At 36.3% G+C, this 72,089-nt stretch overlaps 2 protein-coding genes across 2 annotated transcripts; one reads left to right on the top strand and one right to left on the bottom strand.

Moving 5' to 3' along the window:
- The first annotated feature begins 16,752 nt into the window (after positions 1–16,752).
- LOC143531025 (uncharacterized) lies at positions 16,753–27,860 on the top strand. The gene is made up of 17 exons (XM_077026422.1): positions 16,753–16,937; positions 17,317–17,673; positions 18,135–18,275; positions 18,576–18,708; positions 20,080–20,193; positions 20,291–20,364; positions 20,431–20,505; positions 20,582–20,674; positions 22,902–22,962; positions 23,051–23,383; positions 23,567–23,693; positions 23,781–23,880; positions 24,882–24,951; positions 25,090–25,242; positions 25,312–25,407; positions 26,191–26,510; positions 27,503–27,860. Exons 1-17 carry the CDS (start codon positions 16,839–16,841, stop codon positions 27,689–27,691), a joined length of 2,535 nt encoding a protein of 844 aa, XP_076882537.1. The 5' UTR covers positions 16,753–16,838; the 3' UTR covers positions 27,692–27,860.
- Positions 27,861–28,506: 646 nt separating this feature from the next.
- On the bottom strand, positions 28,507–57,389 carry LOC143530946 (putative 1-acyl-sn-glycerol-3-phosphate acyltransferase 5). Its single transcript, XM_077026359.1, has 5 exons — positions 57,202–57,389; positions 56,584–57,091; positions 30,739–31,313; positions 30,084–30,214; positions 28,507–28,955 (listed from the first exon to the last, which is right to left on the bottom strand). The coding sequence occupies exons 1-5, from the start codon at positions 57,387–57,389 to the stop codon at positions 28,507–28,509; spliced, it is 1,851 nt and encodes a 616-aa protein (XP_076882474.1).
- Positions 57,390–72,089: the final 14,700 nt, after the last annotated feature.

Below are 72,089 nucleotides of genomic sequence, written 5' to 3'. Positions count from 1 at the left end.
ATTGAGAAAACCAAACCAAAACAAAAGCCGACGATTTGGATTCGGTTTTGCGTGTAACTAAAACACAAAAAATCAAACCAAAATGAAGTTGTAGATTTTCATTTTATACTTCGAATTTTATGTTATTTATATATTTTTTAACGAATAGCCATGAACTCATATTTAGGGCTGTTCAAAAAGCTCAAGGCTCGAAGCTCGCTCGAAAAAAGCTCTGAGAAAGCTCGCTCGAAATCGGCTCGATTATAAACGAGCCGAGCCGAGCTCGACTCGATTTCTAAATGAGTTGAGCCTGAGCTAGCCCCGACTTGACTCGAGCTCGCTCGATTGGCTCGAACTATTTTATTTTAGTTTAATATTATATATATATATACATGCATATAAATATATAATTATCTAGTCCAAAAATATAAAACATAGGCTTTCTTTCTCAATTAAAAATCCATCCAGCCCAAATGCCCAATACAATTATACAAAATCCAAACATAACAAGATAACATCGATGATTCTTCAAGCCTAATTTTGCCGCTCTCTTCAACCCTAATTCTGTCGGCCGCTCGCAGCTCACAATACTTTCTTTAGGAGCTGATTCTTCAAGTCCAATTCTCACACTCTCTGCCGGCCGACTCGATTTCTCACATTCTCTTCAACCCTAATTCTTCAAGTCCAATTCGTGTGGTGGTGGTAGGACTGCTGGCAACTACAGTGTAATAAGATAAAGGAGTTGTGCAAGCTTAATTAGTTGTTTTCTGCTTAAGTAATTTTGCTCATTTTGATTTCTATATAACTCTTAATATTAATTAGTAATCTGTTGGTTTCATATAATTGTTATTATTAGAGGTAAATTCGAGCCAAATCGAGCCGAGCCAGCTCGATTTAAAACCGAGCCGAGCTTGAGCTCATATTTTTAGCTCGATTAAGGTTCGAGCTCGAGCCGAGCTAGCTCGAATGAATATCGAGCTCGAGCTCGAGCTGGCCTTGGCTCGGGCTCGGCTCGGCTCGTGAACAGGCCTACTCATATTCTACACCGGACCACCTTATCACCTCTACCAAAATGAGAATTACGTTATTTCTAAAAAAAATTAATATATAATATAACTCAAACATTTTAGCTAAAAATTATAATAATCTTATAAGAGAAATATGCAATTTGCCTCCCTGGAATATTTCGTCGTTGTATGGAATATCCACTGAAAACGAAATTGCGAAGGTTCTACTGCTGTGATATTTTGGCGGGGCAGTATGTGCCTTGCCGTCAGTTGACCGACCAAAAAAGGTTGAAATGACCATTTACCCCTAAGCCTTAAATTTATTCTAAAACTAATAATCCAATATCGTGTAGAGGGTGGGGTTTGAACCCCCGACCCCTGGTTTAACAACAAACAACACCAACCATTTGAACTGAACTAACATTTGATGTATCTGTACAATATGTAATATATATTCCTCACTTGGTTAAGGAATTCCTCATCATCATCATCTCCCAACTTTTTTTTGTAAATTTTTTTATAAAACCATTTTTTTTGTAAAAAACTTTAACGAACCATTTTTTAATAAATTTTCACTAAAAAATGGTTCGTTTCGCTAAACTTTTCGTCCGAAAACAACGAAACGAGCCGTTTTTAGTAAACTTTTTGTCTGAAAACAACGAAACGGGCCGTTTTTTAGTAAACTTTTCGTCCGAAAACAACAAAACGGGCCGTTTTCTAGTGAACTTTTCGTCCGAAAACAACGAAACGTGCCGTTTTTTAGTAAACATTTCACCCAAAAACAACGAAACGGGCCGTTTTTAGTAAACTTTTCGTCCGAAAACAACGAAACGGGCCGTTTTTAATAAACTTTTCGCCCGAAAACAACGAAATGGGCCGTTTTTTAGTAAACTTTTCACCCGAACCGAACCCAACCACCCGAACAACCACCCGAACCCAAACACAATGAACACAAACATTTGTTTTATATATATATAACACGAACACAAAATACATATAACAAAACACACGAATTATAAACTTCGGGATTTTACAACGGTAGCATACGGAGACGCGACCCAAGATTCCACATACGGTGGAAGTTAATTTGGTTTTGGCCAGAGAAGTTGACCAAATACCAAACCGCAATCGCTCGATTCCGGACCTGTATCCGAAGATTGAAAACAAGCGGGACTCCTAATAGAGCCCGATTGAAGTTGACGGTGATTATTAGAACTATCTTGAAGCCGGGGAAGTCGGGGTACGACGGGGAGACGGAGTCAGGTGCGACGGGGAGACGGGGGGAGCCGGTGCGACGGTGGAAGTGGCTACAGTGGTTGGTTTTTGGGTGGCTACGGTGGAGGTGGGGTCTTGGATGAAGATGAAGATGGATGTATGTATATATATATATATTGAGTGTAGAGGAAGTTGAGAGAGGTAAGGAAAATAGGGGTAAAGAAAAGAAGGAAGGAGGGGAGGAAGTAGTGAGGAGGAAGGCGTACGGAGGAAGTAGGGAAGAAAATAATACCCGGTGGTCGGACTGCCATTTTTCCCGTCAAGCTGGTTTTTCCAAGCTTTTAAAAAAAATAACAAACAGAATGGCACAGACTGACTCGCCAATTTTTTATTTGTAAAAAGACCAAAACACCCTCCATCTCAACGGTCATTAACGGAATTATGTAACGGAATGGCACAGACTGCCCCGCCAAAATATCACAGACGTGCATAATACGCAATTTCGTTTTCAGTGGTTATTCCATACAGCGACGATATATTCCAGGGAGGCAAATTGCAGATTTCTCATCTTATAATAATTATAATAATTGTCTAATGAAATAAAAAAAACCAATTACAAAAAATCAGTTCAAAGGATTATGTTTAACAAAAAAAAATGTTCAAAGGATTATGATTAACAAAACAATGTTCAATTAAAGTAATTAAAATAACACCAACACAAAATAAAACCTAACAGTCAAAATAAAACCCAACAATTAAATAGTTAAAAGCAATGTTTTAAAAAATGGTATTTTACTTGTATCGGATTGGGCTAAAAAATGGTACAACCGGTCAGTGACGGATCTAGAACTAAATTCCAAGGGTAACCTAAAATGTTTTGTTTTCATCATAAATTCATGTAAAAAAAAGACAATAACATATAAAGTTAAACACACCTACCTAATAAATGATCTCTCCTTTCCGGCATTTGATAGCTTGAAATCGAGCCATTACATCGTCTTCCATTACTTTATCAAATGATTCTCTTTCGACCGCACAAATTAGAGCATTGTTCAAATAATCGTCACCCATTCGATTGCGTAAATCCGTCTTGATAAGCTTCAATTTAGAAATACATCTTTCAACGATTAAGGTTGCAACCGGTAAAACCAACTCTAGCTTCAATATCCGATATACCAAAGGAAAAGAAAGATATTATCCAGTTTCCACCATTAGAAGAGCAAGATCACTTATTCCATCCAGTTTTGCAAATCTTTAATCTTCTTTTACAGAGTGATAGAAGAAATTAAACTCACCCAAAAGATACCCTCTTTCTTTTGTAGTAAATTCTTTCTCATACATCTCAGAAAATGCAATTATCTTAGACGTGTCAAACTTAGAAAACCGGTCACAAGGATTTAAACCCGACATGTTTTTTTTAGCAAAGTAGTTGTTACCTCATTGAATCGATTTCCAAATTCTTGTATTTTCATATCCAAAACTGTATTAAAACTGTCAACTTCAAAATGATGTTGATTAGTAATGACATTCTTTTGGTTTCTAGCCTTAGCATACGTTTCCGTCATATCTAACATCTTGATATTGTTTTTTACACAAAAAGATGTTACTTTTTCCAACATTGAAGCAAACCTGTTTTGCCTTAAATCATTCAATGCTCGTTTTGTTCCATTTATCAACTTATCCGCTTCTAATAAGTCGTGGCTTTTTTTTGAAGATGTTTTGAAAGGACATTTGTGTGACCTAAAACATCTTCCATCAAGCGCGCAAACTTGTTCAGGATGTGGTTTCATCTTCAAAGTTCCAAATACCTAATGGCCTAATTATATAAGAAAGTAATAGTTAAAATCTTAATTATAAACAAAGACAATAACTAAATTTAACAATCAAACCCTAACCTAAAGTCCAATTTCATCTCTTTTACATATAACTATATAAAGCCTAAAATAAAAAAAAAACAAACAAGAACAATACCTTTGAAGAAGGGGTCGGCGGACAGCGGTGGTGACTGTAGAAAGGGCCGGCGGATGGCGGTGGTGACTGAAGAAGGGGCCGGCGGTGGTGGCTGGAGTGATGATTGGTCTGGATATTGTAACACCCCGTAACCGCAGCGGAAACGTAAACGGGATGCAACAGACACATCTGATATCAACAGCATTGCTTATAAAGAAAACACCACTACATTAATTCACACCATATTACATTGTTCCGAGTTTAGTTATCGTCTAGGCGATAGCACATAAGTTTTACCAACAGTACGTTTACATAATTAATACAAAAAGATCATTAAGCTTCCACAAAAAGCACGCATCGTCAAGCATGTAGCAATTATTCCAGTTTGGGAGTACCTAGAAAGCATGTAAAGAAAACAGGTCAACTACGAATAGTTGGTGAGTTTCACTAATTTAAATAAACAGTGACAAATCATTATAATAATTATATATTAGCGATGTAATTATGCTGAGCCCACAAGTGAAACCTCTGACTATCCACACACAACCCCGTGGCATACTCCGCCCACGGACCTGCCCCAAACCGCTATGCCTAACATTACATAGCAAAATATATAACAACAACAAAATGATCATGTGCAACTGGCTGGGAAACATCAGCAAATCCATGCCGGACCAGTTGGGTTTGTCAGACCAATAGTACTATTCACACTCTACCGGCTTTTAGCTAATCACTCGTGTTGCGGGGCCTTACAATGTTAGCAACTCAGACAATTACCATCTTAGTACATTTCCGTACGATTCCCGTACAATAAAACATATATAAATACACGCAAATCCATGCGTTCAGTATGTACTTAAACATTTCAATAGTAACATGCTTTCCGCCCCGGGAAAATATTTAAAAACCATTCAGAAAAAGGGGCTCGTGAAACTCACCTCGTTAGTTTAGTGATTAGTTCACTAAAAGTTTCAATTTAGACCCGAGGTCAGCTGCCTTCACACGTCCTAAACGCGTAAGATCAGTTAGTTTCCGTTATCGACTAGAAAGTCGGTTTATGCTAGTCGTTTTCACCCAACTAGTCGTTTTGTTATTTCGTTTGTGTCGGTTGCTTTCACCAACCAAACTTTACGCTTGTTATGTTTGGTGTCGGTTGCTTTCACCAACCGAACGTTTCTTTTAAATTTTGGATAATCCATTGGTGATAAGTTTATGTATCCTTGTTGAAAATAAATAACTTATATAAATATTAAGAATATAACATTCTTAATATTGTCGGTTTCATTTGGATATAACCAATTCGTTTGGCCGAGCAATAAATATATTGAGACTATATATTTATTTCAAAATAAAATTCTTTTAGTTACGAGTGTAATACATAATGTATTTATATCCTTTTCTTCAAAAAATTTTGAACCGACTTTGTATACCGTTTTGGTCGCTAACTCGTAAAAACTGTTATTTTTCCATCAAATTATCATATATAGTTATATATTCAAGTATAAATCCTTGTTAAGACACAACATGTATTTTGTTATATCTAAAAAATCTGTATTACATAAAAGTATTAATATTTTTCAACAACCTTTTTCCATTTCCTTAGGTCAAAACCCATCTGTTACTTAGGAATATGTTTATTTTTACCAAAATAAGTGTTTATATTTACGTACTATAATGCTTGTGATGTTTTATTAACTTGTAACATTTAACCAAAATTAATGTAAGTATTTTGATTACCTTTTTGCGAAAATAATCTAAAAACACTTGAGGATTCAAGTATGCTTGTATTATAACAACTTTATATGTTTATAAGCATATACATATTTATATGTTGACCATGATAATCCAATTTTTGTTAATAGCATTTGCGTGTAGTTTACTCTTTGGGTGACAAGTTTAGCATAAACACAACAATATGTATTTTTGTAATATAAAGATAAATTCAAGAAGGTTTAGCTCACATTGTCTTTGATTGTGTTTAATTAGAGATCAAGATGACATAGAGCTTGTGTTAGTTCCACCTCGTGATGTCCGTTTAACGTTCAACTCCTTGCTTTAGCTTGAAAACCGGTATTGGGTTCAACACGTTCGGTTTATGGGAGGAGATCGAAGAGTCTAAACGGACCGCAGAGTGTCTTGGGTCGGTTTGTGTGATATAACCAGGTGGCGCTTGGGTTGTGTATCGGTGGTGATGGTGTCACGGTGGTTAACCGAAAGTAAAACGAGAGTAGTGGGGTGTTGTGGGTGTAGATGGTGGTCGAGAGGCGGAGGGGTGGTGGTCGTTAGTGGTGACTGTTTGACGGTGGTGCGTTGCGGTGTTACTCTTGCTTCCGTGAAGTGAAGGATGGTGGCGTTAACGGTTGCATATGATGCGGGGCGCCGGTTACCCTCAAGATGACGGTGTGCAGTGAATATGGTGATATTGAGTAGTACTAGGGTGGCGGTGGAACAACACGTGAGGATGGGAGGGTGGTGGTTTGGGTTGGCAGTTGCAAACAAGTTAAAAGATATATATTTTTGTAGTGTGTATATGTTTAACGAGAGATAGAGAGAGTTGAGTCCAATGTGTATGTATGTGTTGGTTGAGATAGATATTTGTTTGTGTTTGATTGATCGGTGTGTTGATTATATCAAGCAAGGTGGTATGGCCTTTCGTTTTAAATAATACATATCATGGTCATATCTCAAATGAGTGTAGTAATATTTGATTGGAGAAAACAAATGAGGGGATTTGGGAGTGGTTGACATTGCAGAGAGAGAAAGGCAATCCTTAATAGGGAGTGGTGCAAGGATCTCATATTGATAGATATGATAGTTGATTGTTAGGTTGAGAAAGATCTTGTTGACTTTGTATAAGATTTGTTAGATTTTTATACGAGCATTGTTGCTTAATTAGTTTATGAGTAACTAAAAGATGTTATATGAAAGATTAGACGGTTAGTGATGTTTATTAGAGGTTAAATGTTAAACGTTTTTCTTAAATGTTCTCATATCAACATACCGACTAAGAAAAAAACACATCGTAGAATAAACGTTTGCAAAGTGTTTTGTATTTATAGTCGTATTCTATAAACATAATTATAAATAAAATCGTATAACAAGGAATTCAACCCCTAGTATCATGCCATTATAAAAATATTACTAACGTCCGCATTCATCGGACAAGTTCCGTAAGAACGAGTATTTAGATTAAAAAAATCCTTACATTCTTTGTGTCATGCATGTCCGGCCTATGCTAGAGTCGATGTGATTAAACTTAGCAAAATTTAATCATGTGGGAATTAACGTTAATATATCATGATTAAGCTTCGTACGGAAAATGTCCTATTTAGAGGAGTGTCACATTCTCCCACTGTTATTAGAATTTCGTCCGGAAATTCAGTTGAGATTAAGTTTTTTTTTTTTTTTAAATGACTTATAAGGATGATCTTTTGGGGTATTGGTTAATGAAAATGAGTAAAGTAATCTATATGCCTATGAAAAAATGAATTGCGTGATTTGAGTGTTTATATGCAAGACACAGAGGTCGGTCTTGCAATAAATACGTGATTTGAATTCTTAATAAATACGTTTAAATGATTGCAATTACTAGATCACAGAAATGTTTAAGATTTAAAACATGCATCACATGCATAATGCAAGTGCTTTCTTTATTCCTTTTATGTCGAGGAAATGCCATTGAAAGGTGGCAATGTAGAAAGAATTAATGTTTTATGCTCTTCTTTACTTTTCGAGTAAATCAAAATATCGTCAATAAACACGATGACGAATTTGTCGAGGTAGGGTTTACAGACTCGATTCATGAGGTCCATGAACACTGTCGGCGCATTTGTTAGCCCGAAAGGCATAACTAAGAACTTGTAATGGCCGTAGCGAGTCCGGAATGCGGTTTTTGGGATATCTTCTTCCTGAATTCTAACCTGATGGTATCCCGATCTAAGATCGATTTTTGAGAAATAGCTCGCACCTTGCAGCTGGTCAAACAGATCATCAATTCGAGGAAGAGGGTACCTATTTTTGATTGTTAACTTGTTCAACTCCATGTAATCAATGCACATTCTAAGGCTCCCGTCCTTCTTTTTCACGAATAATACAGGTGCACCCCACGGGGAATGACTAGGACGTATGAATCCTTTATCCAACAATTCTTGCAACTGATTGGATAATTCTTGCATCTCGGACGGTGCTAGTCGGTAGGGTGCTTTAGCAACAGGGCCAGCTTGAGGTATTAAATCGATTCTGAATTCGACCTGTCGGGTTGGCGGTAATCCAGGAAGTTCTTCTGGGAAAACTTGTGGAAATTCGCGTACCACCGGGATATCATCCACCCGTTTCTCCTCAGAATCTGTGGCCGTCAAGCTCGCTAGATACGCCACGCATCCCTGGCGTATATATTTTAACACCTTGAGGTGGGATATAAATGGTATCATTGTGCCTGACTTCTCTCCTTGCACTAACACCTCTTCGTCATCCGACACCCGGATCTTGACGATTTTCTTTTCACAGTTTATTTCGACTTTGTTACATGCTAACCAATCCATTCCCACTATCACGTCAAAACTACCTAATTCTACCGGTAATAAGTCAATCAGGAAGGATTGATCGTTCAGAATAAAAGGGCAATTCCGAACTATCTGATTAACTATCATGGTTTTACCGTTAGCGACTTCTACGGTATAAGGTTCTATGGGTTCACTAATCGGAAGGTTTGCTATCGGTAGGAACTTAACGGAGACAAAACTTCTATCGGCACCCGTATCAAATAATACAGAAGCGTAATGATCAGAGATGAGGAATGTACCTGTCACTACGCTGGGGTCCTGGCGTGCTTCGTTCGCCCCCATCACAAAAGCTCGGCCTCTCACCAGATTGGACGACGATGCCTGACCCACTGTTTGTCTCCCATTTCCTCCCTGGTTCAGTTTCGGACAGTTTCTCTTGAAGTGATCTGTGCTGCCGCATTCAAAGCAAGCACGACTGGTGGTCATCATTTGGTTTCCTTGTGGGTATTGTTGTCGGACTGGTTGGGTCCTAAATGGCTGCGCACGGATAGGTTGCGGTTGTCGATTCAGATTGTTCAGGTTTGTCCTACAACTCGGTGCGTAGTGCCCATTCCTGCCACACCGGTGGCACACTACCTCCTTGCACACGCCACCATGCTGGTAACCGCATTTCCCACACTTAGGGAACGTCTCTTTCTGCGATTCCTGCATTCCGCCTGAACTAGTCATGGCGTAGTTCTGGGCAGCGGGCCGAGCACGTTTGTTTTGCTGTTTCTCCTGAATCCTATTGTCATACGTACCTCGCTTTCCCCCAGCAGACTTTCCTGCCACCTTCAGTGACCCACTCCTCACGAAATCGTATGTGACGATACCAGCTTGCGTCACCGCACCCTCAAACGTCTTGTGTCCCCCAGCGTTGACTATACTCCTTACTACTGGAGTTAGTCCCCATATATAACGCTCAACCCTCTTTGACTCTGGGGTGACCAACCATGGCACTAATCGCGACAACTCATTAAATCGGTTTGTATAACCCAAGTGGTCTGCCCCCTGCATCTCCAGGTTCCACAATTCGTTTTCTAATTTCTGCAGTTCGTTTTTCAGGCAGAAATGCTCCAGTACAAGGGCCTTGAGCTCTGCCCAGGTCATGCGGTTTGTCGCTGCCTGACCGCGAGTTTGCACTATTGTGTTCCACCATGTCAAGGCATGGTCCGTGAACGTACAAGTAGCATACTTAACAACGTAATCCTCAGGGCAGTTGCTGATGTTCACAACAGACTCTATTTTCTCAATCCACTTAACCAACCCATTTGGTCCCTCAGACCCGCTAAATTCTAGGGGCTTGCACAACATAAAATCTTTAATTGAACATCCCCTTGTTGCAGGAGTCGGTTCAGTGCGGTTCGTTTCTACACTAGGTATATGGCCATTACTGTCTGTAACGACCACCCTAGGCGGTGCGTCATTACTCGGAATCGGGTTACCGTTCGGTGGAGGGTTAACATTTTGTTCCCCATCATTATTGGTGGTCGTTTGATTGCTCGCAGGGGCTGGATTGGTCGTATTGTTAATACTGGCAGCGATGCGCGATACTATATCCGGTATCGCCGCCTCTAACTGTCGAGCAATCAGACGGTCCACATCCACTTCCGACATTCGAGCTGACCGTTTTGGTGCCATTCTACACAACATTAAGAAAAATACATATAATTAATACAAATTCCAATCTCGATACATAACACACATTCCATTCATTAATAAACATTAGTACATATTACATAAATATCCGTTCACATTACATTCCTACCATCATCACATAGATTAAGTTTTCATACATCAGTCCTACATCGGCATCATTTCGACATAACCCGCTATGGGTCAGTGCTTGAATGATACATCAAAAGTATCTACAATGATATCCCCAAAAAAGGCTCCCTATGGGCTAGTGGCTGTACTATAACTACCCAAGATTCACTCTATGTTAGCATCGCCACTAACTGCTTACACAGAGTATCAAAAAGTGGACCCTGACTACTACCACCCTAACATGATCTAAGCATGGTGGTATACCAACCACACCAACACTGCCACCATCACCACCAACACCGCCATCAAACCCCGGATCCGTGTCTTCATCCGGTCAATCATCCACTGGGAGTATGCGCCCTCCCTCCTCAGCTGACCAATCACGTACTGGCTGTCCAGTACGCAGTCCGCCAAGTGATTCCTCCTCTGAATACCCACCGTCAAGGCGATGGTGTGCTCAACCACCTGCTCGTGGAGCACTCGGAGCCATGCAGCCTCGGAGGAGGGACGCTCATCCCTCTCCAGCCTAGGGGTACCCCACACGGGGTGGAGGAACAGGCTCGGGCTGGGGGCGGGAGGACTCGCCCCTGTGGAAGGTAGGTCTGGGTGGGGTAGAGGTAGGTGGAACATAGGGGACACTGATCCGCGCCGTGAGGCGGGGTCCAGGTCTGGGAGGGGTAGGGGTGGCCTGTGGTGCGGGTGGGGTGGGAGATCTGCAACCCTAGTAGGGGAGGACAGGCTAGCACTCCTACGGCTAGTCTCACTAGGCTCAGTGCTGGATGCTAGGCGTAAGCTCCTGGAGTTCCCGGAACTGACCTCCTCCGGGTCCTCCTCCACTGACAGACTTCGTGATCTCGACATCCCTACCTGTACACAAGTTAGCAAACATATAGTTTCTTCCATAATGTAAATCATGATTAATATACACATACTTATACAACTTTGTCACATAAAAATATTATCATATACTTACACATATGTTGCCGATTTTACCTATTAATGTTCCCCGTGACTTCCCCTGAATTCCCTCGTGCGGACAAGTCTGTTATTATGTTCCGGACCATAATAACTCACTTGTCCATCCAAGTTCATCCCGATACTCGTCACCATATATTATTAGTTGATATTCATATCCTATAATACTTGAGCTACTGGATATATTTTAGGTATCTTTTAAAGACATCCTAATTCTTTATAACCAATGGCTCTGATACCAAGTTCTGTAACACCCCGTAACCGCGGCGGAAACGTAAACGGGATGCAACAGACACATCTGATATCAACAGCATTGCTTATAAAGAAAACACCACTACATTAATTCACACCATATTACATTGTTCCGAGTTTAGTTATCGTCTAGGCGATAGCACATAAGTTTTACCAACAGTACGTTTACATAATTAATACAAAAAGATCATTAAGCTTCCACAAAAAGCACGCATCGTCAAGCATGTAGCAATTATTCCAGTTTGGGAGTACCTAGAAAGCATGTAAAGAAAACAGGTCAACTACGAATAGTTGGTGAGTTTCACTAATTTAAATAAACAGTGACAAATCATTATAATAATTATATATTAGCGATGTAATTATGCTGAGCCCACAAGTGAAACCTCTGACTATCCACACACAACCCCGTGGCATACTCCGCCCACGGACCTGCCCCAAACCGCTATGCCTAACATTACATAGCAAAATATATAACAACAACAAAATGATCATGTGCAACTGGCTGGGAAACATCAGCAAATCCATGCCGGACCAGTTGGGTTTGTCAGACCAATAGTACTATTCACACTCTACCGGCTTTTAGCTAATCACTCGTGTTGCGGGGCCTTACAATGTTAGCAACTCAGACAATTACCATCTTAGTACATTTCCGTACGATTCCCGTACAATAAAACATATATAAATACACGCAAATCCATGCGTTCAGTATGTACTTAAACATTTCAATAGTAACATGCTTTCCGCCCCCGAAAAATATTTAAAAACAATTCAGAAAAAGGGGCTCGTGAAACTCACCTCGTTAGTTTAGTGATTAGTTCACTAAAAGTTTCAATTTAGACCCGAGGTCAGCTGCCTTCACACGTCCTAAACGCGTAAGATCAGTTAGTTTCCGTTATCGACTAGAAAGTCGGTTTATGCTAGTCGTTTTCACCCAACTAGTCGTTTTGTTATTTCGTTTGTGTCGGTTGCTTTCACCAACCAAACTTTACGCTTGTTATGTTTGGTGTCGGTTGCTTTCACCAACCGAACGTTTCTTTTAAATTTTGGATAATCCATTGGTGATAAGTTTATGTATCCTTGTTGAAAATAAATAACTTATATAAATATTAAGAATATAACATTCTTAATATTGTCGGTTTCATTTGGATATAACCAATTCTTTTGGCCGAGCAATAAATATATTGAGACTATATATTTATTTCAAAATAAAATTCTTTTAGTTACGAGTGTAATACATAATGTATTTATATCCTTTTCTTCAAAAAATTTTGAACCGACTTTGTATACCGTTTTGGTCGCTAACTCGTAAAAACTGTTATTTTTCCATCAAATTATCATATATAGTTATATATTCAAGTATAAATCCTTGTTAAGACACAACATGTATTTTGTTATATCTAAAAAATCTGTATTACATAAAAGTATTAATATTTTTCAACAACCTTTTTCCATTTCCTTAGGTCAAAACCCATCTGTTACTTAGGAATATGTTTATTTTTACCAAAATAAGTGTTTATATTTACGTACTATAATGCTTGTGATGTTTTATTAACTTGTAACATTTAACCAAAATTAATGTAAGTATTTTGATTACCTTTTTGCGAAAATAATCTAAAAACACTTGAGGATTCAAGTATGCTTGTATTATAACAACTTTATATGTTTATAAGCATATACATATTTATATGTTGACCATGATAATCCAATTTTTGTTAATAGCATTTGCGTGTAGTTTACTCTTTGGGTGACAAGTTTAGCATAAACACAACAATTTGTATTTTTGTAATATAAAGATAAATTCAAGAAGGTTTAGCTCACATTGTCTTTGATTGTGTTTAATTAGAGATCAAGATGACATAGAGCTTGTGTTAGTTCCACCTCGTGATGTCCGTTTAACGTTCAACTCCTTGCTTTAGCTTGAAAACCGGTATTGGGTTCAACACGTTCGGTTTATGGGAGGAGATCGAAGAGTCTAAACGGACCGCAGAGTGTCTTGGGTCGGTTTGTGTGATATAACCAGGTGGCGCTTGGGTTGTGTATCGGTGGTGATGGTGTCACGGTGGTTAACCGAAAGTAAAACGAGAGTAGTGGGGTGTTGTGGGTGTAGATGGTGGTCGAGAGGCGGAGGGGTGGTGGTCGTTAGTGGTGACTGTTTGACGGTTGTGCGTTACGGTGTTATTCTTGCTTCCGTGAAGTGAAGGATGGTGGCGTTAACGGTTGAATATGATGCGGGGCGCCGGTTACCCTCAAGATGACGGTGTGCAGTGAATATGGTGATATTGAGTAGTACTAGGGTGGCGGTGGAACAACACGTGAGGATGGGAGGGTGGTGGTTTGGGTTGGCAGTTGCAAACAAGTTAAAAGATATATATTTTTGTAGTGTGTATATGTATAACGAGAGATAGAGAGAGTTGAGTCCAATGTGTATGTATGTGTTGGTTGAGATAGATATTTGTTTGTGTTTGATTGATCGGTGTGTTGATTATATCAAGCAAGGTGGTATGGCCTTTCGTTTTAAATAATACATATTATGGTCATATCTCAAATGAGTGTAGTAATATTTGATTGGAGAAAACAAATAAGAAGAAAACAAATGAGGGGATTTGGGAGTGGTTGACATTGCAGAGAGAGAAAGGCAATCCTTAATAGGGAGTGGTGCAAGGATCTCATATTGATAGATATGATAGTTGATTGTTAGGTTGAGAAAGATCTTGTTGACTTTGTATAAGATTTGTTAGATTTTTATATGAGCATTGTTGCTTAATTAGTTTATGAGTAACTAAAAGATGTTATATGAAAGATTAGACGGTTAGTGATGTTTATTAGAGGTTAAATGTTAAACGTTTTTCTTAAATGTTCTCATATCAACATACCGACTAAGAAAAAAACACATCGTAGAATAAACGTTTGCAAAGTGTTTTGTATTTATAGTCGTATTCTATAAACATAATTATAAATAAAATCGTATAACAAGGAATTCAACCCCTAGTATCATGCCATTATAAAAATATTACTAACGTCCGCATTCATCGGACAAGTTCCGTAAGAACGAGTATTTAGATTAAAAAAATCCTTACATTCTTTGTGTCATGCATGTCCGGCCTATGCTAGAGTCGATGTGATTAAACTTAGCAAAATTTAATCATGTGGGAATTAACGTTAATATATCATGATTAAGCTTCGTACGGAAAATGTCCTATTTAGAGGAGTGTCACAGATATGGTGGGAGAAGAGACCAGAGGGAGGGATTGATGGTAATTGTTTTATTATATTATTTTTTTTGGTTTTATATTTATTTAAATTGTGTGGGCTTTTATCTAATGTGTGGACTTATCAAAATCTTTGAGGGGTAACCTAGTTTTCGTTTAGGGGTGACCCGATATATAAAACGACGAAAATAAAATTTTTTTACACTACGAAATGGAAGTTGAGGGGTAACCCGGGTTACCCCTGCCTATACCATATGTTCGCCACTGCAACCGGTTGAACCGGGTTATACTGGAAGGTTCAACACCGGTTGAATAATTTACCTTATAATTTTCTATAAATGTAATTTCAATCCAAAAATAACTAAAGCAAATAATTTCATAACAAAATTTAATCCAAAAGTTAATCCATATTAAGATAAATAATAATAATGCAAAAGCACTCATTTTTTTAAAAAATAGTCCTAAAGTTTACACGTTTGAATGTTAATTGTTGGGTTAAAAATAATTTTGAAAAAATACGGGCCGCAAATATCAACAATTTCTCGGTCATAAAACCGGTATTTTAGACAAAACCCGCCGGTACGATGTTCTAGCAAACCAGCCAAAAATACCGGACTCAAAATACCGCCCTCCTGTGTGAAATCCGGTTTAACCGGCCGGTTTGAACCGTTTTTTAAAACACTGGTTAAAAGACATACAAAAGATAAAAAATTACTTTTTTTAAGATGGGCTTCATCCCACCCTTCCCAGAGCCTACTTATAGCTATGCTATTGATGGGACTTTACTGGGTATGATTGATTGATTGATTATATTTTAAGATGGGCTTCAGTACGCCACGTTGTGATCTGTACGTGATGGTTTAGGCGGTTTTCTAATCACACCGCTGGGGTGATTAAAAAAGCTCTATTTAAAATTTACGTTTTCAGAATGTGGTAAGCAAATTTAATCCAGATCTACATAAAAGATATCATGAGTCAGCACGCGTAATGCACTTTAAAAGTTAAAACAAACCGTGAGGGATGACTACAATCATCATCATCATCATCATCGTACTCAGTATATCCCACCAATAGCAATGCTATGGTAGGGTCTGAGGAGGGTAAGATGTAGACAGCCTTACCTCTATCCCATAGGGATAGAGAGGCTGCTTCCGGTGAGACCCCCGGCTCGATAGTAGTTTTGAATCAAGCCTTGGACATAAGACACATAACACTCAATCATCGGGACACCGGCTGATTGGTGCATGTGCCCTTGTCTTTCGGCTATCAACGCCACCACGTGATGCCTGATTAACCTTCCGCCACTTTTAACGTTATTTTCACGTGATTAGTAAAATAACGTCAAAATTAGTGCAATTTTACTTCTGCCCACCCAAGGGTTCACACATATACATTATATGTGCGCACCGCAAGCAGGGCGTAAGGATGACTACAATCAGTTTATTATAAATCAATAACTTTAATTAATATATTAATCATTAAAACTTACATTAAAATATTAAAATCCGCTCCACCCCCACCCACCCACACACCCACTCGCCTTTCGTCCCCTTTATTATTATTATTATTATTATTATTATTATTATTATTATTATTATTATTATCAAATCAATCACCCAAAAATCAACACTCATCTGCCCTCAAGAACACCACAACATAAAGTCTTTATTAATATTATTATATTATCAACACACACACACTCTTCAATTCAATCTAAAATTCACTCAATTCCACAATTAATCGAAAGCCCAGATACAAGATTCATTCAAATAAAATGGGTATTATTCGAATTTGAGTTTTGTTGGTGTTTGTATAACAATTGCAGCTCGAATTCGAAAACCCAGTTGGGAATTTGAACAATAATGCGAGAAAATTGTTGATATTGGATTTTCCGATCTGGGTATTGCTGGAATCTGCGACTGGATGTCGCCGGAGAAGATTTGATGTATTTAATGGAGGGAAAGATTCGGTGTAGGATTAATAATAATAATATTATTATTTTTTCAACAAGGAAATGTTGGACTGAGCTGTTAGTTCTACAGGTAATCTTTCAATTTTGGTGATTTCTTTCTGTTTAAAGATTATTTATTTTGTTTTTGTTTTTAAATCACTGTTGATGAAAAATGAATCATTTTATTTATTTCCCCAATTTGGTAAAAAAAAATTGAAGCTTTCAGAATCTTTGTTGCCAAATCATGATTGTTTTGTGAAAATTTGAAGCTTTCAAGGTTTTTAATTACTGTTTAACATATGAGATTAGGGTTTTTATTACTCTTTAGTTTTGCCAATTTTAACAAGCAAAATCTAGCCCCTTTTTGGGAATTAGGGGTTGGATCTTCAGCAGCTTGAAATGAGAGTCAAATTTGTCAGAAATAGAATACTTACACTTCATATACTCAAGTTGTTTAACATTTGTTTCAGATATTATTAAGTTTAGTATTTTTCAACATCATTCAAACAAAATACCATCATACGGAATTGCAACCGAGAGAGCCTGTTGAAGGGAGTGAAGATATGACCTCACATTCTTGTATTCATGATGAAATAATTGAACAAAGGCGAAAACGGCCTGGAAACAAGGTTTATTCAGTGACTCCACAAGTTTATCAAGCTGTTGATTCCGAGCCTCTTCACCAAACGGGAAGGGCTTTATTGGAAGTTCCAAAAGTTTCGGTTTTTCCTAAGAATGCTAAACAACCTATCAGAATTTATCTAAATTATGATGCGGTGGGTCATTCACCTGCTAGAGATTGTAGAATCGTTGGTGATATTGTGAAAGTAAGTTTAGTTAAAGAACCCTTTTCTTGAAATTGTGATTAGGCCTGTAAACAAACCGGACAAACGCGATGGGAGCGTTTTCGTTTGTTTAGCAATGACTCAACAAACGACCGAACATGAACATGGTTTTGTTAATCGTGTTCGTTCGTAAAGAAAATGAATGTGTTTGTAATTGTTTATGTTTGTTCGTTAAACATGTGAACGAACGGCCCACGAACGTAACGAACAAACATAACTGAGCGTAAACATATTAAAAGTGAATGTGAACAACAATGTATTGGGCCGAAAATTTATTGATGCTTTTGTTTAACTAAATGAACACCAAATTTTGTTCATGTTTGTTCGTTTATTGAATAAACAAACTTCCTGCCAAACGGTTTACTGAATCTTCGGTTCGTTTACTGTAATTATAATGCAAAACTAAACACTTTTCTTGATTATTATTGTTTTTCTTTTTGCAGTTAGGTGAACCACCTTTAGCTTCTAATTTGGGTACACCTTCTTGTAACCCTCACAATGATCCTCCAATATTTGGTGATTGTTGGTATAATTGCACTTCGGATGATATAGCCAGGGAGGATAAACGACGTCGTCTTCGACGGGTATTTCTCAAATCTAGATTTTTTTTCCTATTGTTTTTTGGTTATTTTGTGTTATGTTTATAAAATGTTTTGATGTTTTTGTTGGGTTTTCGGTTTGCGTATAATGTTTATAAAAGCTTTGATCTTTTTATGGGTTTTCAGTTATTGCGTGTTATATTTATAAAAGCTTTGGTTTTTTTATGTATTTTTGGTAATTGTGTGTTATCTTTATAAAATATTTGATTGTTTTTTGGGTTTTCGGTTATTGTGTGTTATGTTTATAAAAGTTTTGATTTTTTTATGTATATGATGTGAGATCAGGCTTTAGGGCAGACAGCAGACTGGTTTAAAAGAGCATTGGCAGTTGAGCGTGTAAGAGGAAACTTGCGCTTAAGTGGTTATTCTGCTTGTGGCCAAGATGGTGGTGTTCGACTTCCACGTGAATATGTTGAAGGTACCATTTATTTTTCAGTTTGTTAAATTTGAAGGTGGCAAGATGAGTGGGCCGGGTTGGTGGGTTTGGTGAGTTTGGGCGGGTTTCAACCCATTTGAGATTTAAGTTTTGAAAACCTAAATAGTGATTGAAATTAAGGCTGTTCAAAAAGCTGGCTCGAAATCAGCTCGGTTTGTAGATAAGCTCAGTTTGCAAACGATCTGAGCCGAGCCGAGCCAAGCCTGAGCCAAGGTAAGATTGGCTCGTTAGGCTCGTTTAGCTGACTCGTTTAAACTAATGCGCAAGTTTTTAATTTTAAATATATATTAATTATTAGCCAAAAGTATAACCCAAAATTTGATATCAATCAATCAATCAATCAATCAATCATGCCCAGTAAAATCCCACCGACAGCAAAGCTATAAGTAGGGTCTGGGGAGGGTGGGATGTAGGCACACCGTACCTCTATCCAAAGGAATAAAGAGGTGGCTTCCAGAGAGACCCTCGGCTCTAAGTACATGTGTATGAAGCAAAATAAAGGAAATCAAAGTTTAACAGTTATATAAAAACTACTACTAATTATAATAATATTAATAATAAGATCACAGTTTAACAGCTATATAAAAGCTAATAATAATTATAATAATAATAATAATATATGTAAGGGAAATACCATTATGGTATGTGACCTAAATAAGTTAAGTCTAAGCCCTAAGGTATTCAATTCTCTCTGAAAATCCTTAACTTTAATTCTACTTCTCCACAAATTCCTATCCTCAACCATGTCCTCGGAGAGGTTTAGGTCTATCAAATCATGCCTAATCCTCTCATCCCAAGTCAATATGATATATATAAGTCATAAGTTTTGCAGTTTATTAAAAGTTTTATTCTTTTTAATATCAATGAGCTGGCTTGATGAGCCACGAACCGACTCGAGCTCAACATTTTAGCTTGTTAAGATAAGTGAGCCAAGCTGAGTCGAGTCTGGGCCTAAGTAAGATCGACTTGTTACTTTGTTAGCTTGCTCGTTAGGCTCGTTTAGCTGACTCGTTGGCTCGTTTAAGTAAAGCCCAAATTATATTATATATAAATTAAAATCCGGAATTATAATCAAAATATTAATATATAAGTTTTGCAATTTATCTATTATGCATCATGGTGTATGTTAGAAGTATTATTATTATTTTTTTCTTTTTATATACTCCAATATGTGTAGAAAAATATACAATATTTTTTTAAAATAAACAGGCTGGCTTGAGCTTTTTACGGGTTGAGCCTGAGCCCCACCTGGCTCGGCTTGGATCGGCTCATTTACAACCCTAGTTAAGATTGCCACCTCTACTGAATATAATTTTAATACCTTGAAATAAATTTAATTTTTGATTTTTGCAGAGGGGGTTGCTGATGCTGATTTGGTTCTTCTGGTGACTACAAGGCCCACCACTGGCAATACATTAGCATGGGCGGTAGCATGTGAACGTGATCAATGGGGTCGTGCAATTACTGGTACTTTTTGTGATTTTTATTAAAAATGATCATTATAAAAAAATATTTATACAAACGGTATAATCGGAAAAACCTAATACTATCTATGTATTTATAGGACATGTAAACGTTGCCCCTCGTCACTTAACAGCCGAAGCAGAAACCTTACTTTCGGCTACCCTCATACACGAAGTAAGTTATTTTTAACATGTGCGTAAATTGTTTTTTAAAAGTTTTTTACAAGTTTAAGGTTGTTAGGTGATGCACGTTCTTGGGTTTGACCCACATGCGTTTGCTCATTTTAGAGATGAGAGAAAAAGGCGGCGGAGTCAGGTAAATGAATACCATTGGTTTAATTAATTATAGAAGTTTGACTGGTTGTTCATTTGGTTGATTGTTTTTTTTGTAGGTTACTGAACAAATAAGGGATGAAAAGCTCGGGAGGATGGTGACACGGGTCGTTTTGCCACGCGTTGTTATGCATTCACGCCATCATTATGGGGTACATTACATTAAAACTCTTTTTAGACTTTTTGTATAATTTTATATTCTTTTGGAGAGTTCAAGTTCTTGAGTTATCCATCAATTAGTGGCCTTTTAATATATTTATGGATCGGTCAGTTTGCGTCAAAACAGTTAAAGAAACAGTAAACTTACAATGAAATAGGTCAAATTGGTTTGAAAAACCTGTAAATTGTATTTCAAATGCATATAGCTTTATAATAATGTATATTATTATTGAAATAATATACTTTATGTAATCATATTCGGTGCAGTGATAAATTTATTGGACCGATGGTGTTTTAGGTCTACCCAACCCAAAATTATCCATTTCAACCCGTGTTCGAACTTGGTCCAGTTTCCACCTGTGCTACAAGCTAAAGTCAAATTGGTGAATTTTATTGAGTTTTAACTCGTTTAATCTGCGAATCATTGACCTGTGACCCGACCCATTTTTACCAGTGTCTAAACCTCCCCATTCTTCAACTCCATTATTATCTATATAGAGTAAAAGAGAAACTTGGTGCCACAAAACTGAATAGGTTCTAGGATTTTCTTATATATTAGAAATTTGTGCAACTAAAACAGCTAACTTAGTTCTGGTCCGTTGGCTTTGGTGTTATTAGGTAGTGTGTCTTGAGGAGTTGACCCGGGTTTGATACTTGCTACAATAACATAGTTCTTCCTCTTTTTTTTTCACATAAATTTTAGTCATCCAACCATTTTCGTTTGGTTTTGTTATTTTAGGTTTTGGTACAAACATAATGGTAAACTGAGTTAACATCAATTTTATTTTTTTTAGCTTTTTTTGTTTTTGTTTTAACCGATCGAAAACATGCTAGACAACCGGTCTTTGGCCCTTGAAAACATGCTAGATAACCGAAGACCGAGAGAAGTTTATAAATAAAATAGAACATCTTGGACCATGACATAATATACAACATGGATGCATGCTCTGCCGCTTTCAACCTAAAACTTATAACTAATTCAATTAGATAAGCTACTTGCTTGCTTCACCTTTTATAAAAAACCGATATTCTAAACAACTAATTCAATTCTTTCTTGCCTATTCGAAACCACTACAAACATATCACAAAATTGTTAATCAATTGGTCAGGAACTAAAATAACCATACACATGTTCGGTGAGACATTTCATCAAACAGCTGGAGTGCATACAGAATCAAACAATTAATTAACCTTAGATCAGTCAATTAAGCACTAGAATTAAGAAATCATACTGTAATAATCAAGTAGGAAGGAAGAATTATAGACCGCATTCAACATATACTTCAAATTTTGGACTAAAATGATATTCTAATTGAACAAAATTTGCCTATTGAACAATTGCAATCATCTGCTAATTGATTGGAAATTGTTATTGAATTGTATTCAGAGATCTTTACCTTGTTTTATGCCATAACCAATTCAATTTCCTGGTGTAATAATCGGTTTCGGTCCCATGCGAAAAAACCGAGAGACTGACCATGTTTAAGACCAACCCGAATTCATCACCATCGGTCATTCTTCGGTCTTATATATTCAGTTTAATCGGTCCTCGGGTCGGGTCGATCTTCTCTCGGGTCGGGTCTTGTGCTATGAACACCCCTAACGCCTGATGCCACCCATTGGTCCACCTCAATTTTGATTTTATCTTTTGTTTTAGTTTTCATACCGTAATGAACGCAGTAAAAACCGTAACATACATGAGGAAAACTGACCTAATTCACGCAGACTTACCGTCACAACGTCCAAGACATACAACGCCCGGGTTTTACTAACGCTGCTTATACCTTAACAAACGTAACTAACACTGGCCTAATTCACGTCAACACACTGTCATAACACTCGGGTTTTACCAACGTACGGGTACCAAAAGCCGGGTTTTGCCGCTACTTTTTTTTTAATTTATTTTTAAACATGTTAACTTAACAAACTTTTTTCCAATGTCGTAACAAAAGTAGCAAATATTCACCGAATTCCTGTTAACTCTCTGCTTCTACGCTTGGGTTTTACTTATCGATTTCCCCGCGTAACGCTCGGGTAATTTACTAGTTAGAAACTAAAGTCAATTTAGTGAATTTCGATGATTTTTGACCCGGTTGACCCTGACCTTCGAACTTGGTTCATTTTCCACCTCCATTAGTAACTAAAGGCAAGTGACTCAAGTTAATGAATTTTGTTGAGTTTGACCCGTTTAACCTGTGAATTGTTGATCCATCTTGGCAGACGTTCTCCGAGAATTTCACAGGCCTGGAACTAGAAGATGGCGGGGGCCGTGGAACATCAGGTTGGTAAATCCATCTTATTTCAATCATATTAAAGTTAAGTATCATTTCTTTAATTATTATTAATTAACAAAACTTAAACCTTTTCAGGATCTCACTGGGAAAAAAGGCTTTTAATGAATGAAATAATGACGGGTTCAGTTGACACGCTCTCGGTGGTTTCAAAAATGACATTAGCTTTACTTGAAGATAGCGGTTGGTACGAGGCTAATTATAGCATGGCGGACCGTCTCGATTGGGGCCATAATCAAGGGACTGAGTTTGTAACGGGCCCGTGTAACCTTTGGAAAGGGGCTTACCATTGCAACACAACACAATTAACAGGTTGTACATATAATCGAGAAGCCGAGGGTTATTGCCCAATTGTAAATTATAGTGGCGATCTTCCTATGTGGGCCCGTTATTTTCCTCAACCTTATAAAGGTAAGTTTAAACAAGTTATATTTATTTTTTCTTTCTAGGCTTCGCTCATTTACTCCACTAAACCTAACAAGGAAAAATTTTATAAAAAAATATATTTTTCTTCGTGGCCCCCCAATTAATTTTGGCTTCTTGATATGATAAATATATTTTTTTTCTAAAAACACTTGATTTTGGTGATTGCAGGTGGACAATCGTCATTGGCTGATTTTTGCACATATTTTGTAGCTTATTCTGATGGTTCTTGTATTGACACTAATAGTGCACGCGAGCCCGATAGAATGTTTGGTGAAGTACGTGGAAGTGACTCAAGGTGAGATTTTATTATAAATCATTTAAAATTGTAATGCTAACTATATATTATGTTTTATATCTATGTTTATTTGTTTTTTTATTGAAGGTGTATGGCCTCTTCGTTAGTAAGAAATGGGTTTGTTAGAGGTTCTATGACCCAAGGAAACGGTTGTTATCAACGAAGATGTGTAAACAATACATTGGAGGTTTGTTATTAACCATATTTTATTGTCCTTTATGTTTACATCAATTTCAGTGGTTGTCCTTTATCTTTAAAAGTAACATAATTTGTACTTTACGTTTTCAAATGTTACCCCATTTGTCCTTTAGCCCTAACCCAGTTAATTTTTCTCGTTAACTCAGGTCACATGCCTTGCACATGAGGGCAAATTAGTGCTTTCACCTATTTAATTGAAAAGACATTTTAATATCCATTTATTTAAGTGTATATATATATATATATATATATATATATATATGGTATCTCTTTCTTCTCTAGTAGCCGCCACCACCACCAACCCACCACTTGCCACCATCAACCTCCGGCAATCACCACCGCTGCACCACCACCATCTCTCTCTCTATATATATATGCCGCCACCATCACCAATCCCGCCCAGCCGCCGCCACCATCACCTGAAACGACCACAACAATCATCAGCCTTTGAACCCATTAACCAGCCGATTAAAGCACCGCCGGAAAAAGGAGTTAGTACTCCAGTCATCGAAAAAACGAGTTAGCGCTCCGGTCTCCGGAAAATCTGGTTGAGTTTAACAGTTGAAAAAAGGGTGCGTACCATCGGTCCATCGCACCTGATTATATCATGCTTAATCAAATTGAAACCCTAATGGAAGTCTGTTCATCGTATTTCGGCCAGATCGGATCTCATTCATCGTCTGTCGGACAAATCAATAGCCTAATCGAAGTCCAATCAACCATTTCCGGCTAAATCAAAACCCAAATCGAAGACCGTTCACGGTCTTTCATTGACCAATTAGGGCCTCGTCTTCAACCCTAACTATTCCAGGTCTTCAATAATGGTGGCCAGAATGTTACACTTTTAGATAACGGTAACGGGTCAAACAAATAAAGTACTCTAAAGCAGCTAAAATAAACGGGTCAGACGTGTTAGATTCATGATGATTCTAACCCGTAGCGATATGCTACCCAAACTGATTTAACCCGTTATTGATACCATTTTTGCAGGTTGCTGTTGATGGTATCTGGAAGGTATGCCCTGAAGCGGGCGGGCCAATCCAGTTTCCGGGCTTTAATGGTAATATTAAAAGAAAAAGTTAACTCTTTTTTGACCAAAAAAGTATTATCTTAGTACACAAGTATATCTTGTTGCCGCTCACAATTATAATCTTTTTATAATTCACAGTTATAGTATTTATTTATTTTCATGTTACAGGTGAATTGATCTGCCCGGCATATCATGAACTCTGTAGTGTAAATCCTATTTTGAAAACCGGGCAGTGCCCGAACTCATGCAGCTCCAATGGCGGCTGTGTTGATGGAAAATGTCACTGTTTTATCGGGTTTGATGGCCATGATTGTAGCAAAAGTAAGTCTCTCTTTTTATTCGCATACTATATAATTTTACGGGCACGTTTTTACATAATATTATTTCCAGGGTCCTGCCCAAGCAATTGTAGCGGAAACGGGAAATGCCTAAAAAACGGTATTTGTGAATGCACAAATGGGTACACTGGGATCGATTGCTCAACCGGTGAGTATAGTGAATTTATTTAAATGAAACCAAAAAGCCGATCCATAACTGAAAAAGAGATAAACTGATATAATTGAACCAAAACAATAACCGACGGTTTGGTTTCATGTATTGTGTAAAAACTCAATTTTCGGTTCAGTTTTGCCTGTAATTAAAACCTAAAACACCGAAACGAGTTTATGGATTTTTGTTTTATATTTTGAATGTTAAGTAATCTATAAAGAATTTATCGAATAGTGCAACCTACATGTTTTAGCCAAAATGCAAATATACATCATTTAATTATAATTGACAAAAAGATTATGGCTCAAAGTTTGAAGCTCAAATTCATTATTTTTGGGCCAATTCTTTTCAGCCCAAAAAGTTCAAGCTCAAATGGTAAAACGGAAACCAACCGGTTTTCAAACACTAAATAACCGAATTTTTGGGTTTTTCGATTGGTTTGAGCCCAAACCGACTCATGCTAAAGGGCATAATGGTCATTTTAAGAATTAACATTATACCAGTGTGGCAGTGTCTTAACTGTCTATGCACACCCCAAGGGGGCATAATGGTCATTTTAAACATTATACCAGTGTGGCAGTGTCTATGCACAATCCTAAAGGGCATAAAGGACATAATGGTCATTTGAACAGTTAACTTATTATTCCAATTTCTATGTACAACCCTGAAGGGCTTAATGGTCATTTTAGCAATTATTCCATTATACCAATTTCTGTGCACAATCTTAAAGGGCATTATGGTCATTTTAACATTTAACTTATTATACCAATTTACATGCAGCTGTATGTGATGAACAATGCAGTCTTCATGGTGGAGTATGTGATAATGGAGTGTGTGAGTTTCGGTGCTCCGATTATGCAGGGTACACGTGTCGCAACACTACGGATCTTTTTGACAGCCTGTCAATTTGTAAAGATGTTTTAGTAAACGATGGTGACGGTCAACATTGTGCACCCGGTGAATCGAGTATTTTGCAACAACTTGAGGAAGTTGTTGTCATGCCAAATTATAACCGGTTGTATCCGACAGGTGCTCGAAAGATTCTTAATATTTTTAGAGGCCGAAATTGTGATAAAGCTGCGAAACGACTAGCTTGTTGGGTAAGTTTCGTTTTTAATCAAGGGCAATTTGCTCATTTTGCTAAATAATCTACTTTTTAAGTTGAAGTTTGATGGCCTACGTTATTAAGTCCCTAATAACATAGGCCCTTAAATATTAATTTTTAATGTACACTGCTTGAAAATATAGGGGTGTAAATTTCTGAAATGGCACGAACCTAACACGAAATTCACGGATTTTGGTTTAGTCACAATTTTGTGTTAGTTTTGAGTTGAACCCACTAACACATTTGGTAAACATGTTCTGTTTGGGTCGGCCTGGTAGGTTTGCGCATAACCAGTTTGTTTTATAACTTAAAAAAAGTGTTTTATGTATTAACTTAAACTTGTATTTTTTATGCCAAGCTTTAAAAAATAAAGATAAATGAGCATCATATTTATAGTTTAGTGATATTTTTTTTAACTTTGTAATTTTAAGTATTCATATGCAAAAGTAAAATAAAATAAACTTGGGTAAACAGGTCGTATTCGTGTCAAATCTGCGTATAGGGGTGTAAACGAGCCGAGGTGGCTCATGAGCTACTCGAGATCGGCTTGTAACAAGTATGAATATGCAAAATAGAATAAAATAAATTTGGGTATATAGGTCGTATTTGTGTCAAACCATGAATGGGGTAAATGAGCCAAGCTGGCTCATGAGCTACTCGAGATCAGATGCTAAAAGCTCGAATCGAGCGGAGCTTAAACGAGCTCGATCTTTAAAATAAGCTTGCTGAATAAACGAGCCGAGCTTGAGCTTAAGAAAACGACTTACGAGTTGAGCTTAAGCTTTCAAAAGAAGGCCCAAAACGAGGCAAGTTTGAGCTCTCGTAAGTCAAAACGACTTGGAGCTAGAGGCCATTTACACCCCTACTATCTGAAATAGAGACATGACACTGAATAATATTTTCTTAAGACTTTTTGCAATCTTTCCATTTATAGTATGCTTGGTGCTAATCTAATGTTTTATTATCATTATCTTGGAACCGAACCAGATATCGATACAGAAATGTGAAAAAGACGGTGACAACCGGTTACGGGTGTGCCACTCAGCATGCCAAGCGTACAATTTGGCGTGCGGGGCCTCATTGGATTGTTCGAATCAAACTTTATTTAGTGAAGGAGGCGAAGGGGAGGGGGAGGGGGTGTGCACAGGGTGGAGTGAAATGGAGTCTTGGTTTTGATGTAATTGTAACAGTTACATTTGTAAATCATCATATCATAGGTAGTGTTTTTTTTACCCGAGTTAATCGTTTTCGGGCGGGGTTTAGTGTATAACTTAGGGTTTAGGTCATTGCACAAAGTGCTAATGGCTTTAGAGTTAGGGTGGTTTGCAATTTCTTAACCCCAAGGGTTTTTACTTGGTGATCAATCAATGTCTGGATTATGATTATGATTATTATTGTAAGGAAAATATTAAAAAAGGGGAAGGAAGATTTGCTTATTTGCTAGACTCGAATCGTGTTGTGTTGAAAGCTCGATTATAGCCGGGCTTATAAGTTGAACTTGACTTGTTATATGTTTAAACTTGTTTTCTTACTTGAAGCTTGATAAAAGTTTGGTATGCATGTGTTGGTGTGGTCTATTTGTGCTGTTTTAATTATAGAACTATTTTTAAAATTAACTACATGGATAATGAATGTGGTATGTTCATATTATGGATTTGATACGTAAGTTACAAGATCTGATACGTATTTATTCAAAGTTATAAACTTGGTCCAAAGTTATGCATGTTGGTAACACCAATGGCCTCCAGTCCACTATGTATGTATGCATGTATGTATGTAATTATTATTATTTTTTTTTATAAATTTTGTCACCTAGTTTACACACTTATAGTTCAACCCACCACAATGTTACCTCAAGGGGGCCAATCGACCGATTAATTGTATTTAAACATAAATAAAACACAACAAACGTTATATGAACGTCAGCGAAACAACTAAAGGCAAGTAAATAAAGATTCAACAAGTAAGAAGTTATTATTTCAAGAACTGGTTTAGTGTTTCCTGGACTTCTTCCAAGTTGACAACATTTTCACATATTCATGAACCGGTAACGGATAGAAGTTAAAACTCGTAGCTAAAGCAAGATATGCACTAGCCACGCCAATGTATATCCTGAACCAAATAGACGAAAACAGATTAAGATATGTTAACAAACATGTGATGGCTAACACAAGCATGCAATTAGCCGAGCATTTGATTGTCGAGAGCTCTCCTTCCGTTCCTTCATTTTCAAAATGCCCGTTTGCAATGAAATCCGAAAGCAACCGATCCTTGTGTTGAAACGTATTTAGTAGCCAATCTTCGCACTTGCTTTCTGACGACGGGATATCTTCTACAAGGATCCGACGAACATGAACATGAACTTCGGAAGGTTCTACACCAAAAACATTGTCCAGGAAAGTGGGGCACCGGTTCTTATACGCTATTGTCACATCATACACTGAAAAAGGTATTTTAGACAATTCTTATAAGCATATACCTTGACCATGATACTCGTATCATGTCTTTTTTATATTAGTCAAACGAGTTGGTGGGTTGTAATCAACTTGTAAATGTGCTACATGTGTTGACGGGTTTAGCTTATACGCCATATTAATTTTTAATACTAATTTTTAAACTGGCTGACATGTTTAACTCAATACTAGGATGGGTGTAAGCAAGCCAAGCCGCTCCTTGGCTAGTTAAAATCGGCTCACTGAAAGCTCGAATCGCTAAGCTTGAGCCCATGCCTAAAAATAAATTTGTTTAATAAACGAGCCTGAGCCCGAGTTTCACTTATCTAGCTTAATGTCACAGAGTGATTCCGACTAAGATCAGCCTTTGGCTCTCGTTTGCAATGAAAAAAAGCTTTGATAACACTTTTGAAAGGTGTCTAAGAGCCGCACGTGACTTGAAAATGTTAAGTCTGTGACATTAAGCTGCCTCACGAGGCTAAACGAGCCTTCTTATATATTTAGTTTAATATATTAATTATGTAATTTATGATTGATATTATTATATACAAAGTTATGATAAAAATAACTAGATTAGATAAACTAGGGGAAAGTTAACATACAAATAAAATTGAGGTTCTAATTGTGAGAATTAAGTAGAGTAATTATATATAAAAGTAGAATAATTATGTAATTACTCTATGATGTAATTACATAATTACATTACTTGTGTATATAATTACTCTACTTGATTCTGACAATTCGCACGTTAATTTCATTTGTATTTGATCCAAACCCATATAAACTATGTTATATATAATAATAATTATAATTATAATTATAATTAAAAATATATGTAAAAGATAACTATAAATGTATATAAATTAAATAACAGATAATAAACGAGCCAAGCTCGAACCAAGATCGAGTTTGAAAAACTAATGACGAGCCGAGCCTGAGTTTTAGAAATAAAGCTTGAAGCAGACAGAGCTCGAGCTTGAGCTCTTGAAAGTTAAACAGACCGAGTTATCATGTGCAACCCAAACACAAAACGGGTTAATCATGTCAATCCAAACACAGAATGTTTTATCAACCCAATTGTCCAACCCAAAACCTAATTATGGAAATTGTATAACCTGCATCTAAAGAGCCCCTTAATATTTCCAAACAAGCATAAAAACCCCTTGTTTTTGGAAGCAACACATTCTTCAAAACAGGCAGCCCATTTTCAGCAGCAAATTTTTGGCTTTTTATACACTTTTCTTCCCTGGTTATATCAACAAACCGCTTTAACAATCATCAAAATTAGGCCTTTAAATGAACCGAATGTTTAGTCAGTAGTGAACTGTTCAACTGGAAGTTCGTTTATTTTATAAACGAACAAACATGAACACATGTCTCGTTCCTTCATTTATGTCCGTTGACGTTTGTACGTTTATAATCATTCCTTTATGTTCGTTAGAATATTCATTTAAAACTTTTTGGCCAATTACATCTTTGTTTAGTTTTGATAATATTTTGTGCCCAATGCATTGTTCTTCAAGTTACTTTTAACTAGTTTTAGCTCATCTTTGTTTGTTCATCAATGTTTGTTCGTTTACATATAAACACATGAACATAAAAAACACTAACATGTTCATTTTCTTAACTAGCGAACACGAACAAGAAAACTTCGTTCGCTTATCTTCGTATTCGATCGTCTGTTCGGTTAAAGTTAAACGAACGTTTGGCTCATTTACAAGCCTAATAAAAAACACACGATAAACTGAAAAACAAATAATAACGTCTTACGAAAAATCAGTCCCTTCAGGGAAAATAGCTAGCCATAATGGGTCAAACGGGTTTGTAAAAGTTAACAACATCTTCCGCATCATAACCTCGTCTACTTCCCACTTCCGTTCAACCGAAATAAACTCCAAAACATGAAACCCCCAACCGAAAATAGGCAGTTTCAACAAACTTTTTTTAAAAACATATTTGATGCATCCTATGCAGCCTTTTCGCAGCGCAAGGTCCCAAATATACATCCAATCAACTTCGGTTTTGTGGTTCGCGATAAGTAAAACGCGTTCTCGGTTTGGAACAGTTTCACCCGAAAAAACAACTTTTGTTTTGTTGATTTTTTCAAATAAAAAGGGCCATAAAGCCAACCAAAAACCAAATAAGAAGGTTGCTGTTTTTCTACTATAGTGTATGCTAAAAAGCCTAAGGAATACTGCTGCAAATGGTCCTAAATAGACCAATAATATGAAGGAGGTTAGAAGATAAACTATTAAACATGCCACACCCCTTATTGCCCTTGGAATGGTCAAAGGGTACTTTGACCCGTCTTTGACTTCTGGTTTCATATTCACTTTTTTCTGTAACTAGAAAAATAATAATAATAAAATGATTAGAGGATGCATAAGATATTTTTATTTTGTGGATCACTTGGTGCACAATGTACATGCTCTGCTTGAAATTAGCAAAAAAACAGTAAATGCTTGTTATAAATATAAGAAGTTTATGGCAATATATTGGTCACTATATATTATTATCTATTTGCTTCAAAGTAGTTATTTTTGAAAAACTGATTCACGTATATTGATGTGACATGTAGCTTATGTGAAATAGTTGACGTGACATCTTATAAATTAAAGTCGATGATGTAAATGTAATGTCATTAGTTTTATATAATTAAGAGGCCTAGTCAATTGTTTTACACAAATAGCATGTGATCGATGTAGCATCTACAACAAGGTAAAAATGTTAGACTCATAAAAAACCAGTATACAATTTTCATTTTACGTAAGTTATGGTATATTAAGGTTATTGTACTTGTTTAAAATACATGTAATGAAAAAATCAACGACAAACATCGTTACTAGCACACGAAGCTAGTACGTATCAGCAGCAACGATACATAATTAATTAAATACACCGAAATGATCATGATCAGTAGGCACGATATACAATTCATATATAAATTAATTATTGATTACAAGTCTTATAATTTCATATGAATTAACATTGAAACAACAATTAATCACGACAGGTACGTATTAGCAATCACGAATAAGCATATATAATGCGTACCTAAATTAAAGCCAGTTGAAGATGACAATGAACAGAGTATGGAGAATGAACTAGCTGGTAGCTCTACGTTAAATAGCAATGACGAATCTTTTGAGTTGAGAGTGGGTGGGTGAAGGCTGGAAGTTGGTACCGATAGTATATATTATTTGCTTCTATAATAACACTTTAAAGATATAGTTTGGGGATATGCATATTTTAATATTTTAGGTGTAACTGAATTGTTATTACAAAAAGTTAATAATAACCACAAGGCATGGTGTTATCTTTTTATCTTCTAGCTTATGAATTTTGAGTTGGGTGAAAAAGACCGGCTCAGCTAGTGTTAGGAAGCTTGGGTTTTTTTAATAGAGACTCAAGTTCGAATCTCACTTGTGTCAATTTTGGGTGGATATTGGCAATGCAAGATTTGAGCTAGGTCTTGTGAAAAAGTTGCCAGTTCGAACCTGAGGCCACCCGGGTTTTCGTCCTACCGTGTGTTACGCTAGAGAGATATGCTCTTGTGGTGGCATAATGACTGTCAAGTGACAGTCGGCGGTATGGTTTCCCGGGGGAACGCCCAAGCCAAACTCTGAAGCCAGTGTGGGCCAGGTTAAGACAACATAGTCTGGTAAGAGTGAGAAATCAGGGTTCAGGCCCAGCTCCGAGAAAGCAAAAAAAAAAATTTGGGCCGAAGACGAAATTTTTTTTTGGGCCTTATTTAAAATCAGTATTTTGTTAGTTTAAACAATTAAATATTTATATAGGTTTACTTGGTTATAATTTGAGTTATGTATTTTTTTGTATAAAATTAGGATTAAACATGTCTCAAATGAGACTTAAACCTATAACCTTTTGGTTGAGAGTAATACACTTTTGTCACTAGACCAAGCTAGTGGTGATATAATTAAGTTTAAATATTATATATACATATTGTTTTTAATAAATATAAATATAATTTAAAAAAAAGGTTTCGGGCCTAATGGGGTGTTGGGCTTGTGGCCGTCGACCACCCAACACCCCTATGGGCCGGCCCAGTCAGGGCCCTCTAATTTGGAAAGTGTGGTAGCCTAAATACAAGAAATTTGCCGTTAAAAAAAAGCTTAGAGAAAGTATTCTCTTGTTTGGTGTTACTGTTTTAAGAGAGGTAATTAAGTGATAAAATGGTGTTACTTTTTTTATCTTCTAGTTTATGAAATTAAGTGATAAAATGGTGTTACTTTTTTTATCTTCTAGTTTATGAAACTAACTTTGCAGTATTCTCTTGTTTGGTGTTACTGTTTTAAGAGAGGTAATTAAGTGATAAAATGGTGTTACTTTTTTTATCTTCTAGTTTATGAAACTAACTTTGCATGAAAATTAAATGACCATAAGTTAAGATACTTGCATGATGGGTAAAAAACAAGAGTCACTAAAAGCCTTAAAATAATGACCTTTTAAGGTTGTTTGTTGACATTTATCATTGTTTTATTAGAAAAAGATTTCTTTTGGTAATACATTACTATGGGATAATTTCATGTACATTCCCAACATTTGTAGTAGGACGTACTGATACCCTTGTCTTTTCTTTTCATATGAAACTAGTGTTTTACCCGGTGTGTTGTGTCGGGACAGGTTGATAAAACTCAGACAGTGATAAAACCCAAGCATTGTCGATCTATGGCGTTAAGGCGATGAGTGGATGCATATTTGGTCGGTATCTGCTATGTTCTTTACGGTACTGGAACTGAAACAAAATAAAACAAAATTGACATTCGGTCAGGTTTCGTTACGGTACCGAACATAAACAAAATGCGATAATTCTACACAAATTCGGATGATTACACTTAAAACACAACTATCCAGCTCACGCCAAAGTTAATGTTGAAAGATAACCATTCTAACATATAAAAAACATAATAACACACTTAAAAGAAAAAAAAAACAAAAGAAAACAGTGTTTGCACACCATCATATAGAAAAACCAACTTTTGCAGAAGAATCATAGATTCGAACCAGGGTCACAAACCGGTAGAGGCATCTACCTCATGTATATGCTATAAAGACAAAACCGTTATTACATTAAAAAAAAAGTAAAAATAAAATTCTCAATTATACTAATCTTAAATATATATGAACGAAACCTTTAAAAGCTCTCTGATTACTCCCTACATTCTCTCAAACCATCAGATTGCTTTATTTGTAATAGCGGCTTCTCATGCGTTTGACCCGAATTCACGGGTATGGGTCTCACCAAACCCATATATTCCTTAAACAGGTTATAACATCTTATTAAATTAAAAATTAATCTCATCAAATATTTAATATGAAAATTCTATAAAATAGAGATATACTAAAATTAATATTCGAATTAAAAAAATTATATTATTTATAATTAAAAAACTATTTTATAGTAAAAAAATAAGCGAGTTAAAAGTCTCACCAAACCCATATAGTTTTTAAACCGAGTTATAACATCTCAATTATATGTGAAACCCTTTCATCATCAATAGTAAGTATATTATTAACTTCTATACAATAAATAAAATTAAAATCTAAAAAAATAAATAAATATTATAAACGAACAGTATAAAACAACCCCTGTAATATGGGGGGGATAAGGAACCTTTAAAAGCTCCTTGGTTGCTCCCTACATTATCTCAAGCCACTAGATTATTTTATTTGTAAATGAAGGCTTCTCATGCATATGACCCGAATTCATGGGTTTGAGTTTCACCAAACCCAAATAGCGGGTTATAACATCTCATTAAATTTAAAAGTAATATCCCCAAAAAATTCCTATAAAACAGGGATATACTAAAAATTAATATTCTATTTTTTTAAAAAACATTATTATAATTAAAAAATAATTTTATAGTAAAAAATAAGTGGGACATGGGCTCATCAAACCCAAATAACTTTTAAACGGGTTATAACATCTCATTTATTTATAAAACTCTTTCATCATCTAATCCTAATTACAAAATTAACTTCCTCAATACATAAAATTAAAATCCAAAAAAATATATAAATTTTAGAAACGAATAATGTAAAACAATACCCGTAATACGAGAATAAAAGTTATCAAAACCTTTAAAAGCTCTCTGGTTGCTCCTTACTTTTTCTCAAGCCACCAGATTACTTTATTTGGAAATGAATGTTTCTCATGTATTTGACCCGAATTCATAGGTATTTGCCTCATCAAACCGAGATAACCTTAAACGGGTTATAACATCTCATTAAATTAAAAATTAATCTCACCAAATATTCGACATGAAAATTCTATAAAATAGGAATTTACTAAAAATTAATATCCGATTTAAAAAAATATATATTATTTATAATTAAGGAACAATTTTATAGTAAAAAAGTAAGCGGGTCAAAGGTCTCACCAAACACAGATAGTTGATACGGCCAAAATAGAAATCATATTCAAACTTCCACCACCAACTTCAGTCAGAGCCATTAGAAGTTTTCTAGGTCACGCAGGCTTCTATCGCCGCTTCATAAGAGACTTCTCCAAAATTGCTAGACCTATGACCAAACTTCTGGAGAAAGACAATCATTCAACATATTAAAAGACAAACTTGTCAACGCACCAATCATGACTACACTCGATTGGACCCTTCCATTCGAAATCATGTGCGATGCAAGTGACTTTGCAGTAAGAGCCGTACTCGGACAACGCAAAGAAAAGAAATTTCACCCATTTTACTATGCCAGTAAAACTCTTAACAATGCACAAGAAAATTACACCACAACAGAAAAAGAGTTACTAGCAGTAGCATTTGCCTTTGAAAAATTTAGATCATACATAGTTCTTTCCAAGACCATAGTTTACACCGATCATGCCGCAATACGTTACCTATTCAACAAACAAGATGCCAAACCCAGACTCATCTGATGGATCCTATTACTCCAAGAATTTGACATCGAGGTTAAAGACAAAAAGGGAGCAGAAAATGTAGCCGCAGACCATCTTTCACGTTTAGAATGTCCAACTCCCAAAGAACTTCACGAAGAAATTATCAATGATAATTTCCCACATGAAATCCTCATGCGCATTCAAGGAGTCATAGAAGAAAAAGACGAAAGTCCTTGGTATGCCGACTTCGCAAATTACTTAGCTTGTAGGATCCTTAGAAACTTACCCACCAACAGCGGAAGAAATTCTTCTCCGATCTTAAGTTTTACTTCTGGGAAGATCCTTACGTATTTAGAATAGGTGCGGATCAAGTCATTTGTAGGTGCGTAGCAGGCAAGGAGGCCTTAGACATTCTCAAACACTGCCATGAAGGACCAACAGGTGGACACCATGGTACCGCCACCACAGTCAGGAAAGTGTTTGATGCAGGATTTTTCTGGCCCACTATATACAAAGATACACATACTTTGATTCAAGAATGCGATGCTTGTCAAAGAGCCGGGAACATCTCATCAAAAAATGAGATGGCTCAAAAGGGCATTCAAATTTGTGAAATCTTTGATGTATGGGGAATAGATTTCATGGGCCCGTTTCCTAACTCATTCGGAAATAAATACATCCTTGTAGCAGTCGACTACGTGTCTAAATGGGTAGAAGCACAAGCTCTTCCCACTAACGATGCTCGAGTAGTTGTACGATTTCTGAAAAAGTTATTTTCACGATTCGGTACTCCAAAAGCCCTAATCAGCGACAGAGGTACCCACTTTTGTAATACCTTAATGGACAAAGTCTTAGCACGATATAGAGTTCACCACCGACTGGAAACACCATATCACCCTCAGACTAGTGGGCAAGTAGAGGTCTCGAATCGAGGAATTAAAAGGATTTTAGAAAGAACTATAGGAATGAATCACAAAAATTGGGCTGAAAAGTTAAATGACACTTTGTGGGCCCTCAGGACGGCTTACAAAACCCCTATAGGAACAACACCATTCAAACTTGTTTATGGGAAGGCATGTCATCTACCTGTAGAACTAAACCATAAAGCGTATTGGGCTCTGAGAACAGTGAATTTTGATCTAATGTCCGCTGGTAAAAACCGAGAAGATCAAATTCACGAGCTCGAAGAACTAAGAGCACTAGCATATGAAAATTCCTGGTCTTACAAAGAAAAGACTAAACGTTTACACGACGCCCATTTAAAAGGAAACAAGAAATTTCAAGTTGGCGACCGTGTACCGTTATATAACACACGTTTACGTCTTTTCCCAGGAAAATTTTAATCTCGTTGGACAGGTCCACACATAGTTGAATAAGTTTTTGACTATGGGGCAGTTGAGATTTCAAATTCTGACGGCCAAAATTCAAAGTTAATGGACATCGATTAAAACCATACGTCGTTGGTCCATTCGAAGATGTTTCAGAGGTACTAATCCTTCACCAAAACCGATGAACATATTGGAAGTAGGTCTGGCCAAGACCCTGATTAAACTAGGCAATGTAAATAGAAAAAAAATATATATATGATGTGTGAAAATATATATATAAATATTAAACAAAAGTCGCAACTAAGCTTTAAAAACCAAAAAATCTATCCTAGTTCACACAAACGGCAAGTGTACCGATCGCGTATAGCACATATAAGGAAAGTCCGGATATCGAACTCGAAGACACGTGAAAATGTTTTTAATTACTAAACTCTAACTAAGACTTACCAAAATAATATTTAAATGATTTTTAATATTTAAAATTGATTAAACTACTTAACTTAATTAAACGAAAACTTTTAACAAAACTCTGAAAACTTTGACTGCAGTGATAAAAACGTCTACCTAGGAATGAATCATGTTGACAGAAATAACAAGACAACGGATTGAAAATATTCAAGACACCGGTTATAAAGGATGACACAACTAAAACTTGTTTAAGAAAGTCAAATTACCTCTCAGTCTCTCTAACAAACTCTAACTTATTTTAGTTGATTTTAAAGAATAAACCGGACAAACAATTATTAACGTGTTCAAATGTCGACTCACCTCTCAGTCTCATCGACACACTATCCTAATGGAAACGAATACTACGCAACCAAGGATAGAGGAACAATTTTACTTAACCCAAATTAAACCAACTAATTGCACATAAACACTCAAACTTGACAAGACAAAAACCCGCTCTCGCGCGGTCTTAATTCTAACAAGTAAAATCAACGAGACAATATTACTTCTTATCACCTCTCGGTCTCAAAGAAGGTGTATTTTAACTGATTTTAGATGATATATATTACCCACTTATCCCTACGGTTGTACACCCCGCAAATAAACCCTAACACCAAGTCAAGAGTCTAACAAGCAATCAATTAATCAAAACTAATTCAATTAACTAATGCAAGAGGATTATAAGTAATAAAACATAAAACACAGCCATCACACACAATCTAATTTATGGTTTAGTTAAACTTTACATCAATAATTTAAGTCTTGAAATTAACAATCCATTATACAAGTTAAAACCACTCAACAATCATCTATCCTAGGTAGAACAAACAAGTTTAGCTACTCATTAATTTTGGACAGCCATGCATACTCAAGAAAAACACCATAAACATCATCATAAACATAATAAAACTCATTCAAGATCCAAACAATATCAATAACAAGTCAAACAATCAATCAATTTCAAAACAATTCAAAACAAAAGATCAAATCAACAAAGTTAGGGTTCTTGAACAAAAAGTAAAGTTTATGGATGTTTTACTATGAAGTATGGCTGAGATCTTTGCTTGTTTGAATCCCCTAGCTGCTGCCCCGATGTTCCTCTTTGATGTCCAGCTGCCACAACAGCCGCCACAGCCGCCGGTTCTTCTTTTTTCCTTCTTTCTTTTCCGGCTGCAATAGTTCCGATCGGAACTAGGGTTTAGGTTTCTTTCTTTTTTGATTTCGGGATTAGTGGATGAATTATGGCTGATTATCCTTGTTATTAATTAAATATAATATTATAAAAGGCTTTTAAGAAGTGGGCTTGGGTCGGGCCTTGACTTATAAGTTTGAAAGTTGCACAATTAAGCCCCTAAACTCTTCAATTTAACTCTTTTTTCCACCAAACTTCATCACATACAAGAACACAATCATCTTTGTAATATCAAGCATAAACAAACCATAAAACTTAATAATTAAACTAAAAAGTAATTAAAACATGATAAAAATGATACGGAAAGTAAGTGTGTTTCACTACACATCAATATATATAAATCAAATTAATAAATAAATATATAATCATTGTGATTTGGATGATTGTTGGTTGTTTGCAATTTTATTACTCAGGTACACTACAGGGAAACAGATGAAAAGCAGGGGACGCTCTGCCAAAATTTTGTTAGCCCGTGGGGAAGTTCCTTTCCACATTACCACCATACTTTTTATGAATCATTTACGAGCCTTTTTATGAATCTTTTCACATTGAGGATAGTGTGAGATTCAAGTGTGGGGAGGGGAATTACTTGACCAATTGCTCACTCAACTAATTATAAAATTCTCTAATAAACAAAATTTTTGTAGCAAACAAAGACTATGTTTATAACAAAACAAAAAGCATATCCAAGAAATTTTTTTGCAAATAACCAACTAAGAAAAAAAATCTACTATAAACTAAAAGTGAAAAAAGGTAAAAAGAAGTTTTGTAATACTGAGAAGAAATTTATGCAAAATATGGCGTTTATACCCAATTCCTCTGTTACTGTGAGATAAACCTCATGCCATATAAATATTTTTTTCAGAAGATTTGAGTGAGTCACATGTTTCGTGTGATTTAGAACTTGTCGCAATTATTCATTTCAAGACCACACGAAGCGTTGTATAAGGAAGAAGGTAATATTGTCACAATCCCATCAAACCACTATTCAAATCACAAAAACAAAAGCCTTACAAAACCTTACCATACCACTTTATCCCTCTCACCGGTAAAATACAACACTGGTCTTTTACCGACAGACCCTAAAGAACTGGAAATGCATTCTTTCGATTTCAATTTCCTTTGCTGCATACATTTCGCAAAAACCTTGGTTGCCTCCAGAAGTTAGGGAGAAAATCTTTCTCTTTAGCAATGAGGTGAAGAAAAAGTGGCGCCAAGACGAACAAATGCCACCATTTTGTGGAGTTTCCAAAAGCGCAATGAAAAGAAGATCAAAAATATATGAACGGTGCTTAGGATATGGAAATTGATCCAACGAAGAAAGATGTAGAAAAAGTCAAACTCAGTCTCACATGAATATACCGAACTAATGAGGATGGGAGCTATTAGGCTCAAAGCCGAACGATCCATTAGAGTTGGGAGTTATGTTCAGAGCAGGATTGAGGAAGAACTAATCCACATCCTCGACAAAACTGGTCTTGACGATCTGACCTTAAAAGAGTCACTAGTTAAAAACAAATATATTATTAGCAATCGGGAGAAATGATTTAACCGTTGAAGACATCTTAAGACTCCCGAGAATAAGCAGAAGTTGTATTTATCATCCTCATTAACCTAAACCCTTGAACCACCACAAAATACCAAATCCCTACTCAAAACCAACCCATATTACCTTCTAATCTATGTAACCCTTCACAAAGGTGGAGATTTAAATTGCTACAAGCTTATTTTTCACACGTTGCATTTTGACTAAGAGTGTTCACATACATACATCACAGGTATGATCAGATATAAAACCGAGTGTGAGTGAACATTGTGAGAACGTGACGTTTTGCATAAACGGAAACTCATAAAAACAAAATCACCTTTTTATATATCACTACATATATTCCTATGATTTAAGGTTGGCTATTTTGTTCCCATTTTCTTGGAAATCTTTTGGGGATGTTTAAGAAATGGTCCTAACTTGCTATTTTTAGAGAATATTTATAAGTAGCTTGCTTGAGGACAAGCAAGGTTCAAATGTGGGGATGTTTGATGTATATAAAAATATGCATCTTTTTAGCATCAAATAATCTCTAAAAACTGCAACTTCTATCGTATAATATAGTTAAAATAACTACTTATCATGTTAAAATGTATTTTCAGGTGAATCCAAGCCTCAAACGAAGAAACAAATGAAAAGCCAAAGAAAAACCAAAGAAAACAGCAAAACATGGGGCTGTGCTTCAGGAAACATGGGGCTGTGCTTTCAGGAAACATGGGGCTGTGCTTTTGGAAACACGGGGCTGTGCTTTCAGGAAACACGGGGCCGTGCTTTTGGAAGCATGGGGCTGTGTTTACCTTTCAGAAACGACAAAAAGAATTAGCACATGTCACTAAAAAGCACGGGGGCGTGCCTCAGGAAGCACGGGGCCATGCTTACCTTCCAGAAACGACAAGAAGAATTGAGCACATGTCACTAAAAACCACGGGGCCATGCCTACCAACCACGGGGCCGTGCCTACCAAGCACGGGGCCGTGGCAACGTCACAAAAAAGACAAAACAAAACTGGCACATGTCTTAAAAATGCACGGGGGCGTGCTCATCAAGCACAGGGCCGTGACTCACTATCCAGATTGCCTATAAATAGTGGCTCATGTTGCACTCATTTGGTGTGTCTTGAAAAGAATTCTATTCGGTTTTCTCTTATAAAAACACACACTAACACTCACATAGAAGATTTAGTGAAGAGTTTGAAGGCTTGGAGGTCATCACCATCAACCATCATCATCATCCATCATCATCATCATTAAGAAGGAAGATTCCTCTACATTTGGTTAGATTGTTCCAAGTTTAATCATGTATTTGTTATTATCATCCATCTTAATGTTTATTATCATGCTCATTATGAGCTAAACTCCTTTTACCATCTAAAATCTATGAAGAAGCTTTGTTTTACTTGATGATTATATAAAACATGTGGTTTAGTTTGGTAAAGTACATGGTTATCTTACAATTATCTTTTGATGAGAAATGTTTCACCATCTTAAATTACTAATTCAAAGTTGGTGATTGTCAATTATATTGGCAATTGTTCATGATCGATTCATGTTCTTGAAAGATAGAAATACTTTGATACATTATCGAAACATGGATCCTTATATTGTACTTAGAAATGATGAGATATAAGTTATGATGTATTTCTCTAAGTCTTGGTAATCCGAAAATGGCTTTGCTTAGGATATCATGCTAGTTAAAGAAATCATATGTTAACAGAATGTGTAATTATAACCTACATAAATCAACCAAGGGGAGGTTGTGTGAGTTAACTACAACCACTCGAAGTTGTTAGGATTGGTATTTGAGAAATCGAAGTCAATTCTAATCATTCTACTTTACCAACTGCTTGTCTACTTAAATTGACATTCTCGGCTTAGCATGCTATTAAGCATAGGATGAACTTGAAAATATGCATGCTATTATTCTTTATGTCATAGAATGTGTTCAATAAAAAATGTGGATAATAATTATATCATATATTATTAGGACAAGTCTATCACATGTTTAACTATTAATCATCAAGGAACAATGGAGTGGATTCTAGATATTAGATGGTAACCTTCGCATAAGTGAATAACTTGTTTAGAATCTCTAGTCTTGGTCACCTATATATTATATATAAGTATTTACATTTTATAAAAAGTTCAAAATTAACCCCAGAATGATTAAAACCTCCGATTAAAGTAAAACTACGATTTATTATTAGAAACCTTTGTGTCCACGGATCGATACTTGGTTCTTAACAATATTATTCTACATATACGATAGGTACACTTGCCTAATTTGTGTGTGTTTAGTCTTTGTAGAAATCACTTTTATAAATATAAAACACGATCCTGTGCAAAAGCAAATCATTCAACCTCTTATAATTTTACTACCACACGCAGCACCGCATCATACTTCAAGTACTTTCCTCTCATTCAGAACGGTAGTTATTCTCTCACCGGAGGATGGTTCCGGGAAGACCCCATATTGTCCTCCCCATAACGAGCTCACGGTGGTTTTTTTGCAGGTTTCCGTCACCAGACTTGTGGAATTGAACTCGTACTGCCGAATTGTGGATTCATTGATCTAACACCTTAGGGATCAGATCCGTGTTTCTTCATTGGCTCCATCCATGCTTGTGCTAGAATTGTAAGAGTTTTTGTTGTTTCAGAAGGTACGAGTCAATCTCTTCAAGGGCCGACGGAAATTCCAAGGTAACTAGGCGTTTTGCTAGAGTCACAGCACCTGGAGATCCAACTCCTGGTGATATCGGACATGTGACGGTGGAAACTCGTCGGGAGCGTAGGGAACCAAATCTGGTCCACAGATCTGGAGTTTCTCCTCCGGTGAGGTCTCGTCATCAGAATGTCATATCTGAGGGAGTCCAGTCTCCCGAAGAATGGTTGCAATTGCAGTAGGAAAAAGTCATAGCCAAGTATGAACGCATGCTTCGTGAAGAGCGAATCCGTGCAAGGACTTTGGTTTATGATGAAGTTCCGCTTAGATCTCCATCTCCTCCTTTTACAATTGGACGGAGTCAGATGCGAGATAGTGTTAGAACCGAATTATTGTCTGATGAAGAGACATATGAGAGAAGTTGTGAAAGTGGTCATCGAGTTATACGGGGACATACCCACAAAACTGCGTATGATCAGTCATGCTTCTAGGAGCAGAGATCCTACACATCGTCATGATGATGTTAGTTTCTTTAGTGGCAAAATTCAGTTCCATGGAAGAGAAGGAACTAGTCGCCCGCGTGTGATGTTCGACATACGGAGTATTGTAGTGATGCAGAGGAAGACTTTACAAAGCCATATCATCCCGCAACATTCGCTAAGAAGTCAAAGTTCGTCCCACGCATCGCTACAACCCCATTCTGTTGAGTCAAACAATTAACCTAAGGGGGAGATTGTGAGACAAAGATTTGTTCTAAAGAGACATATGGGAGATTGGAATCTTCTCAACCTCCTCAGACTTCGCTAAGTATGGATCTGAGCACACCTTAAACTTTCGAGCAAGCTTTTACTTAGCTGGGTACGATATTTTATCTATCGGGCAGGGTTATCTTCTCTAAGTCTTCTTTAGTGAATATCCGAGCAGGGTTTGCAAATTAGTGTATTACCGGGCATGGTTCACTAGTTTATACTTATCCGGGCAAGGATCACTATATCAAGCAGGTTTGTTCTTCAAAGCCAAGTTAAGTTCACTTCCAAGTAAGCTTTTTGCTAACCAAGCTCATGAAGCCAAGTAATTGGAAGACCGGGCAAGGTATCGATTAATAAAGTGGTCCAAGTAGGCTTGAGGTTTGTATGATATATCTCTAAGTATCATCGGGCAAGGTCAACTCAAGCAAGGAACAGTGTTTCAAAGCACACTTTGCTAATAAGCTATTAATTAGCAAAGAGTTGAAAGGACCATTGAAGAACAAGGTTGCTCGTAAGGGTTTGTCGGGCAAAGTATGGCAAAGTTAAGAAGATTGAAGCCTACCTGGTGAGTATTTTACTTGGTAAAATACTCTTCAAGTAGAGTCTACCCGGAAACTGATCCCGAGCACACTTCTATGTTACCAAGTCCTGAAGGATGGCAGAGCATACTCGGAAAGACAAAATTGATGCAAAGCCTACCCGGAAGACTTGTTTTACACTTAGGATTATTTCTGAATATGTAATTTGAATATGTTTTAGCATTTAGGGTTTCTAGAAGAAATGACAGCTGTCCAAAGGTGTCAGGCCAATAAAAGGAATAATTAGGACACACCCGAGGACACGGAAAAATAGGCGGCTGAATACGATACTAAGTAAGAATATTTATTGAGCCACTGCCGTTTTCCTACAAGAAACCCTAAATCGATTATCCTTTTTTAAGATAATCTTCGTATGAATGGAAATCTTTTGAGTGAATCTTGTGTGTGTTATTTGCATATGAATATTGATTGCAACTACCCTGTTTATTATTGATTCCGCCTTTAATAAACAGTAATCTTTCTAAATATAGCAACCCGTCATTAACTCCCTTGTCGACACATCTATCTGTGTGATTTATGACATGATTTGAGTAAGATCCAGCTAAAATCGGGGACCTGACAAGTGGTATCAGAGCTGGTTGCTGCTATTTTATTAAGATTCGTGTTGCTGATTGAAGATTTGAAGAAAGATGACGTAAGCAGTCAACTGTTCTATTGAAAAGTGACGTCAGCAGCTCTGTTTTTCATTTTTCTTCCAGATCTACAATCTATTGGTGTTTTCTCTTCCATATTTCAATTAAAGCTTTAATCTTTATTTATAAATCTTGCTCTAATCATATCAGACACATCAGATCTGAACAACCTGTTTTCAGATCTGATTATTTTAAAGTTTTGTTTTTACAAAGAAGCTAATTTTGATTCTTTAAAAAATGTCTGGATATGAGGAACAAGAAGTGTCTACTAACAAGATTCCAAGATTGTATGGACAGGAAAACTTTACCAAGTGGAAAGTACTCTTTGAAGCAGCCGTCTGCTACAATGATTTTGATATGTGGAATTCAATCAAGAATGGACCAAGGGACAACAATGAAGGTGCAAATGCTAATGCAACCGCTGTAGTGAGAGAAAGATTGAGAAAGATAGATGACAGGGCTTTAGCTATGATTAAGCTGGGACTGTCTTGGGAAATTTTAACCAAGGTGGCACATCATACAACTGCCAAACAAATGTATGATGCCATTCTTGAGATGTATGAAGGGAATACTGAGCTGAAGAACATAAAGAAACAAAGATTGAAGCAACAGTTGGAAATGTTCAAGTATAAGGAGGGAGAAAGATTGAAATCAATTCTAGAACGATTTCTAGCTATTGTGAATGAGTTGAGGACAACTGATTATGTTATGACTGATTTTGATCTGAATACAAAACTGCTCAATTCAATGCCCAAAGAATGGTATACTGCCTGCAAGTTCATTCTTCAAAAACCAAATTTCAATGATTTGAAGGTTGATGATGTATTATGCTTCCTTCAAGCTGCAGAAATAGAAATGATTGAGAATGAAATGATCAAAGAATAAAAGCAATGTTTTCAAGTAACTAATGCTCTCATTGCACCTATGGGGAACTTGTCAACCAAAACCAGCAATAGATTCCCATTATTGAAGAACCAATTGAGCATGGTGTTGATAAACCTAAGGTTTTTGTTGGTGGTAGTTCAAGAAACTCACAAAATTAGCAAAGGTTTAATGTCCAATTCCTAGAAGAACATGATTCAGCCTCAATGGCTAGTGGACATACACCTTTTGTTGGTGGCAATGGAAGTCATGGATCAGATTATCATGGTTTGCTCTCAATGTTCAATGAATCTTACAAGCATTGTTGCAAAGAACATGTTTCATACAAGCATTGTTCAATATTATTTGGAGCAAATTGATGCAGATGATTTGGAAGACATGGATTTGAAATGGCAAGCTGCCATGTTAGCTTTTAGAAGCAAAAGATTGTATAACAGAACTGGTAGGTCTCTGGTTTCTGGTCCTAATGACAGGATTGGTTTTGACAAGTCAAAAGAAATTTGCTACAATTGTCAACAACCAGGACATTTTGCAAGAGAATGAAATCAACCAAGAAACTTTCAGATGAATCAGTTCCAGAATCAACAACAAAGAGGCCAGCAGCAATACCAACAAAATCAGCCAAGATTCAACAACAACAACTTCAATAACTACAATCCCAACTTCAACAACTTTCAGCCTCAAAGGAACAATCAACATCAGGGTATGCAACAGAATCAAGGTTTTCAAAGGAACAACAATCAAAACCTTCAAACTATTCAAAACAACTCGGTACCAGCCAACCAAAATCAACCCAGAAATCAAGGAAATGTGGCTGTAACTTCATAGCATGAGGGTAATTTTGATTGGAGTAATCACGAAGAAGACATTGCAGATGAAATCAAGAGGGCAAATGTGGCCTTCATGGCATTGATTGAAAAAGAAGTTGGATTTAAATAAAATTATCAATGAATTGAAAACAAAAGTAGGAAAACTGGAAAGTGAGTGTTTTAGGAAACAAAGTATCATCAATGGGTATGAGTCTAGTGAACTGATCAGTGAAGAAAATAATAAAAGTCTGGAAAATGATTGCATGATCAGTTACAGAACTCAAACCAGATACATCACTGAGATAGATTGACTAAAGAAGATGATAGTTGAAGAAAAGGTGCATAACACAAAACTGCAAGTTGAAATTGAATTCCTGAAGAACTTGGTCTCTACAGGAAACATCTGTGGTATTCTAAACCAAGTAAGTGACAAAGACAGATACAGAGCAGTTCCACCTCCATTCAACAACAATTATATGCCAAAAGTTGTTAAAGAAAAAAGAGATGCATACCTGCAACAGTTCGAAGATGTCTTTCAAGATAAAGAAGATTTTTTTGATCTATACAAAAATGTTGAAGTAAATGAAGAAGGTGAATTTGTTGTGAAAGAAGAAGTGAAAGAAGATAAGTCAAATGGAGTTAATGTCTCTGAGGATGAATTTGATTCTAATGATCTCAATCAAGATGATTTGAGTGATTTGAGTGATCAGATCACAGATGAACAGATCAAAGAAGCTGAAAAAGGAAGAAGATACAAGAAACCAGAATCCATTTGATGTGTGATAATGTATAATATAAATAAAGAACGAATCACAATTAAGCTTTAAATTTATAAAAACGAAAATCCTATAGAAACCACACAAAATCGGCAAGTGTACCGATCATAAATAGTATAGCATCAAGGAAGTCCGGATGTCGAACTCAAAGACACGTGAAAACGTTTATGATTAAGAAAACTCTAACCAAGACTCACCAAAATATTATTTAAATGATTTTAGAATATTCAAGATTTATTAAACTACTTAACTTAATTAAAAGAAAACTGTTAACAAAACTCTTTAAGAAAACTTCGGTTTAAATTCAATATGTAAAAACGTCTACCTAGGAATGAATCATGTTGACAGAAATAACAAGATAACGGATTGAAAATATTCAAGACACCGGTTATAAAAGATAACACAACTAAAACTTGTTTAAGAAAGTCAAATTACCTCTCAGTCTCTCTAACAAACTCTAACTTATTTTAGTTGATTTTAAAGAACAAACCGGACAAACAATTATTAACGTGTTCAAATACCGACTCACCTCTCGGTCTCACCGACACACTATCCTAATGGAGACGAATACTACGCAACCAAGGATAGAGGAACAATTTAACTTAACCCAAATTAAACCAACTAATTGCACATAAACACTCGAACTTGACAAGACAAAACCCGCTCTCTCGCGGTCTTAATTCTAACAAGTAAAAGCAATGAGACAATGTTACTTCTTATCACCTCTCGGTCTCAAAGAAGGTGTATTCTAACTGATTTTAGATGATATATTACCCACTTATCCCTACGGTTGCGCATCCCGCAAATAAACCCAAGACACCAAGTAAAGAGCTTAACAAGCAATCAATTAATCAAAACCGATTCAATTAACTAATGCAAGAGGATTATAAGTAATAACAAATAAAACACAGCCATCACACACAATCTAATTCATGGTTTAGTTAAACTTTACATCAATAATTTAAGTCTTGAACATTAACAATCTATTAAACAAGTTAAAACTATTCAACAATCATCTATCCTAGGTAGAACAAACAAGTTTAGCCTAACATAGATTTTGGACAGCAGCAAACACTTAATAAAAACATCACAAACATCATCATAAACATTATAAAATTCATTCAAGATCCAAACTCAATCAATTATAACTCAATCTATCAATCAATTGCAAAACAATGTAAAACAAAAGACCAAATCAATCAAAGTTAAGTTTCTTGAAAGATAAATAAAGTTTAAGGATGTATACTAAGGTTTATGGCTGAGATTTAAGATTGGTTGAAGCCCCTAGCTGCTGCCCAAGATCACCTTGATGTTCTCCTTCTTCCTCAGCCGTCACAACAGCCCCTGGCCGCCTCTTCTTCTCTTTTTTTCTTTGATGCCGCCGGCTGCCTTAGTTCCGATCGGAACTAGGGTTTTATGGTTAAGGTTTTGTGATTTCGGGTATTATGGCTGATAACAAGTGTTATTAACTTAATATAATATTATAAAAGGCTTTTAAGAAGTGGGCTTGGGTCGGGCCATGACTTGTAAGTTTGAAAGTTGCACAATTAAGCCCCTAAACTCTTCAATTTAACTCTTTTTTCCACCAAACTTCATAACCTACAAGAAAACAATCATCTTTGTAATATCAAGCATAAACAAACCATAAAACTTAATAATTGAACTAAAAAGTAATTAAAACATGATAAAAATGATACGGAAAGTAAGTGTGTTTCACTACACATCACCATTGACAAACTTCCTATGTATCCACCTGTAACACCTAGAATGAAGAAACAGAATGTGAAAATAAGAAGAGAGCATGTGTCTTATGACAATTATGAAAAGAGAAAGGTAAGCTACAATTCAGTCAAGCCACCAAGCAAGGCTGTGTTGGAAAAGATAAAAAAAAAAAAAAAGAAGAGAGTAACTGAAGAAGTTGTTGTTTATCCAATTTTTTCAAGTCATGAAGTGCTTGATGTTGGAGAAGTGGAAACTATGGAAGAATATGAGAAAAGACAGTCAAGGCATAGAGAGAGCAGTGCTGAGGAACCTATGATTATGGAGAAAATTGTCTTTGTTAAAAGCAAAGTTGAAAGACAAGATATCAAGATCGAGGAGTTTGTTCCCTTCTCTATTGATTTTGATAGTATGAAGACTCAGAAGACTCCAAGAGTTGGTGCAAACGGTGTGATGAATATGGTCACCACACAGATTCATGTGATGAAAGACTCAAATTCAAACCCTTTCATGTCCCAGATGAAACAAAGTATGGTCAAGACTTTGTTCAATACAAGCAAAAGTATGATGCATACCTGGGAAAGGAAAGGTGTGTGGAAATGAAACCATGAACAAAGATGAATTGACATCAGCAAAGGAGACAAGAAATGAGAAGAAAACTGAAGTCAAATCAAAGAAACAAGTGACTAAATCAGTAAGAAGAAGTATGTCTCCCAAGAAGCATGAGAAAGCTGTCAAAAATAATTATCAGCCTATGAAAGTCAAACAAGACACTCAATCAGTCAAGTCTGATGAAACTCAAAGTTCACCTAGTAATGGAAAGATCAGAAACAAAGATGTTTTCTAAAGAAAGAAACAATCTGAATTGACAGGTGATGAGAAGTTCATATTAAAGCATGGATGTGAACACAAGGTTTTCTTTGGAAACCCAAGGTGGAAACCAAAGTTGAAAAGACTGCTGATGTAAGAGACTATTCTGAAGAGAAGGAGTATGTTGTGCAAGAAGCTATAAAAACAGATAATGAAAGCAAGAACACCACATCATTTGTGAAAACTCCTAGAGAGTGTGGATATGAAACAGATAACTCAGACAACCTTGAGTTGACTCATGAAGATCCTGAACCAACAACACTCACTTCTAGTGCAACCACTGAAATTGAAACTGATGAGTTGCAAGTTGAAAAGACTTGCACTTCATCACCTAACTAATAATTTTTTTTATTCAGGAACAGTCCACTCCACTGAATGACATATGGTACATGGATAGTGGATGTTCTAGGCACATGAATTGTGACAAAAGGTCACTGGTTAATTATGAAGAAAAGTTTGAAGGTCTTGTGGCATTTGGAAGTGACGAAAATGGTGGAAAGATAGTTGGGAAAGGAATTTTAACAAATGGAAAAGTTTCATTTGATAATGTGTTCCACGTGGAAGGTCTACAATACAAACTTCTAAGCATATCACAAATGTGTGATAAGGGATACAAAGTTGGTTTTGATAACTCACATTGTTTCATCCTAAAACCTGAATTTGTTATCCCACCTAAAATGATTATGATGATGGCACCTAGAAATGTAAATCTATATGAGCTTAACATAAAGGAAGCTGTTTCAAGGGGTGGTACATGTTTTGTTTCCAAAGCCACTGAAAATGAGTCTAAGTTGTGGCACAAGAAACTATGTCATGTGAATCTGAAGAATATGAACAAACTTGTTAAGGGTGAGCATGTCATTGGCTTACCTACAAGAGAGTTCAAACCGGAAGTACATTGCAGTTCATGTCAAAAGGGCAAACAGCACAAGTCAACACATAAGTCAAAGCAAATAAGTTCAATTGATCAAGTACTTGAATTACTTCACATGGATCTTTTTGGTCCTGTGAGTGTGCCAAGTATAGGGAAGAAACGATATTGTCTTGTGATCATTGATGATTATTCAAGATATACTTGGGTTTATTTCCTGAGTACAAAGGATGAGACTGCAGAGTTGATTAAGGGCTGTGTTACAATGATTGAGAACAAACTGAATAAGAGAGTTAAAACAATGAGAAGTGATAATGGTACAAAGTTCAAATATGGAATTATGGAAGAATTCTGCACAGAAAAGGGAATATTTCAGCAGTTTTCAGCTCCAAGAACTCCTGAACAAAATGGTGTTGCAGAAAGAAGAAACAGAACACTTATTGAAGCTACAAGAACCATGATAGCAGATGCAAATTTACCAGTAACATTCTGGGCTGAAGCCATCAATACTGCCTGCTATGTTCAGAACAGGGTACTTGTCAACAAAAGGCATAACAAGACACCATATAAAATTTTCAACAATAGAAAGCCTTATATCAAGTTTTTCAAGCCCTTTGGATGCAAATGCTTTCTTCTAAACACCAGGGATTACTTGAACAAGTTTCAACCAAATCCTTGGATTGTTTCTTTGTTGGATTCTACACACTCAGAAGCTTACAGAGTATATGTGAAAGACCATATGAGTGTTATTGAGTCATCTGAAATCATTTTTAATGAGAATCAGTTCAATACAGTTGATAGTGCAGCATGGCTGTTTGATCATGAAAAATGGATAAGGTCTTTCAAGATTTATCCTGAATACCTTGATGACTCATTCTACAAGACCAGTGTATATGAAGAGAAAAAGAAGAAAACATTGGACTTGGAAGGATTATGGAAGAAAGTTGCTAGCAAAGAAAAGGAGTGTACATTTATCAAGGGTATCTCAAATGAAACTGTTGACCAAGAACAAGATAATGCAGAGCTTAATCAAAACAATCAAGAAGTAGAGAATGATCAAGTTCAGACTGAGGAGAACCCAAGCAACCAAATAACTGAAGAAGATGTAATTACTACCAGATTTCAGCATTTGTTTGAAAGTTTGAATATTGGAAACAATGGTGCATCCACCTCAATACAAAACATTGAAGAAGCACCAGAGTTTCATGATGCTGAAACAGATTTGATCATTGAAGAACCAGATCTCAATGAAACAAATCTTGACACAAATATGTCTGCAGAAATGATAGTTCAAACTCCTTATGTTGAAAAGAATCATCCCTCTGAAACATCATTGGAGATATAAATGAAAGAGTTACTAGAAGTCATTCTGAATATGCAAACATCTGCTTATACTCCTGCTTTCTATCCCAAATAGAACCAAAGAACATTGTTCAAGCACTAAAGGACAGTAGTTGGGTGGAGGCAATGCAGGAGGAACTGGCACAATTCAGAGATCTACATGTTTGGGATCTTGTTGACAAGCCAAGGAATAGATCTACAATTGGAACAAAATGGGTTTTCAGAAACAAAAGAGATGAAAGGGGTATTGTGATTAAGAACAAGGCTAGACTTGTGGCATTGGGATGCTTTCAAAAGGAAGAAATAGACTTTGAGGAAGTCTTTGCACTAGTTGCAAGACTTAAGGCAATCAGGATATTCCTTGCATATGCTGCCTCAAAGAACATTAGGGTGTTCCAGCTTGATGTCAAGTCTGCATTTCTAAATGGAAAGATTTATGAAGAGGTATATGTTGCTCAACCTCCAGGTTTTGAGGATCCATTGTATCCAAACAGGGTGTATAAGCTAAACAAAGCCCTTTATGGATTGCATCAGGCTCCTAGAGCATGGTATGATGAGCTATCAAATCATCTTCTTGAAAATGGTTTCAAAAGAGGAGCCATTGACAAGACCCTCTTCTACAAAAGAAAGGGATCAGACTTGCTATTATTATAGGTCTATGTTGATGATATCATCTTTGGTTCAACAAATGAACAAATGTGCATGGAGTTTGAAGGGGTAATGAAATCCAAATACAGCATGAGTTCATTGGGGGAAATGAACTTCTTCCTTGGATTGCAAGTTCAGTAGAAGACTGATGGGATTTTCATCTACCAGTCTAAGTATGTGTAGGACATTCTAGACAAATTCAAATGCAATGATTTGAAGACTACTTCAACTCCTATGGATACAAAGGAAAAGTTGGTAGCTGATGAAAAGGGGGAGCCAGTAGATGAACTTGAATACAGAGCAAAGATTAGGTCTCTGATGTATCTTACTGCTTCAAGACCAGATATCATGTTTGCTGTGTGTGTCTGTGCAAGATTCCAAGCAAGTCCAAAAGTCTCCCACATGAATGCTGTTAAGAGAATCTTTAGATACTTGAAGGGTAGACCAGACTTAGGAATTTGGTATCCAAAGAACCAATCTTTTGACCTTATTGTCTACAAAGACAATGATTATGATGGATGCAACATGAGCAGGAAGTCAACCTCAGGAGGATGTCAGTTTTTGGGTGAAAGGCTAGTGTCATGGCAATGCAAGAAGCAGACTACTGTCTCAATCTCAACTGCTGAAGCTGAATACATTGCTGCATTTTCTTGCTGTGCACAAGTTCTATGGATTCAGAATCAGATGCTGGATTATGGTTTGAATTTTCTGAATACCCCTATTCTCATTGATAATACTGCTGCATATTTTACTGTTAAGAATCCTGTTCAACATTCAAAGACTAAGCATATTGAAATCAGACATCACTTCATAAGAGACTGTAGTGAAAAAGGTTTGATTGAAATGCAGAGAGTTGACACAAGTGACAACTTGGCTGACCTATTCACCAAGCCACTTGACAGAACCATATTTAACTTTCTTTTGAAAGCTCTGGGTATGATCAACTCAAATGAGGTCTGATTGAGGATATATGCTTATTGTGTGTATCTATGTGATAACTGACTACACTTGATTGAAAAACACATACTTTGAATGTTAAATGAATATGTTGAATGAATGTGTCTTGAATATGTTACTTGTTTGATGTTAACTGATTAGTGTTTAAGTGACTATCTGTGCTATTCATGTGTCATTGTTGCAAATGATTGTTTATTAGTTAACTGATTTGATGTCATGATAGGTAGTTTGAATAGTCTATGTGAATTAAATGCTTATCTGATGTCATGAGTAATCACTTGATTATGATTTCTTGATTATGTGTGTTATCTTATCATTTAGATGATATTAGAATAGGATAGACTATGAATGTTGAAAATGTCTGCCTGTTTTAATTATGTTGAAAATGATTAAGATTTGAATATGTTACAACTGTTTGTGTCAAAATATGTCTTTATGCCAAAGTTAAAGGTTTCAAATGAATCATCAAAATGAATTTTTGCATAATCACAAAATTTTGATCAAAACACGAGCAAGTTGTTAATGGTGCAGATATATGATAATACTATTCAGTTCAAGCTTTAAAGAAGCTTAAAAGAAGGATTTTTCAATGAAAAGTCTTAGGTAGTTATCATTGCTGAAAATTATGTCATTTGCACAGTTGGAAGGACATACACTTGTGTATGTTTGGTCCTATAATCTGCATAGATTAAAAGGATAGCCATTAACCAGAAAACTGAAAGCATTTGGGGCAATTATAACTTGTTTTCTATTCCTTCACTTAAAACTATGTCAATAGCTCTGACATTGAAAGGACATATATTCACAATGAATATTTGGTCCTGATGACCACCTGTGGTCGAACAGAATAGCCATTTACCTGCCAATTAAGAGACATTGGGGTGATTGAATATTAAAATTAATAAAATGGGAAATGATAGTACATTGACGACTTAGCCAATCATATGGATTTATTAGGCTAAAAGGACTCTTAGTACAGTCAGTGACATGTATGGTTGCTTTCTCATGATATGTAAAATCTAAGGTGATATAAACATAAAGAAAATGCTAAGATTTATGTGGAGTTACATTGTTGTCTATGCATGTTCCTAGATAAATATTTTCAAATGATAGGCAGAAAAGTGATTATCCACTCATACACAAGCCTGGTGGTTTTTGGTTACCCAAAATGAATCATCTTTTAAAAGAATGACAAAGAACTGCTGTGAACTACTGTCAGGTCCCGTTTATGATGGTCGATTCGGCTCGGATCTTAATCAATCATGTCATAACTCACACAAAATTAATCGTGTTGACAAGAGAGTTAATGACGTGTTACTATATTTAGAAAGATGACCGTTTGTTAAAGGCGGAATCAATAACAAACATACGGTTGCAATGAGTATTCAAAATATGAAGACACACACAGGATTCACTCAAAATATTTCCATTTATATAAAATTAATCATACAAAAGGATAATCGATTAGGGTTTAGAAGGAATCCTAGGGCAACCGTCACACATACAATATTCTTTCAATTAATGTGTCGGTCTTATCCGTATTGTGCTCTGTCTCCTCTCTTTGGCGGCGTTCCCTAATTATTCTATTTATAGGCCTGCCAACCTAAGACAGGCTGTCATTCCTTCTAGAAACCTTATCCGATAGTACATATTCAATTTACTTATTCAAAAATATACTAAGTGTAAAACAAGTCTTCCGGGTAGGCTTTTCATTAAACTTCAGTCTCCGGGTACGCAGTGTACTCGGCCTTCCTTCAGACTTGGTAAACATAGAAGTGTACTCGGAATCAGTTTCCGGGTAGACTTTACTTAAAGAATATTTTACCAAGTAAAATATTCACCGAGTAGACTTCAATCTTCTTGGACTTATCAAACTTTGCTCGACAAATCCTTACGAGCAACCTTGTTCTTCTATGATCCTGTTCAGCTCATTGTCAGTTAAACAACTTATTGATAAGGCGTACTCGGGAGTACATACCCTACTTGAGCAGAACCTTACTCGATATGACTTAGAGATATTCCATCAACTCATCAAGTATACTCGGACCATATTTATTTAAGAATAACTTGCCCGGTCTTCCAATTACTTGGCTTCTTGGACTTGGTTGACCAAACCTTACTCGGAAGAGTAAAATACTTGGTCTTGAAGAACTACCCTGCTTGACAAAGTGAACCTTACTCGGATATGCCAAATTAATGAACCTTACTCGGAAATCACTAAAAAGCATACCTTGCTCGGATATCCACTTAAGAAGATTATTTAAAGTAAACCGTGCCCGGAAGGCAAAATCTCGTACTCGGCTAAGTAAAAGCTTACTCGAAGATCTAAGGTGTGCTCGAATTCAATACTTAGCAGTTTCTGAGGAGGTTGAGAAGATTCCAATCTTCCATATTCTTCGTTTAGGTCAAATCTCCTCATTTGGGTCAAATTCTTGACTCAACAATCTCCCCCTAGATTGGAACACCTCAGCTGACCCAAAACACTCTATGGTTACTTACACTTAGCAAAATACACATCAAATTTCATAATCAAATTACATAAGTAAAAATTACATAATCAAAGGTTTGTCCGAAGACATTACAAAGCAAAGACTATTCTATCTATTTTGTCTTTTCCTTTCATTGTAGGCTGCTTGTCTTCTCATCTGGATTACAGATGCTGCTCTTTCTCTGAAGATATTGAGCACTTGGTAGTGAGTGTGTCCTTCTGGAATCACCAAGTCTCTAATATCAGCTAGATCTTCATTGTGTAAGCAAGCAAGATCTGCATCTCTCTTTATCACAGCCAGCACCTTTCCATCAGAATTCATCAATGCATATTCTCCATTTTCCTTGTACTCAACTTGAGCAATGATGCCATTCTTCTGTACAGTGTAATTTGGCCTTTTCATTCTTCTTCTTAAACTTATACACTTACTCATGTTGGACAGTGGGTCTTCATCTCTGACATACATCTTGAAGTTTCTTTCAGCAATATCCATCTTCTTTATCTTTGCAGATCTTCTTGCTTTGTTCATTGAAGCTGCACCTCTGCTTATGTTGTCTTTTAAGAACCTGAACCCATTTCCAGCTTGCTCATACAGGTATTTAGATAAGTCATTCATTTGTCTCCCTGCAGATCTGCTTCTGTCCCTGAAATCATAAAGATGAAGTGACTCCATTCTGCTCAGTTGCTCTTCATTGTATTCTCTGAAGTCACTTCTCACAATAATTTCCCTCAACTGCCTACTTTCCATGATCACTTTCAGAGTATCAGTTACTGAGTCATAGTAGAGCTCTCTTGGTAGATCCACACCAGAATGTGGTATTGTTCTTTGTTGTACTGAGCTACTTACTTCTCCTCTCCTCCTTGACCTCTACCTCTTGGGAATCTTTGATGGATTGGAGGTCTGAATGGAATTGATTTCTTGGGCTTTTGTGGTCCCAAGTTGAAAGTTTTCACATATATGGCTTCTACCATCTCAGTAGGAAGATTTGCTATTTCCACAATGTCATGTCCTGCTGCCTCCAGTTCAATTAACATTTTGATCATTCCTGGAGTTCTTGCTAGTCCAGCAGGTACAAATCTTCCATCAGAGTAATATCTGGGATTTTCTCCCTCCCTTAATGCTTTTTCCCACTCATCTTTTTGTAGATAGAAAAGAGTCTTCAAATCCTCTTTCTCCAAAACATTGAAATCTGCTTCAGTCATCCCTCTCTTGTTGATCATTATGTTTCTTAGGATGCTGATCATTTCCTCATTCTCCCAAGGCATGAATGGTTCTGTTTCTTGTTCAGGTTTGACGTCATCTTGAGGGATAGGAATTTCAACAGGTTTGACTTTCTCCTTTTCCTTCTCCCTTAAGGTCTGAATTCTTCTTTTCTTCTTTGGAGGCTTATCAGGTAGTTCAGTTTGAATTGTGCTCTCAGTATAGACCCTTTTTAACTCTTTCTCTTTTCTTTTGGAATACTGGTCAAATACTGCCTCTTTGCTCAGATTTCTCACAACCTCAGGCTTCATGCCTTTCTCAATCAAATATCCACACATCCCATCATATTTCTTCTTTAATTCTTCCAGTTTAACCTTATCATTCTATTTTACAAACTTTTGTGAAACTATCGCTTTCTCACTGTTGTAGAGATCTTGAATTTGTTCAGCAGTGTATTTTTCCAGGGCAGCTTCAGGATAACCTCTAACTTTCAAATAGTTCTTATAATGCTCAGTATTTTTCTTTCTCTTTTCAACCTTCTTTAGGACTTCCTCTGCATTTATTTCAATTATGCCCCTTTGAATATAAGTCATTTCAGCTTGAGGGGTCTCAGCAGTAGAGCTTGTACCAACTTTTTCACCTCATTGATCAGGGTTGTCATCACCCTCTTCGTCAGACTCCTCAGAGTCATCCTCCTCATCATCTGATAGATCAATCATGGCATCTATTTTGGGTTCATCAGAGGCAGGATGCTCTGGTTCAGTAACATTAACATCAGGAACATCAACATCAGGAACATCAACATCAGGGACCCCTGGTAATTTTTCTCCTGGTTTCAGTGTTTTCAAAGGAATTGCCCTGATTGGTTCATCATTAGTCTGCTCAGCAGATCTCTTTCTTCTTTGATAAGTCTTTTCAAATCTTCTTTCTCCCCAGTTACCAGTAGGGTTCTTTTTCATGTCTTCTTTTACTTGTTCAACCCATTTCTTGGCAGCCATAGTTGCAATTGACTCACCAATTTCTTCTTCAGAAATTATATTAGTAGTTGGTTCAGCAGCAGTTTCTGATGTTTGACTTTTGGATTGGAACATGCTGACCACTGTGCCCAAAGAGTTGTCCACTTCCTCAACCCTTTTCATCTTAATCAATACCTCAATAACTTCTTGATCAGCCTCATCTTCAGTCAGTTCTTTTTCAATGTTGGCTTGTCTGATCAATAAGTCCTGCTGTGCTAACTCTTCTTCTGTCAAGGAATTGGTAATTGCTTCCCTTTCCATTGACTCTTTAATCAGTCTTTCTTTCTCAGCAAGAGCAGCAGCAGCAGCAGTATATACAAAGGATACATCTTTTTCAACATAAACAATAGGTTCATCATCAGTTGCTAAACCTTTTCTCTTTTCTTTCCTTTTCCTCACCTGTTCTTCATCCTCCTGCTCATCATTTCCAAATTCATCAGTTTCTCTAAACAAGTTTTCCAATTCAGAGTCATGCTCTACCCACTTGGAACTAGCTTCTTGATCATCATTTGGCTCAGTGTGTTCTAGTTCCTCAGTAGCAGCATCCACATTTAAATTCTCAACAGTCAGTTCTTCATCCATGATCTCAGTCAGTTCTTCTGTAATCACATTCTCATCATCATTTGACTTTTCATTTTCATTTTCATTTGTTTCCTCTCCACACACCTCTTCTTCATTTTCATCACTAACATCATAATCATTCATAATCATTTTCAACCCATCAATATTTTCAGCACTTTCAGCATCAGTCACATCATTTTGATCCATTTCTCCCCCTGTTTTGGGGCAGCTGAGGTCTTCTCAACCTCTTGCACCAGGGTTCGAATCATCAGTTCTGCATCAGCTAACTTTTTCAATAATATTTCATTTTCACTAGTTAGCTCTTCATTCTTTCTTTTCAGATCAACATTCCCATCTCTAACCTCCTCAAGTTGTTTTCTCAATTCATCATTTTCAAACATCAGATCAATATTTCTTTGAAGTGTGTTATCTTGTTGGCTTGAGGGTGGGGTTGTAGGGAATGGTTCATAAGTGGGTTGTTCAGTGATGGATGGGATTGTGTGTGTTGTGTGGAGGTTTCAGGTTGGTCTAAGTTAAATGATTGAGGTGGTGTTTGATGTGGTGAGGTTGGTGGTGGTGAGTGTGGTAGTGTTGGGATTGGTTGTTTAATTTCTACTCTTTGCTCCCCCTGTTCAGGTGCCATCATCTCCATCTCCAAACCATCTCCACCGTCATTTCCATCAACATCATCAGAGTCTCCTTCAGCACTCTCATCATCACTCCCTTCTTCCTCCTCTGAGCTCAGCTCAGGCACAGGCATAACAGCCAGATCATGGTTTAATAACCAAGGTAAAATTTCAAATGGAATATTTGCATCAAAAGTGTTAGATACACCAGGATTCTTTATTCTTTTGTAAGCATCTGGATCCTGCAGTTTATGAGTGATTCCAATTGTTGGTAAATCTTGTAATGTGCTGTTGAATATGATCTGCAAGAATCTTGGGTACTACAAAAATCTCCTTCTCTCTGGTTTCTTTAGATTCCCGACTAGCCCATCAAAAATCATCTTGGAAAAGTTAAAGGGCAGATCAAAGATAGTTCCAACTGTGGCATTTGCTAGATCATGACTCATCAGAGTCCATGATCCCTTCCTCGGAGCAAATCCATGAATGATATGATGAATAAGGAATCTGTATAACATCGGAAACAGACCCTTCTGAAACTGTCCCTCATGGACATTTCCTTGATACCCCATTGTTTCTTTGAAAATCTTCAATAGATGCTTTGTATCGAAGTTGATGTGATTGTGATCATCGTCATTTAGTCTTAAACATCTTCTGATCAACCTTTCAGTGATCTGTATCTCCTGTCTGGCCACGGTTGCCTCTATTCTTCTTTCATTACCGTCTTCAACTAGCTCTGCTGATCTCCAGAAATCCAAGGAGTGATTTCTGTATATAGTTGCGCATTCAGTGAGAGCGAAGCTGATATTTGACCGTACCATCAATAAAATCATACGAGCTATCGGTTCATTCTCCGGTGTAACTTGTAGTAACGCACACATGTTGTGCTTTGACTCAAAAACATACTTTGGCTCATTATCTGCCATATCTGTAATACATAAACAAACACATTCAAAGTGAAATTAGACATAAAGTTTAATACTTTAGACAATTTCAAGTTATAAAAATGAAGAAGAAAGAAAGAAATCTTCAAGAACATGTTCTTCGACAAATTAATAACCTAAACACATAAACAGAGTGTTAGTACTCGAATACATAATCAAGTTACATAACAATCTAATCGTGATCGGAAAACATAAAATTTTATGCTTACCGAGTCGGAATTAGTGGCTGATAAAAATTAGGGTTTGGATTAATCTTGAATTCGATAAGTCGGTTATTTTTCTTAGTAAGAGAGGTTTTGCAGTGGAAGGAGAGAGATAGAGGGAAATAATGTAGAAAAAAATTTGCCTAAGTCCCTCTTTTATATATTTTGAAAGTGGGTTTTAAATGCTTTTTGTCTTCTTGTGAATTACTAGCTGTCAACCAGTAACGTTATCCACTTGATATATTAAAAACATTTAATCTCATTTAAAATCATAAGACCTTACTCGAAAAATTAATTTATCCAAAGTCTACTCGGTCTACTTCCACTAACAAACCTTGCTCGGTCAAACTTTACTCGAAAAGATTTTCATTTTGAATATAATGTTTGCCCGAATACTTCTCTTTTTAAACCATGCTCGATCAAGAAAATTAATTTAAAGTTAAGACATAATGAAGAAAGATTACCCGAAATACTTGATTTCTTGAGAAATAAATCACAAGACAAATAATCAAATATAGTTATCAAATAAACATTCTTACTAAGAATCAATTAAGATTCTCACAAAGATTTCTCAAATTCAAATTAAAACTCATCTAGCATGAACCCTAAAAATCATAATCACATTTTGTCATTTTAACAAACATATTCGAACAACGTATTCATTCAAGTATGAATCACTAAACAATTTCATCATACCAACTCACATATTCAATCACTGCATTCATCCAAGTATAATTGTATGAAGATTGTGCTCGAACATTCTTTCAAATGTAAAGTGTGCTCGGACAACAATCGTATGCAAAGTATACCCGAATAAATTTCATATAATACAAAGTGTGCTCGAAACCAAATTCTAGCAGACAGTGTACTCGGAAAGTTAAGTTTTGAAAATTACCAAGTATATTGAAGGAACACAAGTGTACCCGAAATATAAAGTGTGCTCAGTAAACGAAGTTTGCCCGAAAACACTTGTAATTTCAAAGAAATTATAAACACACATATCACAGAGCATGCTCGAAATGAAATTAAACACAAACATTTAAGTGTGCCATAATCTAAAATATCATAGAGCTTGCCCGAAAAATCCTAAGTTAGCATTAAGCTTGCTAGGATAAACACATTCAATCATCAGGTATGGCCTTGCTCGAGGGAACTTATCATATCAAACCATACCCGAAAATGACAAACTTAAACAGTAACATCTAAGCGTGCCCGGAAAGATTAACAAGTCTTTCCTAACAACATATTCATAAAAAGCTTACTCGGTGTACTTACTCAAGTTCACAGAGTTAGCTTGAAAACACAATCAGCATATAACGTGCATAGCTTACTCGAAGCTAACATATAACATGCATAGCTTACTCGAAACAAGAGTTTCTTGTTAACAGTTAGCTATATCAACACATAATCATCTCAAGACTTCAAGCTTGCTCGGGAAGTGAGTACAACAGTGTACTCTACCCGTAAAGTGTAAACACTTCAAAGCATGCTCGAAAATCATAAAGTTAGTCAGAAATGAGTAAGCTTACTCGGAAAGATTGAAAGCTATCAAACCTTACCCGAAACAACATATTCACACATAGACAACTGTTTTGTACTCGGAAAGGTTAAAAATCATTAACCTTACCTGAAAATACATATTCAAACAGTTTGTGCTCGAGAAGGTTTATAATTATCAAACCTTACTCGAACTTACATATTCAGACATAATCAACTGTTTTGTACTCGGAAAGGTTAAACCTTACCCGAAAATACATATTCAAACAGTTTTTGCTCGAGAAGGTTATAAATCATCAAACCTTACTCGAACTTACATATTCAACCTATTTTAGGCAAAATGCAACACTTTTTGACTTAAACCACTTTTCAAAGACATTTCTGAGTTATGTATCATTTCAGAACATAGTTTAAAAGCAAATGGTGCAATAAGGGATCAAATTTCAGTTATACTTCACTTCAAAACAATTTCTTTTATAAACTGAAAAGATCTCAGGAATGGGATCATATTGACTAAGTTGCTTTCTCAATACTTAACTCTCAGCATTATTATGACAACTTAGATAGGTTAACAGCAGGTATAAACTTAGCATGATTTTCATCTCTTTGGTGATATGATTAAGGTTCAATTAAAGCATAATGCATTAATGGTCAACACTGTGCTCTGATGCCTCATATATCTTCTCAAAGCTTATTTGGCTTTCCCCAGATCACCCCAATTTGACTCCAACCTCCTGTATTTGGTCAAAAATAGTTTTTGTATGACAGAACTTATTTTTTTTTGGACTTTTGATATTCAAACATGTATAGAGGTTGAACATTAGACTTACAGTTAGCAACATGCCTTTCATTCAAGATGAGACAGATTTTGTCAACATCTTTGTAGTTCTTGTTGTAACCCACTTGTTTGATAAAATATTTAAAACATTTATCAACTTTTGGTTGATTTATTCATTCTTCCCCTTGTTTTTTTGATATTTTCTCAAATTCTCTTAAGCATGTTCTTTGTCATAATTAAAAATTGTTTCATTTTGGTTGACCAAATAACAACAGGCTTGTGTATGACTGGGTAATCACTTTTCTGCCATATCATTCGGAGAGATCAATCTTGAGACATGCAAAACAACTATGCATCTCCACATAAAGATTAGCATATCCATTGTGTTTATATCACCTTAGAGTTTACATCATCATGGGAAAACAACCATAGATGTTAATGACTATACTAAGGCCTTTTAGCCTATTAATTCCATATGATCAGCTAAGTAGTCAATGTGCTATCATTTCCCATTAAATACAGTTTAATATTCAATCACCCCAATATCTCTTCATTGTCAGGTTAATGGCTATCCTGTTTGACCAAAAGTGGTCAACAGGACCAAACATGCATGTGAATATATGTCCTTTCAAAGTCAGAGCTATTGACATAGTTTTAAGTGAAGGAATAAGAAACAAGTCATAATTGCCCCAAATGCATTCAGTTTTCAGGTCAATGGCTATCCTTTGAATCTAAGAGATTTAAGGACCAAACATACACAAGTGCATGTCCTTCCAACTGGGCAAATGACACAGTTTTCAGCAATAACAACTATTTGAGATCTTTCCCTATAAAAATCCTTCTTTTAAGCTTCTTAAAAGCTTGAACTGAATAATCTTATCATATCTCAACACCATTAATCAACTTGCTCATGTTTTGACCAAAATATACTATTTACGCAAAATTCAATATAAATTTCATTGAATCACTTAATTTTGACATAAAACACATTTTGACACAAACAGTTGCTTCACATACTCAAATCTTAATCATTCTTTCATCATCAAGAAAAACAGACTGTACTCACATTCAATGTCTATTCTATCTTAACAACATCAGAAGATCAGATTAAGAACATATTCAAGTAACCATAAACATGTGATTACTCATGACATTATATAAGCAGTTAATCTCACCTAAACAGATCAAACTACTTATCATAACATCAGATCAGTTAACATAATAGTCAAGAATTATCATCAATTTCAAACAAATTGCACAGATAGTTACTTAACCACCTATCAGTTAACATCAAACTTGTGACATACTCAAAACATACTCAATCAACATTTAGTTGAAACAAATTCAATATGTGTAATCTCTAAGAAAATAATCAGTTATCACAGAGAGACACACATAGAAACAGTTAAGTCACATAGCATATAAAATATTCAGTAACTTATTTAGCAACATATTCAGCAACATATTTAGCAACATATTCAACATGTGTGACCTCTTCTAAAATATTTAAGTAGCATATAGAGGTACACAACCAAGCACACATCCTTAATCAGATTTCATCAGAGTTGATCATCCCCAGGGCTTTCAAAAGAAAGTTGAACCTGGTTCTATCAAGTGGTTTGGTGAATAGGTCAGCCAGATTATCACTTGTATCAACTATTTGCATTTCAATCAAACCTTATTCACTGCAATCTCTGATGAAGTGATGTCTGATTTCAATGTGCTTAGTCTTAGAATGTTGCACATGATTCTTATCAGTAAAATATGCAGCAGTATTATCCATCAGAATAGGGGTGTTTAGAAAGTTCAAACCATAGTCCAGCATCTGATTCTGAATCCAGAGAACTTGTGCACAGCAGGCAGATGCAGAAACATATTCAGCTTCTGCAGTGGAGATTGACACTGTGGTCTGTTTCTTGCATTGCCATGACACTAGCCTTTCACCCAAAAACTGGCATCCTCCTGATGTTGACTTTCTACTCATATTGCATCCATCATAATCACTGTCTGTATATGCAATCAGATCAAAGGATTGGTTCTTTGGATACCAAATCCCTAAGTCTGGACCTCCCTTTAAATATCTGAATATTCTTTTCACAGCATTCATGTGGGAGACTTTTGGGTTTGATTGGAACCTAGCACATACACAAACAGCAAACATGATATCTGGTCTTGTTGCAGTCAGATACATCAGTGATCCAATCTTGGCTCTGTATTCATGTTCATCAACTGACTCCCCCTTTTCATCAGCTATCATCTTTTCTTTGGTGTCTATTGGAGTTGAGGCAGCTTTGTAATCATGACAGTTGAACTTATTCAGAATGTCCTGCACATACTTAGCTTGGTGAATGAAGATTCCTTCATCCTTTTGTTGAACTTGTAGTCCCAGAAAGAAATTCATTTCACCCATGGAACTCATGCTGTACTTGGACTTCATCACCTCTTCAAACTCCAAACACATATTTTCATTTGTAGATCCAAAGATGATATCATCAACATAGATTTGTACAAGCAGCAAATCTGACCCTTGTCTTTTGTAGAAGAGTGTCTTGTTAATGGCTCCCCTTGTGAAGCCATTTTCAAGTAAATTAGTTGATAACTCATCATACCATGCTCTAGGAGCCTGATGCAATCCATAAAGGGATTTGTTTAACTTATACACCATGTTTGGATACATGGGATCCTCAAAACCTGGTGGTTGAGCCACATACACTTCTTCATCAATCTTTCCATTAAGGAATGCAGATTTGACATCAAGCTGGAATACTTTAATGTTCTTTGAGGCAGCATATGCAAGAAAAATCCTTATGGCTTCCAGTCTTGCAACTAGTGCAAACACTTCCTCAAAGTCTATCCCTTCCTTTTGAAGACATCCCAGTGCTACAAGTCTTGCTTTGTTCTTAATCACCAAACCCCTTTCATCCCTTTTGTTTCTGAATACCCATTTGGTTCCAATTGCATATCTGTCATGTGGCTTGTCTACAAGATCCCATACATGTAAATCTCTAAACTGGGCCAATTCCTCTTGCATTGCCTCTACCCAACTATTGTCTTTTAAAGCTTGAGCAATATTCTTTGGTTCTAATTGGGATAGAAAGCAAGAGTACAGACAGATGTTTGCTATCTCAGAATGACTCCTTGTTACTCTTTCATGCAAGTCACTAATGATATTTTCAGCAGGATGATTCTTTTCAACAGTAGGAGTTTGTATTATCATATTTGTAGACAAATTTGTGTCAAGATTTGTTTCATTGAATTCAGGTTCTTCAATGATCAAATCAGCTTCTGCATCATGAAACTCTGGTGCTTCATCATTGGTTTGTCCTGAAGTAGATGCACCATTGTTTCCCAGATTCAAGCTTTGAAACAAGTTTTGAAATCTTGTTGTGGAAGCATTCTCAACTTCATTTGATTGGTTGCTTGTGTCATTCCCATTCTGAACATGATCATTTTGTACATGAGGACTATCTTGACTTGTCATTTCCTGATCTTGTTCAATGTTATTGTTTGAGGAGCCTTTCACAAAAGTGTATTCCTTTTCTTTCCCAGCAACTTTTTCCCACAATTCTTCCAAGTCCAGGTCTTTCTTCTTATTTTCTTCAAGTACACTGGTCTTGTAGAATGTATCATCAAAGTCTTCAGAATAAATCTTGAATGACTTTATTAACTTTTCATGATCAAACAGCCATGTTGCACCACTGACTGTGTTGAATTGATTCTCATTAAAAATAATGTCAGATGACTCTATCACACTCATGTGATCTTTCACATAGACTCTGTATGCCTTTGAGTGAGTAGAATATCCAACAAAGAAACAATCTAGTGACTTAGTTTGAAACTTGTTCAAATAGTCTCTAGTGTTCAATAAAAAACATTTGCAGCCAAAGGGCTTGAAGAACTTGATGTAAGGCTTTCTATTGTTGAAAATCTCATAAGGAGTTTTATCATGCCTTTTGTTCACAAGCACTCTGTTCTGAACATAACAAGCAGTGTTGATTGCTTCAGCCCAGAATGTGACAGGTAAGTTAGCATCAGCCAACATGGTTCTTGCAGCTTCTATTAGTGTTCTGTTTCTCCTTTCTGAAACACCATTTTGTTCAGGAGTTCTTGGAGCTGAAAATTGTTGCATTATTCCTTTCAGAGCACAAAATTCTTCCATAACTCCATTCTTGAACTCAGTACCATTGTCACTTCTCATCACCTTCACTTTCTTATTCAATTTGTTTTCAATCATTGTAACACAACCCTTAATCAACTCAGCAGTCTCATCTTTGGTACTTAGGAAATAAACCCAAGTATATCTTGAATAGTCATCAATGATCACTAGACAGTATCTCTTCTTTCCAATACTTGGCACACTCACAGGACCAAAAAGATCCATGTGAAGTAACTCAAGTGGTTGATCAATTGAGTTGATGACCTTTGTCTTATGAGTAGACTTGTTTTGTTTGCCCTTCTGACATGAGTCACAATGATCATCTAACTTAAATTCTCTTGTAGGTAAACCTATCACATGTTCACCCTTGACCAGTCTATTCATATTCTTCAAGTTCACATGACACAACTTCCTATGCCACAATTTAGATTCATTTTCAGTGGCTTTGGAAACAAAACATGCACCACCTCTTGAAATAGCATCTTTCATATTCAACTCATACAAGTTTTCATTTCTTGGTGCCATCATCATAATCATTTCAGGTGGGATCACAAATTCAGGTTTTAAGATGAAACAATGAGAATCATCAAAACTGACTTTGTAACCCTTATCACACATTTGAGATATACTCAACAAATTGTATTGTAGTCCCTCAACATGAAAGACATTGTCAAAAGACACCTTCCCATTTGTCAATATCCCTTTACCTACAATCTTTCCACCATTTTCATCACTCCCAAAGGCAACTGGACCCTCATACTTCTCTACATAATTCACAAGTGACCTCTTGTCACAAGTCATGTGCCTAGAACAACCACTATCCATATACCATATATCATTTAATGGAGTGGCCTGTTCCTGCATAAAGAGAAATTTGATTAGTTCAGTGATGAGATGCAAGCTTCTTCAGCTTGCAACTTATCAGTGTCAATTTCAGTGGCATCTTGGGAAGTGAGTGTATTAGGTTCAGGATCTTCATGAGTGATCTCCAAGTTGTCTGAATGATCAGTTTCATATCCACACTCTCTTGGTGTCTTGTCAAGTGAAGCTGAATTGTCAAGCTCAACTGAGGCAGTTCTATTTTCTTGTAAGACATAGTTCTTAGTTTCTGAGAAATCTTTTACATCAGTCACAGCTTCAACCTTAGCTTCAGTTCTAGGTTTCCATGTGAAACCTTGTGGTTCATATCCATGTTTTAACAAGAACTTTTCATCACCAGTGAGTGTAGCTTGTTTCTTTCTTTGATATACAGTTTTTCTTCTTGATTTCTCACTGCCTTATGATTCTTGTGACTCATCAGACTTGACTGAATGAGTATTTTTGGTAAATTTTAATGACTGGTTCTCCACTATCACCTGCTTTTGCTTCTGAGGTGATTTACTTCTTCTCACATTCTCAGTCATTTGCTTCTTCTTCTTTGTCTCAGTGCTATTCACATTTCCCTTTCCCAAATACATGGCATACTTCTCTTTGTACAAAACAAAGTCTTGACCAAACCTTGTTCCATTTGGGACATGAAATTGCTGAAACTTGAGTCTCTCATTACATGAATCAGTATGGTGTCCATATTCATCACACTTTCTACACCACACCTTTCTTTTGAACATCTTATGTTCTTTTGGTCTCCTGAATCTTTCACTTGGTTTGGGCTCTTTTATACCAATTGTCTTTTTGTTTTTCAGATTGTCAAAATCAATTGAAAATGGAACAAACTCAGCCATTCTGATATCACTTCTTTCCACATTCCCTTTAACAAAGACAACCCTTTTCAAATCAGTGGTTGATCATCTTCATTCTCTCTATATCTTGACTTTCTTCTTTCATATTCCTCAACAGTTTCTACCTCACCCACATCAAAGTCTTCAACACTTGAAAAGATAGGATAAATAGGAGTAAAATATTCTATATCCATTTCTTCCTTATTTACCTTCTTTTTCTTGTTCTTTTCTAGTTTTTCCAAAAACTTTTTGCTTGGAGGTCTGACAACATTGTAACACACATTCCTCTTTTCACCAATGACAAAAGAAACATGTTCTCTTCTCATTTGCTCATTCATTCTTTTCATTTTATGTGTAACTGGAGGATACTTTGGAAGTTGATCAATAGATTCAGGCTTTCTATATTTTCTTCCTTTTCAGCAGCTTGAATTTCTTTTTCAGTAATTTGATCACTCAAATCACTCATATCATCTTGATCCAACTCATCTGAATCATAGTCATCTTCAGAGACTTGAACTCCAATTGACTTTTCCTCTTTCATTTCTTTCTTCATAACAAATTCACCATCTTCACTCACCTCGACATTCTTGTACAAATCTGCAACATCTTCTTTGTCTTGAAACACATCTTTGAATTGTTGTAGATAAGCACTTCTCTTTTCTTTGTCAACTTTTGGCATGAAGTTGTTGTTGAATGGTGGTGGAACAGCCTTGTACTTTTCATCTTCATTTACTTTATTCAGAATTCCACAGATGTTTCCAGTTGAAACTAAGTTCTTTAGGAATTCACTTTCAGTTTGCAGCTTTGTATTCAGCACCTTTTCATCAATCACCATCTTCTTCAACCCACTAATCTCAGTTGTGAATCTTGTCTGAGCTCTATAGCTATTCATACAATCCTCTTCCAAACTTTTCATTCTTTCCTCACTAACAATCTCACTTGCCTCATAAGCATTGATAATGCTTTGCTTCTTAAAACACTCACTTTCCAGCTTACCAATCTTTTCTTTTAATTCATTGACAAGTTTAGGTAAATCAGCATTAGGATCAGAATGTACCTTAGATGAAGATGCAGAGTCTATGGCCATGAATGCCACATTAGCTCTTCTGATATCATCTGCTATATCTTCCTCATGGTTACTCCAGTCAAAGCTTCCCTCATGCTGAGTAGTTACTGCCACATTGCCTTGATTTCTTGGTCGATTTTGGTTTGCTGGAATGTTGCTAGTTGCAGGGTTTTGAACAGCTTGATTCTGATTGTTGTTCATTTGATATACTTGATTCTGATTCATACTGCTGGTTGTTCATCTGAGGCTGATAGTGGTTGTTGAAATTGGGATTGAAGTTGTTGTTTGGATGGAAGTTGTTGTTGTTGGGATTGAAGCCTTGGTTATTATTGAAGTTCTGCTGGTTGTTGTTTCTATGCACATTCTGCTGGTATTGTTGTTGGTTTCTTGGCTGTTGGAACTGATTGACTTGAAAGTTCCTTGGCATATTGCACTCTCTTGCAAAGTGTCCAGGCTGTTGACAGTTGTAGCAGATACCCTTGGACTTGTCAAATCCTATTCTCTCATTTGGACCACAAACTAGTGATCTACCAGTTCTATTGTACAGTCTCTTGCTTCTTAATGCCAACATTGCAGCTTGCCATTTGAGATCCATGTCTTCAAGGTCATCAGCATCTATTTGTTCCAAATCATCCTGCACTACACTTGTGTGAATCAAGTTTTTGGCCACAAATGCATTGTAGGATTCAGTGAACATAGACATTAGGGCTTGTGCATCACTCCCAGCACTTTGGGCATTTCCATTTCCCACAGAGACTGAATCATCATCAATCATTTGAACATTAAACCTCTGTTGACCACCTTGACTGCTTGAACCACCTCCAATGAATGACTTAGCAGTCTCATTGTTGTGATCACTTGGTTCTTCAATGATGGGAATTTGTTGTTGATTCTTTGTTGTAAGATTCCCCATTGGAGCAATTAAAGCATTTGACACATTGAAACTTGGTTTATCTTCCTTGATCATTTCATTCTCAATCATTTCAAGTTCAGCAGCTTGAAGAAAACATACTACATCATCCAATTTCAATTCATTGAAATTTTGCTTTTGAAGGATGAATTTGCAAGCAGTATACCATTCTTTTGGCATTGAGTTGAGCAACTTTGTATTTAAATCAAAGTCAGTCATTACATAGTCAGTTGTTCTCAACTCATTCACAATACTTAGAAAACGTTCCAGTATTGACTTCAACCTTTCACCATCTCTATACTTGAATCTTTCTAACTGTTGCTTCAGTCTTTGCTTCTTAATGTTTTTCAATTCAGTGTTCCCTTCATACATCTCAAGGATTGCATCATACATTGCCTTAGCACTTTGATGATGTGCAACCTTTGTGAGGATTTCCCAAGACAGACCAAGTTTGAGCATAGCCAATGCTCTGTCATCAACTTTTCTCATTCTCTCTTTGACAGCAGCAATAGCATTTGCATTAGCACCTTCTTCAACCGCAGCTTGTGGTCCATTCTTGATAGAATTCCACATATCCACATCATTATAACAAACAGCAGCCTCAAAAAGTACTTTCCACTTGGTAAAGTTCTCCTGATCATACAATCTAGGTATCTTATTAGTAGACACCTCATGTTCCTCATATCCAGACATTTTCTTAAAATAAAAATTAAGTTCTTATCAAAAATAGAATAAAATGATCAGATCTGAGAATAAATTCTGAGATCTGAGGTGTCTGATATGAATAGAACAAGATTCAACAATAAAAATCAAAGCTTTAAGTGAAATAAGGAAAAGAAAACACCTAAAACTTGTAGATCTGGAAGAAAAATGAAGAACAGAGCTTCTGACGTCACAAGTCAATCGAACAGCGCTCTGCTCACGTCATTCTTCTTCAAAACTTAATCAGCAACAATCTTTCTAAAAATAGCAGCAATATGCTTTGATACCACTTGTCAGGTCCCGTTTATGATGGTCGATTCGGCTCGGATCTTAATCAATCATGTCATAACTCACAAAAAA

The sequence above is a fragment of the Bidens hawaiensis genome, unplaced genomic scaffold (assembly GCF_021521415.1).
Source record: "Bidens hawaiensis isolate Kalapana, Puna unplaced genomic scaffold, B.hawaiensis_p1.1 tig00000670_1, whole genome shotgun sequence".
NCBI classification, from domain to species: domain Eukaryota; kingdom Viridiplantae; phylum Streptophyta; class Magnoliopsida; order Asterales; family Asteraceae; genus Bidens; species Bidens hawaiensis.
This window is presented reverse-complemented; position numbering and strand designations above follow the sequence as displayed.

Coding starts and splice junctions, on each gene's coding strand:
- LOC143531025 (XM_077026422.1), top strand. CDS start 16,839: ATGTATTTAATGGAGGGAAAGATTCGGTGTAGGATTAATAATAATAAT. Junction 18,276..18,575: donor AACGACGTCGTCTTCGACGG/GTATTTCTCAAA, acceptor ATGTGAGATCAG/GCTTTAGGGCAGACAGCAGA. Junction 20,506..20,581: donor GAAAAAGGCGGCGGAGTCAG/GTAAATGAATAC, acceptor TTTTTTTTGTAG/GTTACTGAACAAATAAGGGA.
- LOC143530946 (XM_077026359.1), bottom strand. CDS start 57,389: ATGTTAATTGAACTGGAGGCAGCAGGACATGACATTGTGGAAATAGCA. Junction 57,092..57,201: donor GGTCAAGGAGGAGAGGAGAA/GTAAGTAGCTCA, acceptor CATGGAAAGTAG/GCAGTTGAGGGAAATTATTG. Junction 30,215..30,738: donor CCTGAAGGGACTGATTTTTC/GTAAGACGTTAT, acceptor TGATATAACCAG/GGAAGAAAAGTGTATAAAAA.